This window comes from Drosophila suzukii, chromosome 2L (genome assembly GCF_043229965.1).
Source record: "Drosophila suzukii chromosome 2L, CBGP_Dsuzu_IsoJpt1.0, whole genome shotgun sequence".
In the NCBI taxonomy this organism is placed as follows: domain Eukaryota; kingdom Metazoa; phylum Arthropoda; class Insecta; order Diptera; family Drosophilidae; genus Drosophila; species Drosophila suzukii.
In genome coordinates, this window is record NC_092080.1 from 7973862 (window position 1) to 8045950 (window position 72089).

Sequence of the window (72089 nt, forward strand, 5' to 3'; positions counted from 1 at the left end):
TGGTTTCCGAAGGAATTTCTATTTCCCAGAGAAAAAGAACTATGCAAAATAAGAAATTTCTGTTCTGAATTAAATACTAAAATATATATACTTATGAAATTTCAACCCGATGGTTGGAACCCCACAAAATGTATAGCTTCTTTCATCACTTCCAAGAGTGAGTGTAAAATTGCACTTAAGACAATTCATCACCCCATTTGCAGCCCTGCTGACATCATCAGCTTTTCTAATGTTTTACCCCATAAAAATATCCTCACATTCTAACAATCATCTAATTGAAATCGAGATGAGATCAACCGTACTAGCCCACACCGAGCTCAAGCCAAAAAAAAAGCCATTCAATACTTGGAACCAATTTCACCCCATGCAGAAATAATTGCAAATACATAAATAAATTGATGGTGGATTGTGTGTGTTTGGCGGGGCTTTAAAGCATAATAAATTTTGAATGCGCCATTAGCATGATTTATGCCCATTTAATTTTTCATAACAATGAAAAGAGCACAACAAGGACGCAGGACACGCGGGATGACAAACAGGACAGGCCGGCATTAGCAGGACAATGGGGCAGGAAGTTTCCCAAAGCGAAGGGAACTGCTCTCGTCACAAACAAGAGTGCATAAAAAATGCTGCGAATGAGGCGACAAGCGGCAACATAATTGAATAGTAAAAGCGTTGCACTGAAATTAACCACCACAAAATGACGCAAATAATGTTAAAAGGCTGGGTGGGATTGTGGAGGCTGTATGGTCACTGCCATGTACGGACGATTAAATTTCATTGAAATTGAATTACATTAAAAACGGAGGAAAAAGAATAATATAAAGGAAGCCCGGAGGAGCAAAGTGCAAAAGGCAAACGTTTCAGTCGGCGGGTCCTGCAGGACAATAGTGCACAAATTAACTTACAAAAGCTAAATAAAAATTGCCAACGCGGCAGTCCAACGTGTTGTGTGAATGGGTGGGTTTTATGCTATATAGTATATCCTGACTGGACGCATTTTCCTTTCATCCTTCGGCCATCTGCCTTAATTTCAGTCCCCATCCTCTGCGGTTTATACTGCTCTGGGCTCTGGGCCTTGGACTTGTTTATGCCAAGTTCTTATCGCGCTCATTGTCATCTCACCGAGCAAACAAAATAAGCAGCCCGAAAACGAGTTGCTTATAAAGTAATTTGCGGATTTATTAAAAGTTTTCAGCGCCTTCAGACGCACTCTTTGTCGGCAAAAGAGTGGAAAAGGCTGCTTTTCTTTCGCTCCCAGAGACTGCGGCCAATTAGTTTGCCTAATTCCTGAGGTGAAACGCAAAACGCTTTAATTGAATTCTGCGGTCTTGGCGGAGGGCACAAACAGTTGAGAGATATTTAATCAGTTAAGGAAGTTAGGAGGTTTGGGTTTTCAAGTGAGCTAACTTGTAGATCACTTTATGGGGTATACCAAATATTACTATGAATTATTAAGAATTTTATATAATAACAGGAAACTTAAAAATGCTTACCCCGAATTCAAATTTTATTTTTTATATAATTGTTATTTTATAAATCACTTGTGAAGATGGCAAAAGGAATGCATTGAAAAAAGGTACATTTCCTTTAAAGTTTAAAAATGTATTATTTTAAAGGATATTTTTTAGGACAACCTTGTAAAGATCATATAGATAATTAAAAAAAAACAAGTGGTAACTGTTGTATCTTAAAATCCTCCCATCAGGAATGTCACTGTGCCAAAAAGTATGCATTGAAAAAAGGAACATTGCCTTTAAAACTTTTAAATATATGATATTAAAGGATATGATTTAAGGCATACTTTTAAAGGACATATATAAATAATTTGAAAATCCAAGAAGAAACGGTGTGACCTCAAAATCCTCCTATCAGGAATCCCTAAGTCTAAGATCTATGTCAACATAGAACAGTTTTTAAACCAACTAAATGTATCACTAAAACCTTTAAGATCCTCTAACTTCGTTCTCTGCTCTCCTCAAAAGATGATTTAAATATTATCCCACCAGATGTTCTATTCTTTCGTGGGTGGGTTAACTTAACTTCCTGTGTACCAGTTTTCCTCGCCAAATAAATCAAAAGGGAACTCATCACCACACGACAAAACAGCAGCAGCAACATAAATCTACTTGACGCAGCGAGACCCCAACTACAGAATCCTCTTCCTTCTCCTCTCAGCGGGCCAACCGTGGGGTTAGATTTATGAAACAGTCAAGTATTTTCTATTTAAGTTAATAACAATCATAATAATGGCAACGGGAAAATTGATGCAGCTTTGGAAAGTGGGAAATGTGGGGGAAAGAAAGGAAATGGGCGAAGGAAAAGGAAAAGTGGAGCCATTTCACCCACACACCACCTGATGATAGATGATAGATGATGTGCATATAAGCGCAAATAAACACAAGATTCGCTCTTGTCTACGAAAATAAGTTCCATTTTTTCCAGCTCCCCATGTTGCAAGTTCAACGGGGAGTCCTTGAAGGGGGATTTCCTTGGCTGCGTGAACGTAATAAGCTGTAAGGTGTCCTGTAAGTCTGCATGTGCTCAGGGTAAAAGTCTTTGCATATTTGAGCAGCTTGTTGTCTCATTGTACTTTGTGCATTTCTGTGACATTCGCTTAAAAATTCCATTACACTAAGCTCGAATTACAAACATCAGCAATGGATACAACAAAACGACGGGTGTTTTGGGAAAAAGTCCTAATAGGAAAATCGCACTGAGGTACTCTATACTTTATATTTTAATTGCATTGTTTCTATGAAAACCTACGAAAATATTATACAATATAATGACTACTTAACTTGATTTTGTTTTTCAAATATTTTAAATTTATAAAATAACGTGGAACATTATTTCTTATATCTAATAAACCTTCTCAACATGCGTTACCCCATTACAGAGTATTTCACATCTCATTTCAGGCTGCGTTGAGCACACAAAATATGAAATATATCAGGCTGGAAAAATATTTTGGATTTTCTTAAATGTCCTGCCTTTTTCTAGACTTCTTCTCCTTAAACATTAAGCCCACCAAATATCATTTCACTTTTCACTAAGCAGCGAAGAGCACTCGAGCAGCTGTCAGCTTTTGATTTTGTATAGCCGGCGGCTGCACTTACCCAACACCTTGAGATATTTTCAATTTCTGCAACTTTTCCACATAAACTACGTTTAAATTCCTTTTCTAGAACTTTGTAATCAAATTATATCTGTGTATTTAGCAACAAGTTGAACAACAAATTTCCATAGCTGCCCAAAGGATGGGTAAATCAAACAAATCTACTACAAGGGTCGACTGAAAATGCCTGCTGGCAGTTTTTTTTTTATATATTTTGGTCTGACCAAAATCTTTGATTTTTCCCAGAAAGTGAGTCGAGTGAGTACAAACTGATGGATTGTGGTTAGCCCGGGGAAATTTCCTATCCCTTTCCGAACATTCCGCCACTCAGACTCATTAAATTTTTAATCATCCTGTTGTTTGTAGCCTAACCATAACTGTCAATAGCAATTAGTGGAGGGGGCCAAAATGAATTTGTGTCCCCTCGAGTTGGGCAAAGTGTTTGGGCCCGGTTCTGTGGATGCTTGGTCAGGACTTTGAGGTCAAGACAAGTCAATTATGCCGCAGGCGTGACCGTGCGTACATCAATTTAATTATAGCTCCTCAGCTGGCTTTTCACCAAGTATCTATACCACTGAGCTTTTCGAGCTAACTTAAGCGGTTAAAGATTGGTTATCGAGCTGGGTACACAGAAAATATAATATTTTGAGCCTATACTAAGGTATGTGAAAACCTTTTTATTGTGTAAAAGCTTAGAGTACCATCTTTAAAAATAATTTGTTGGCTTTTTAATTTATCTTTAGAAAACGATTTATAAAATATAACCAATATGGATTTAAAGCAGATGTATTTCTTTTCTTAAGTGTATTTACTTGCTTTGTCTATTTATTTAACCATAACTAACTAGGAGAGAAGATTCCATTGATTCCTTTAACAAGAGCATGCCAATTTCAACGCCTAATTAGACAAAAACTAGAGATTGTTCCATGCGTTGTGGAAATAAGCTGGAAAGCCCTTAAGCAGCTCCCAAACAGACAATGGCCAAAAACAACAGAACTATTTATGTCTGCCCAGGTATTCGCCATTCAGGGTAATTTCCCTAATGCGATTTGGGCCCTGGACCAGAACGAACCGAAACGAAACTCAAACTCAACTCAAACTCGAGGCTCCTCGCACAGATGGCCATAATTAACACACGTTGTCAGTCAGTCGGGCGAAGGAAAAACACAGGGATCTGGAGATCTGGAAAGATGAGTGCCAGACAGACGGCAAACCAAAGTTTCGGGGAGAAGAAGTTCCCTCGTCCTGGGTCGTCTGTGCTGGGCACCAAAAATACACACATGACAATAATAATTATTGTCTTGATTCTGCTCCCGTGCATGTTTTACTTGGCCAAGTTTGCCATTTAGCCAAATTGCCAGACATTTGTCTTCCTCTTGGTCCCTGGTCTGGGTATACTGCTTATATCAAATTTATCTCCCGGCACTTTTATGCTCCGTCTTCACCTTGAGCGGCGGCGTCTTGAGCTCGATGCTTAAGAGCTTTTCATTTAGCTTAATTAACTTATAACAATTTTTATGCCGGTTTATTGTCTTAATTAATAACCCCCAGGCATAAATCTTGAGCGGTATTAAAGTTAAGTGTATTTTAGTGGCATTCATGTGGTTGATCTTAAGTCCTGATATAGCCATACAATTTAATATCTATAAATTAAACCTAATTAAAATTTCTAAGCTATGTGTCTTAATCTTGTGAATCAACTTTAGGGACTTCTTTATTTTCCACAATGGCATATTTGTTAAATTAATGCGCCACATTTCTCGAGATCTTCCTTTGATTTATAGCCAGCTAATCAAAGGACTCAATCAGGCCAAAAGAAATGCGTCTCGAATACAACTAATTTATTTAAAATGCTCATTCATGTCATGCCGAATTCTTGGCCATTCATCAAAAGTCAAGCGCAGGGTAAAGGACAGGGGTCAGTCGGCGTGTCCTTTGTGCTGGTCTCGACTTGACCTGACCCCCAGTGGACCCCAACCCATACCCATCTTATCCGTCTTCGTCGGAACTCTGAAGCTGCGCAATTAATATTGAAAATCTCAGCATCAACATAAGGATCGGGATAAGGGTAGCGAATGGATGGATGAATGGCCATCCAAATCAAGATGATGATGGAGCTGGTGAAAGCGAGCGTGTGACAAATGTCCTGCTGCCTGTCCGAAAAAGATTTTCCAAATTTCTAACAAAACATTTTGGTTTGGGTTTGCTTACTTGGGAGGCGGTAATTAATTGAACTCCTCGAAAATAGTTGCTTTGAACTTAAATGGAGTTATTGGATGATGTTGCGTGGGGGGATAGCCTTTGGATATATTTTCAACATTAAGCTTGGTATTCATCATTTTTACTTTTCGAAAATAATTAAGATTGTTATTAAAGTAATTGCAGATGGTTTTTTTTAATCTAGCTTACAATAAAATATTTTAAAAATTATTTTAGCATAGCGACCTTCAATCTCTGCCACTTTCCTCCCTCTAAGCCATAATATCCCCCAAGCTAATTGAACTTTTCAGGCGAGTTTAATAAGCGTTGAGCTGTGAAAATTTGTCAGTCAGTCGGTCGGTCCATGGGGGCTTAGTCATTATGTGGGCGTGGCATGACTGGGCAAATTCCGTGGGCCCGATGCCAGAGCTCTATGCTTAATGAGCTATAAGTATCTGAAAACTGGCGAGGCATTTGCATGATGATGTGGCAATCTCTGGCCCCTTGTATATACTATATACAATATCTGGCTGCCACTAAGTATGCAACAAAGTTTTTGACAAACGACGACGATTGTCGACGGGGGCGTCTCTGGCAATTAATTGTCCAACTTGATGAGACAGCATAGAATAGAGAACTCGATCCATGAGTGGCCCACTGAGAAATGGTATTCATCCGCGTCATGGCCATCACATTACGTCTCATTAACGTTTTGAATGCATCGCGGAAATCATTCATTTCCACCCGAAAACGAAATTGTACACAATTTTGGTTGAACTTTGTAAGCTCTCAAAGTGATTTTTCAGCTAACAAAAAAGCGGCGATGACATCGCAGACTATCCAAAAAAACTAAAAAAAAAAGAAAAACACAGAGTGAAAAGTCAACCCTCCAAAAAAAAGGAAGAGAAGGGAAACAAAAAAAGAAAACAGGAGGAGAAAATGTTTTTCAATTGAATTGATTTTGAATGCGCTCTGTCTGACTTGTGTCTGTGTTTGGTCCATTGAAAAGTGCGTACTTTAGAACAAGCAAACATGCCCATTGCACTGAAATAAAATGTGTAATTTAGCATTAATTGAATTTTACATTTAATTTTTAATACATTTATTGAAAATGGATAATTGTTTTATTTATTTTTAAATCCTATATAAATTGTATAATATTGTGATAAAAATATGAAATCGTTTTGAGACCATAAAGAAAAGCTGGATACGTTTCACAAAGAATTACTCATAAGGAAAATTTCATAAATGATGTTCTTTAAATGTTATTAATTTTATAAAATATCCATATCCCAAAGCACTTAGAATTTGTTATTATAAACCTACCTATTTTATACTTATTTTAAAATAAATAATTATGTTTACATTTTTCTTTTCATTTCATCATTTTTGAAAGATAACTATAATTTTTTTCACTGCAAACTCCCTTGGTTTGGTCTGCCACGCCCACCACCCCCTGGCGATGGAGTCCTGCCCACTTCGCCCCTGCCACGCCCCACAGCCTCCACTCATCTGCTCAGCATCAATGCATTGATTGACTTTTGCGTTGACATTTGCGCTGGGTTATCACTTCTTTGGGGGATTCCCCAGCTGGTTCCCCTTCCGATTCCCATTCCGATTCCCATTCCCCTTCGGCCGTTGTGTCCCCCACAATAAACGCATTATGCTGCCATTAGTTGAGTGCCAGAAGAGCCTTCCGCTTGTTTGCCAGCTTCCGTTGTTGTCCTTCGTCCTTCGTCCTGCGACTGTCGTGCGTTTTGTTCGCCTGTTTATTTGTTTGTTTGTTTGCCATTCACCTAACAATAAAAAATTTCAACTCAATGGGGGATTACGAGGGGGCGGACTTGAAAAGTCTCCATGCCTGGAATTGTTAATTTAGTTAAACAGTTCTCAAGTTGCTCATCGAGTTTAAGGTAATGCACTTTCAAGTTGATTGAACGGAGTATTTGTTGAATCTATCAATTAATTAAATCTGCAAGATTCCATACAAACGTAAAGAGCTTGGTTGGCCTTTTAAATTGCTTTAGGAACTTCATAAAAATATTAAACCTTTTCATCATAGTCACTCTAAATTAAATCCAAATTCTAAACATATGCCTTTATTTTCAGTGCTTGGGTGAACTCAAAAATGGATTAAGGAGCTACAATGAAATATATAACATAATCATCATTGTTGTTTAAATTTAAGCCTAGTTCTAAACATATTTAAAAATGTTGATAAACCATTTTTAACCAACCTCAATTACATTTTTAGCTAACTCCTGAAGCCAAAACTTTCCATCATCGCTTATTACATTGCCGTTTAAATATTCCCCTGAGCTTAATATAAGCCAGTTGAATTATGTGAACGCTCGAACAAAAATGGTTTTACTGCCCATTAAAAGTTGCGATTAATATGTAAACAATCATGGGCAATTGCCGACAGGAGTCTGTCCCGGAAAGTCCTTTCCTCATCCTCAACCGCATCCTCATCCCCACCCTTCTAGAATCCATTCCCCTGTGCTGTCAGCATAAAAATAACACATAATCATTTTATTAGCTCAAGGAGAACGATGCACTGAAGCATGGGAATGGACCATCCTGTTGCTATATCGTCGATTCGATGGAATCAACTTAGTTCAGCGGAGCGAGTCCCTTGTTGTCCTCTGCGATCCTGCTCCCTGGGTTAACATGTTGCATTAGGACCGGGTCTTCAATCCTGTGCCATGTGTGTGGTGGTTCGAGCCAGTGGAAGTTTTCTCGTTAGTGAAACTAATTATCCGTTGTCGCTGTCAGCAAATTTATCGTTAAACGTTAGGTGACAAGTTGAAGCCGAACGCATCTGTTGCCCCACCAAAGTCCCATCCGTCTATTGGGATCCTTTAAGAGGATGTTGGATGTTCGAGGCTGGCTGACTGGCTGATTTCCTTTGCCTCGAGCACAAGATAAACAATGACTTTTTGTATTGCCACATAAGCTATTAAATGATAATACATTTATTAGACCAGCTTTGGGTTGCCAAACTGAGATAAACATTCATCAAGCAGATGATAAGGTAGTTTGTGTGTGGGGTATATTTTTTAAAATTTAATTTTTTCAAATATAGCTGAAGACGAATCTGTTATTTTAAGAACATTTAAATATAACGTTTTTTAAATAATTACCATTTAAATACCGTATTTTCATCATCCACTTATTTTTGCCCTTCTGCTTTAGCTAATTAAATTACAATATGATGGCTTCTTTTTCCCATTAAAAAACCGCAACTCACAAATGTTGTTCCGCTTGCCGCACTCACTCTCCAGCCGGAATTTCATGCACCGGAAATGGTTGTCGATTTGCAACAAATGGCCGCCGGATGTTGCCACATGGCGCACGTGGAAGCTTCGAGAGGCAAAAAATTACCGGATTTTTGTAACTCTAACCCCTTTGGGCTATTAATTGCCTAGCACGTAATTATTTTGTAGTTAAAATGGGCGCGGTCGCCACACACACAAAAACACCAACCCATGCAACCCATTGAGAGTCATGCATAATTTGGGTCCTGGAGTTTGCAGCTAATTAAAAGCGCGTTGGTTGCTGAAATTAGTCGCGCCATAAAAAGGGTGAGCAAATTGGTGGAAATTTGGAAAGAGGGAAAACGTTGAAGGGGAAAATAGTCACAGGTGGCAAGTTGTGACTTTTCAATCAGCAAACCTAGAGGAAAAACGTATTTTGTGGTTTTTGTTAGAGGTCATTGCGATGCCTACCTTACAAAACCATAAAATAAAATCCAATGAAATATTTCATATCTATTAGATAAACCTGAAGCCTTTAAAAATTAAAGATCATCTACTTTAATAGCAAACAAATACTCACCGCCAATTTCAATAATTTCAGCTGTTGACTATTTACCCAAAGCAAAGTCAACATAATCCAAAAAGTAAACACACTATCGTTTTTGTTGGTTTTAATTTCATAATTATGGCATTTTTTTTATTTTGCTTTTGTAATTGCTACATTGTAAATACGTATTCAATATCAATAATTACAATTACGCATAGACACACATACAAAATGCACTTAATTTCCATCATTTCGGGGTGCGATAAACAACATGCTAAATGAACTTGTGTCCGCTGAAAGTCCTCAACCGAGACTTCGGCTTAAATCGATGGATATATCTATATATATTTAATTGGCTGCCTTTTCATACAGTTCATTAGTGCGAACCAAAGAAGGGAACAAAAAGGATTTTCTTGCTTTTCCTGGCTCAAAATTGAAGGTTTGTTTTTCATATATGCCTTGGTGGTATTTTTTTAATGCAGTTTCTATTACTAAATGGGTTATATAAGTGTGTATGCATGTATATGGGTATTTAAACAACAACTAATTAATGGGGCGTGTGGGCTGCTATAATTATTACAATTTAAATTACTATATGCACAATTTATTCACTTGTCCGTTACTCTTTATGTTTAAATATTATTTGTTATGTCTACTCATTTGTGTTCACATTTGCATAATTAGGTTGAATAATTCATTTGATATTTATAGAGATACATATACGTACATACGATTAACTACAGCTAGTGCGTTACAATATGTACACTTAGTGGATAAACATTCATGGGTATTGAATCGATATCTGTCCGGACGCTAAGCCTAATTACGAACCCTTAAGTAACAAACAAAATGCTGCCCATCGATCTATCTAAATTGGGTTTACATATAATCTAAAGCTAACGCAGCGTTTTGGCTATCATCGTCTGCATACTTGGAGGAACTTATCATACTTTTTCTTTAATTTACAATGATTCTTGCTATATCTAATCTTAGCCTAGAGTGTGATAACGAAAGCAGTTTCTTAGTCAGAGATTTAGCGCGAGTTAGAGATAGATAGAGTAGGAGAGATGGAGAAATAGGGTAATATGTCTATCACTAGCATAGGGCCGATGGCTCAAAAGTTCAGAGAGCTCGGCTTTTCTTCATATATAGAAACGAAACCTTGTAATACTAATCAAATTAAATGTAATTCTCACACGATTCTCGCACTCTGTCAGTCTCAGTCTTGGTCACATTTTCGTTTGTGACGAATGCAGCCAGGGGAACAAAGTAAAATTCGATTTTCTCTACCTTAAAGTGATTCTTTTTGTTGTATGATCATAAAAACAATACATTTTTCGGTCTTTAAATATTATTTTTTTATGAAGAATACGAAAATGTTTATATTTCCAATATATCAAAGCTGAAATTATTAATAAAACTAATCAAACATAAAATAAATTTTCAAAAAAATGATTTTTAAACTTTCGTGAGAAAACGGAACCACTTTACTACATCATGTCGATTTCATTCGATCCCCTGGCGCTCCTTCCTAGCTTTTAAATCAGTACTCCATTCCTTTCGCATACCCTTTCCCTTGGCACTTTCCTCTCCGAATACCCTTTCCCAACCTACTCAAAGTTCTCCACTCCTCCGTTGTTGAAGCGTTCGCACCAGGCGAGTAATTCCCTTACTTCCCGGGCATAAAGTTGCTCCTGGGACTGCAGATCGCTCTGGGATTGTGATTGAGACTTGGATTTGGATTGCGACTGGCCCAAGGTTGAACCAGAGGGCAAAGGTCAGACATTGTGTCCAGCCGGCTGGCTGCTGGTGCCACTGCCCGAGTTGCTCAGCAGACTCCTTTCACTGGCCACACTTCCGGGGGCGTAGATCAACTCATTCGGCTCCTTGCTGACCTCCTGGGCATTCTTCCGACTGCCCCGTGTGCTCTGGTTTCGCCAGGACTGCAAATGTCCATCCGCCGGATGTTGTGGCACCAGGGGCATCAGCTGCTGCTGCTGCTGCGGAGGCTGTTGTTCATCCACCTTGACATACAATCGCTCCATATCGTCCAGATCTCCATCCGCCGTGTGGTACAGAGCGTGCTCATCCTCGTGCGACATCAGCATGGCCATCGGAGAGGGGGAACCACCGCAACCAGAGTCCGCCAGACCATTGTAGCACAACGAGGAACCATCGAGATCCAGGAGATTCTGCTGGTTCTTGCCCTGATCCGTGCTCAGCACCTTGAAGCGGGCACTATCCCTACCAATACTGCAGTTCGGTGGCAATTGCTGACGCCTCACACTCGCAAATTGCGAGGTGATGGGCGAGGATTGCTTCGCACCCGGAGCCGCCTCATAAGTATGACAATTGCTCAACTTATTCTCGGTGATATGGATGTGCCTTTGCTTGTCCTTGGGGTAGTAATACTGCTCGGAGTAGACGGAACGCGGTGGACCCGTATTCGTAGGATATATCTCGCTGGTGGTGGACATTTGCTGATAGATGTTGCTGGGGGGCAGTTGCTGGTGCGGCTGATGTTGCTGGTGTGCCTGTTGCTGATGTTGCTGTTGCTGCTGCTGCTGCTGCTGTTGGTAATGCGGATGCATGGGACGCTGGAGGTTATAGCCGGGAACTGGTCGCTGTTGATAACGAGGTTGCTGCTGCTGCTGCTGCTGCTGGTGGGGACTCAAAATCGAAGAGGTGGCATAGGGGGCCGGGGAGGCATTACCATGCCGCCCATATTCACTGGGTGCCTTGCCAAAACTGGACACTTCGGCATAGTCGGTCGGTATGTTGGAGTACTCGCCCACGTACCTGCAAATGAACAGATAAAAACAAACAGAGTTAAAACACCAAAAAATACCCGGTTATTACTTGGCTTGTTTATTACAATATTCCTCTGACCCACTGGCTCTACTATGCTCGCCCACTTTGGTTATAAATTTCTGCAATTTATGGCTCGGCGGAAATTTGCATTTTCGGTTGGGGAACGACTGCTGCGTGCTTTTCCAAGCGGAAAATATGTGAATTTAGTTGGGATTTCCCATACATATATATGTTCGGAAAACCCACATACACAAGATCAGGTGGCAAAATAGTGCTAGAGACGGTTATCCTTACATCCATTAAATAAATTACCAGCTTAAAACAAAGGTGAAAATGCTGGACTTTCCGAAAAGCAGCCCCAATTTCCAGACCACCAGGCGACCCCCTTTCATTCTCACATTTTTAGCATTATTTTCGTATTGAAATACTGAAAGCGGATTAACCTGGCGGGGGCCATCGCGGAACATCCACCCCCACTCAAAAGGGAAAAAGCGATTTTAAAACTCTGAAAAGCTTGTAAAAATATATGGCGCATTGATGGAGTTGCCATGGCGAAGGGGATAAAGCCCAAACCACTCCACATAGAAGGCTTTTAATGCCCTTAATGAGTGGCGCCGTGGAATGAAAGTTGGTCCTGTACATGGAATAGTAATGAGCTTGTCAAATGTCTGGCTCAACGGGGCAAAAAGCATTAAAAATTTTAAACGAATTAATTATCATAAGGCCATTTCGTGAAGAGAACTTAAGCTGAATAGTCCTTTAAAATATAGTTTTCACTTCTTTTTTCGAGGAGTATTTTCCCCTCTGGTCAGCACACAAATGAATTTCCCCAACGCATATGACTCTCATTATTGTGTGATTACTTTTATTGTTATGGTTATTATTTTGTTGCAATCATTATTAATATTTCTGTTAAATTGGACACTCCGCCCCGGAAGGTGAGAGTCATTTTCAATTTGCGTTTTAATGGCTAATTAAGTGTGCAAAAATAATTATAATTATCTGGGCTGCGTATTTATTTACAGTAGTCGCTTGGAAAAATGGCAGACAGAGCATTTTTAAATTAAAAATTTTTGCTTTGGCGTTCTCGGTATTTAATTTCTTTATTATACCCGTTACTCGTAGAGTAAAAGGGTATACTAGATTCGTCGGAAAGTATGTAACAGGCAGAAGGAAGCGTTTCCGACCCCATAAAGTATATATATTCTTGATCAGGATCACTAGCCGAGTCGATCTAGCCATGTCCGTCTGTCCGTCTGTCCGTCTGTCCGTATGAACGCTGAGATCTCGGAAACTATGAGAGTTACAATACTGGGATTAGGCACGCAGATTCCTGAGATTCCTGCGCAGCGCAAGTTTGTTTCAGTAGAGTGCCACGCCCACTCTAACGCCCACAAACCGCCCAAAACTGTGGCTCCTACAGTTTTGATGCTAGAATAAAAATTTTAACTGAAATGTAATGTTCTCATCAATACCTATCGATTGACCTAAAAAAAAGTTTGCCACGCCCACTTTAACGCCCACAAACCGCGAAAACCTGTGACGCCCACAATTTTTATGCTAGATAAAAAATTTTAACTGAAATGTATTCGTCTCGTCATTACCTATCGATTGACTCAAAAAAAAGTTTGCCACGCCCACTTTAACGCCCACAAACCGCAAAAACCTGTGACGCCCACAATTTTCATGCTAGATAAAAAATTTTAACTGAAATGTATTGGTCTCGTCAATATCTATCGATTGATCCAAAAAATTTGCCACGCCCACTCTAACGCCCATAACGCTTAAATCTGTATACCGCCGGTAGGTGGCGCATTTTAATCTCGCTTTGCTGCTTGCATATCTCCATTTAGCTGAGTAACGGGTATCTGATAGTCGAGGTACTCGACTATAGCGTTCTTCCTTGTTTTTAGTTTGACTCTTTGGCTTTTGATAGCTGATTGGCATTTAATTGCCATTTGTTGGACGGCAGCTGGGCTGGCACAAAATAAATATAGGTAGTTTTTCATTAAGTAGACTGTATCATATTTTTTCTTGGTTTGCTGGCAGTGATAAAGAGATTATGTTTTAAGAGCTATGGGAAACGTAATGGTATTTTAATAATTCAGTATGCTTGAACTCATATTTGTTCTTCTCGATTATTAAAGTTCCCTAAATCTCGAGTATTTAATTCATTTGCCCACCACTCGAAATAATTTTTGTTTAATTTGCGGCTACTATAAAATCAGCCGCAAATAAATAACAATTACAATTCGATGCCAAAAACATTGCGCCAAAACACTTTCGAGTCGAAACAATATTTTCACTGCCCCATTTGATTATTTTCCTGCATTTGCCAGGGGCCAGACAAATAAATTAGATCGCCCTCGGCCGAAAAGACCGCTACATGGATTCAACTTTGATTTGCCATCTACCACAAAACTAATTGAAAATTCGCGGCCAAATTATGCATAGCATATTTTATTCCAAACCCCCATAACCTTTTGCCAATTTTTAGCCAATAACTTTAAAGTCATTTTAAAGTCGACCCTCAGAGGCCTCTAATAATTACATTGCTCTCTTTTTTTTGGTGCGAACTCAACTGGGCTTTGGCGGAAAAATCAACATTAATAGCGTGGCCAACATTTCTATTCCTAACTAGATTTTCCCTATGGCCCATGGGGGAATGAAAGAAAAACTCTACCGAAAAGTGAGGTTTTTCGGTATGTTTTCCCTTTTTTTTTTTTTGTGGATGCTCCTTTTTTTCTGGTAGTCGCCGCGGCAGAAAAATGCAATTTCACAGTTTGGTGAATTTTTATTGTCGTCGCTTTGAGCTGCCAGGTCGACGGACACTCTATCCTAGTAGGAGGTGTTTTGGATTGGATTTAGGGTTAGAAAAACATTCTGATTAACTAAGAAAATCCCTAGACTTGGATAATATTTTAATAACTTTAAATAATGACTGGGCATGAGCTTTAAATATTTTTGACAAACCGTAAAAGTATTTCTAAGCAGGTTAAAAACCTTGATCTTTTTAGGAAGAAAGATTTAGTTATATAAATATTTTAAGCCCAAAAGACATTTATAAACCATTTCTACCTTATATATATTATTTTTTATAGAGAGGGCATCCCCAACTCGCTGTTGTTCTTAACGAACCCCCTCTTTATCTGCCCTTTTTATTGTTGTATTGGTTTTTTTTCGGGGTTAAACTTACCGCTGCTGATTGCGTTCGGTGCCGTGTCCTCCATGAATGTCATCGCCGCCGCTGGCACCACTGCCCGCACCACCGGATCCACCGGAACCGGCACCACCGCCGGCCGGGGAGCCCGGGGCACCACAGACCGGCGCATAGTCGGCTATGTGATCCTTTTGCATCTCCAGCGAATCGCTGCCGGGCGAGGGGCGCCACACCATTCCGCCGGTGGAGGAGTCCAGCCAGTAGCCGTTTCCATTGCGAGTCGATAGACTCGGCATTTTCAGCACGTCGCTCGTGTGATTGCCTGCAGGTGAGAGGAAAGTTGGGGGTAAAATGGGGACAGTCAGTCAGAGCAATTAAATGTGGTGCAACAAATTGTGAGCCGAATAAATTGCTTTCCGGAAATTAAACAAAAACATATAAAAGAGTTGCCTAGACAATTGTGTGTTCCCGCAAAGGATTTTGATGGGATTAAACCCAGGAGATTCTGGTAAATATTTGGATCGGAAACCTTATGAAAAGCACTATTTAACATTATATTGAAAATTACCAAAAAATGTGTTTTAGAAGCCTCTTTAAAATAAATAAATATTGTTGATTTAAAACAAATAAAAATCTCCGAAAATATATTTTTCAGCCGTATCATTTTCCTGGAACATTTAAAGCCACTGCAATAAATTGAACGCATTAAAATAATATTTAACCTATCCAGTGGCGCGGTGGCTGAAAATTTCCCTCTGACTGCCAGCTACAAAATCAAATAAATTATTGTCAATTTTCCACTTGCATTGCCTGCTCACAAAGCACAACAACTGCAACAACGGGTGCGGCATAAAAAATGCAACCAATTAAACTGTCCCCGGGTTATAACTGAGCATCAAGCGAGTGTTTTATAGTCCGCCACCTCCCGTCTAGTGGTCCCTCATATTTTTGTGCTTTTTTTCAGTTGGCTGCAGGTGAATATTCTGATCTCCTCCTCTGCAGCTTAGTTTATGGTAAATGGCGCCCATGAATATGCAACATTTTTTTTTGTTCTGTCGTTCTGCTTCAGACCATTTGGATTTTTTGGCTTTGTCTACGCTTTTGTTGAGTGCTGAGTTTTGACAGCGAAATGCGCAGCTTCATTGCCAGTTTTAAAGATTAAAGAACATATTCGGTTTTTTATCAAATTGCCATTGACTATGTTTCCTAATTAAACATATTTTCCCTTTAAAAGCTTAGCCAAAAATCAGAGGGGCCCTCTTGACAACCATTTAGTATAACCCTCTGAGCCAAAATGCCCAGTTCCCTAGTCAACAGGCCACTACCATGCCTTTCTCCTCCTCCGCTCACCTCGTAATGCTGCTAATTTCAATTAGACCACAAGAGGGTCCTCCTACCCTTACTTTCCTATATCCATAGTATATATATATATCGCCTCATCCTGTTGCCCGGCTGACCGGCACACACACAACTTGTTGGTTAATAATGCACACAAAACTAAATGCATAATTGCAATGGCAGCCATTAGGGGTTTGAGTCGAGGAATTCCTAGCGAACTAGGGGAAGTTGGCGTCACGTGCAAAATGTTAATTTCTATTATGTGTGGCATGTGAGTGTGTCGATGTGCCTGGTGCTCGGGGCCTCTACGCTCGGCCTGCTAAAATATTTATTCGCACCTATTTGGGTTTTTTTATTTCAGCTCCCTGCTCTAGTTGTTGTCCAACAATGGAGAATTAGCGTTATTTATATATGCAAATGTTTGTGTGGCGTGTCTGGCGAGGAAGGAAACGAAAACTAGCAGCTCGCAACGGATGCAGAGCTTGAGGGACAGAGTCGGATGTTCACTGGCGCCCTATATGTATATTGAAATACAGGAGGGTTTACACAACAACAAAATTTATTTTGTTTTAAATTATTTCAAGCTAAAATATCCTCTACAAAAATAAAGCGACCAAAAAGATAACCATATGTTTTTATTGAAAAGCAACTATTCGCGACAAGTATTTGGCGCCCAACGTGGAACTTCCGTGAAATGTCCCTCGTTGGCCGCCAGTTAGGAATTATTTTCAATGTACTTACCACGCATGGTGTTTAGGGCCGACTGCTTCATCATCATGTGCTTGCGTTTCACAAAGACCATTGCGCCAAAGGACAGCATAAGAATGGCCAGGATGGCGCCCAGGAGTATTATGAACCAGGGCTGTGTCAGCACATCGTTAACATGGTCCTGATTGATGGGATAGCTGGAAGCATAAAACCGAAATTATAAATAGAAATTATCCACTCACAGTTGAAACCGAAAACAAATAAAGATAAGTCTTAAAGGACTCCAACTTACCGCTGATTGATGAACGGATCAAGCCGCTTGGTGATGGGATCCAAACGCAAAGTTGCTGGGACGCAATATGGACCCACTCCGGCATTATTACCGGCTGCCACGCCCACCGTGTACATCACGCCTTCGGTGAGATTGGCCAAAACCAAAGTAGGCGAGGCGGCATCGATGGTGACATTTGTCAGAATTCGTGAGAAATTGTGAGCAGTGTCAATGCCTCGGACTATGACGTGATAGTTCAAGAGAACTCCTGGAAATAATATAAAATGTGTTAATCACATTAAGAAACAAGACATTTTGTATAACCAAACATGGCTAAACTCGTTTACTTACCATGACGATCCTTGAGCTCCGGAGCCTTCCATTTCAGGAACACCGCTGAGGAATTAAGCAGCAGAGCCTCCATTCCATATGGTGCTTCAGTGGGAACTGGAAAGGAAAACGAATTTCGGTCGGGTTAGATTTGAATTTGAGCTTGGCTGGAGATTGAGGAGCAAAGTTAAATGGCTTTTTGATTGTGGTGCGTGATGTCACCCAGCTGACGTCCGCTCTAATGAGATTTGGTGGCCGTAATTAATTAGCATTTAGTGTGTGTGGGTTCAAAGGGGAAGTTGCTCTTGCAACTAGTTCCGGGTGTTGGCTTGAAGGGTTTCCCGACCATTGCACTTCTCAGACACATCCTGCCTGCACATCGAGTGCGTACAGAAGAGGAAACAGTTGAAAAGCAGCAAAAGAATCCTTTCCTTTCTCCCAGATGCAGCTCACTTCACAACACACACATACAGCTCATCTTCATTTGTTTATTTATTTCCTGCTGTCGTTTTTTACAAGTGGGTACACTGGGCAAAATGTAATAAACTAACCACGCTTAATGATGTAAGAGTTTTTGGCGCCCAACGTGGGATTATTCTTATGTTTTCTTTATAATTAGTGTATATTAGAATAATATTTATTTTACTTAACCAAGCATTTTTAATATATCTCCTATTCCGTTAGGTACTTTTTAATAATTTCGGAGCTATTTATTTCCCCGAGTGCAACCCTCATTCCCTGCAGCCTTTCTCCAACCCCTTTCTCCTATGTTTTGTATCTTTTTGTGTGTGCGGCTGAGTGAAGCAATTTCTTTAAATAAACACACACGTGCAAAATTCTCAACGAGACAAAAGTGGGAGACCGGGAAAACAAAGCGGGAGAAAGAGTGAAATCTCTAAATAGGCAACGTCTAGCGGAGTGTGAAGTGGAGTGCAGTTGTTCTTCTGTCTTTTTTTGGCTTTGTTGTTACCCAGCTCGCTGAATTTTCCCCTTTCCTCGGGGACATTGCGACATGCTAAAGTGCTTGTCTTGCTTTTGTCTATGCGGGCGTTTTTTATACCCTACCCCCTTGGCTTTCTTCCTGGTGCTTTCTGCTTTTTTGCCTTTTCTTCCGCTGATGAGGCACCGCGATGCTTAACACGTATCTGCCATTGTGTGGCATAAATGACCCCCGGGTACATGAGATTCGACAATTGTCTCAGACACTGGCAAGCAATTGAAAAACTCCAAATTGGCAATATGATCATTGCGAAATGCAGCTGCAGTCGAAGACAGCTTATCTAAATGTAGAAGTATAGAGGTTTATTTGGTAGTCTGTGCGAAAATATGACTCATGTGGTTTTGGGGGTTAATTTGATAGTGCAAATGTGACTCAGATTGGGTTGCATGTGACTGATGGATAAAGTGACCACTCCCTGTTTCACATATTCGGTGTCTAACAAAACAAGGAGTAACTTCTTGAGGGGACGTACATGAGAAATGGCCAATAAAAGTGAATTTATTATAAAAGCATGCTTAAAGCATGCTAGCAGAGGCATTGGAGTGTGTATTTTCTTAAAAGATGGTAAATTTCTGTATCTTTTTCATTTATTTAGTTGGTTTTATTTCTGTAGAGCATTCCCTGGTCTTCGAATCCCACTCTAAACTTACATTTTAACCTCCTTTCGGGCTACCCTCTAACGTTTACCCAGTGGAGCACACCTTTATTTGCCAACTTCCGACGCGAGTAAAAATGTTTCCTGTTGCGGAGGAGTAAGGACTCCCAGCCTTTTCACCTCGCTTAGGCAAACGCGCATCAAATTTGCATTGCCAGCACTGCACATTTTTGTGGCCCACTGTGAAAGGCTGTGGATTCTACGTAGGTAGTAGGTACTGAGTGCCTCATATACCATATAGCAATAATTGTTGTTTATCTTTACACAATTGCGTAGGCAATTTCTTTGAGTCGAGTTTTTGCTGCTGTTGTTGTTGCTGTTGTCAGCAGGAGTCAGACGAGACGCTCAAGTGAAAATGTGATGCATGCGAAATGAGTTTTGATTTGATGACAGCAGGGTGCAGAAGGGGTTTAGCAGGTGGATCCCAGGACTTGCAGAAAGAGATTCGCGACGTTTGTGCATTTTAAACTTATGCGGTTGCTGCTTTTCGGTCCTTGCCATTTGTTGACTTATCTGCGGCACTGTGAGAGGTCTTCTCACTTTGTTTGCCTGGCTTTTGTTTTTTAATTATTTTCTTTTTAATTTTTCCTCTCTTTGAGAAAGATCCTTTGCACATTGGAAATTGTTCACTTTTCGCTGCACTTTCGGCGCTGCCGGAAGTTTTTATATCTGAACAGCTTTACGGGTGATGGAATGAAGTGATAAACCTGTCTGGAAAGTTTCCTTTTTTCCCGTTGAGTTTGCATTTTTCTTGGCCAGCCAAGTTTGAAACAGTCTTATCTGACTTATTCCCCAAATGTCAATGATATTTTTAGATAGCCTAATCCACGGGATCAACAGCAGACAATCCTTTGGGCACCCACAAAGTGAACTCCCCTGAATATAACACATGTAAATCGCCAGCATCAAGTATTCTGCACACAAACCGCATTTGATTTGAGACTCTTCTTGGTCCCCCAACTGGAAATGATATGATTCTCCCCCTTGAGCAATTGTTTTCCACGTGGATTTGACATCCCTACCTTTTAACATTGTTTGGCGTTTACGTACGCATGATTTGCGTTTTGTCGGTGCTCAGTGATTGACATACTTTCCATTATTCGCTCTACAACATGGCCCCCGATAAAAAAGTAACCAATAAACCTACCGAACTGCCTACGCCCTTTTTTTTGGGTTGTGCGACCCTGGTAAAAATAATTTGCGATTATGCGACCCGCATTGAGCGCAGCTGATGTCCGTCAAGGATAAAGGATGCCTCCCTCTTTATACGCTCAGCCGTTTTCCTTTTACCGCTCATATCCTTCTATTGAATTTGGGTTATTGTTGCAATGCAAAAAGTGCCCTGTAACCCGCCTTCTGCATTTGTCACATGAGGCTCGGGGTTTTTGGGTTGGGGGTTGCTTTGGCTCACAGCTACGGGGGTTGTTTCTTGTAAAGGTATTTATACGGTTTGTTGGATTGCGCTGGATTTGATGCACATGCTTCATTAGATCGGGCGGGAGAAAGTACCGAGAATACAGTGCAGACAATCGATGCTAAATCCTAACTGACAGTATGAAAAAACAATCCGAAATGACGGAAATGAAGTTTGCTAAATCCGACTGCAAAGATAGCCATCAATGGGTTATGGATTTTTTTCTTCCGCCCAAACTTGTTTATATCGATTTAATCGATAACCCTAAAAAGGCGAATAAGTTGACAAGCTAATGAACTCAAAAAAAATATCGGTATTTCTCAATCGATAATCGATATTTTCGATAAATTTATTCTATATTAGAAATCGGAGTATCTTCCCGTTTCCAACCACCCAAACACACTGTTCACGCTTACGCATTCAAAATATCCCATATCAAAGGAGCTAATAGTATTTCAAAGAACCCTTATAGTAACCCTCAAAAGTTGTTCAACTCACCATCTTCAAGAGTGCGGGCGATGCGCGAATTCGACGGCTTGCCCTCGACGGATTTGTAAAATGGCACGATGAAAAATTCATACAGCGTGTACTGGACGAGACCGGTGATGGTGCAGGATGAGGCGCCACCTCCGTTCAGAATCGTCAGCATGCGATACTTGGTGCTCTGTGGGGCTGGAGTTCCTCCTCCACCTCCGACTCCTCCATTCTGGTTGGTCTCCCCATCACGTTTGCCGGCAGCGGCAATATTTGGCTTTGTCGAAATCAATGCGGATGCCGAGGCGGATGCGGAGCCCAGCAGCGGATTGGTATTGGTCGTAACGGGCGCCGGATTGTTGACTATTGGATTTGGCAACTGTCTCGCATAGACATAGAAACCCTCGACGTATTTGCCATTGATGATCTGCATGGGTAAGGAAGGCGACGATGAGTAATGGGATGGGATGGGTATAGAGATTCGTCTGTGATGTCGATTACATACCTGCCAGGTGAGCTTCATGCTGGTGGAGTCCACCACACTGGCGTTGCTCAGCTCCACAACATCTCCGGACAGCAGACTGGCACGAGCCTCGCTCAGATCCAGGCCACTATTGAAGTACCGCTGGGGAGGGAAAAGAAAGGAAAGCCAAATTAAGTATTAATGATGGAAATATAAGGGTAAACGTATTATTTTCAGAACTCACCGTTCCCACCGTAATAGGTTCCGACATCGGACTAGGCAGTGATAAGCCATGGGAGTTCTCGGCCCGAATTAGGAAGAAGTAATTCACACCCGGCAGCAAACCCGTTTGGGTGAACGTCGTATTTTGCAGCCTGGTGCCCACAGCCACCCAGCCATCCGTTTCGTTTTTGCCAAACATCTCGATTACATAGCCCACCAGACTGGAGCCACCCACTTTGTTGCTCCTCGTCCAGCTGAGAGTCACCGAATTCTCGCCCTTCTCTACCATTTGCGGTTTTCCCGGTGGTCCTGGATAGGTGGAAAGTTCTGCTGCCCGAAAGAACTTGATATTCGGATTAGTTGGGGTGTCCAAACGTAGGTAGCCACTCCAAGAGGATTTGCCATTGCGATTGCTGGCCACGCAGGTGTATAAGCCCTCATCTTCGTGTCGCTGAAGATCCGAAATGGTTAGGGCTCCTGACTCCGAGAGATTCCTACGTTCGTGTTCCTGCACATCGATGGGTATGCCATCCAGATACCACGAGACCTGAGGCACCGGAGTACCCAGAGTTCGACAAGGCAGAACCACAATGGATTTCACGGGCAGCGTTTGATTCACCGGACCCTGTTCGATAATCGGCGGTGGCAACTCGAATTGCGTATCCACACTGACCACCGTTCGGCTGCTCACACTGCCCACGGCATTCAGGGCATTGCAAGTGACCACCTTTCCGGAATCCTCGCGGGCAAATCGAGCTATTGAAAGTACAGAGCGACCCTCGGGCGTCAGGGTCACTTCCATACGACCATCCCGATAGCCGGGCAGCAAAAGTGAGCTGTTGCCCTCCACCGACCAATAGAGGGTTGGCCGGGGATGTCCATTCGCCTGGCACTCGAACAGCACTTCATCACCGATCTCCACCAGCTGATTCTTGGGGCGTATCACGAATTTGGGGGGTGCTAAAATGGACAAGAAGTAAAGAGGTTAGAGCACTGAGAAAAATGTAAAGGAAAAGTGAAGTCTAGAAAAATCTTTGAGGTTTGAAAACAAGTTATTTAAAGGGAATGAAGGAAATTACTTGAGAAAGTGTCTAGAAGTAGGCAATAAGAAATTTCATATATCGGAGCTAATCCTTTGAATTTTTGAATTGAAATATATTGTAGCATACTTTTGGACACCTTTGTAAAGAACTTAGAAACCCTAGATCAAATTATTCTTGGTTTTTTATAAAAACTGGCGCCCAACGATTTTCTATAAATAAGTGGCGCCCAACGCTTTTCCCCAAGTGCACTCCTTGAGCATTTGCCGCTGCTTTCAGGTAATTAACTTACCGTGAACGGTGAGGATGCCCGTGGCCGTGATGCCGCCCACCGCATTGTCCGCCTCGCAACTGTACTCGCCCATGTCCTCCAGCGTGACGTCGTCCAGCTTCAGACTGCGGTCCTCAAGTACGTGCACACGACCTGTCGAAAGAATGGAGAAAATCGGGGAAATGAATCTCATGTGTGCGGATGTGGGTTGGGATATGAGGATGTGGATTGGGTCCAGCCCAGAACCGAAACCATTCGAAAGAAAAACAAACTTTCTGGCTGTCTGTCTCTGCTTCTGCTTCTACTTCGTTAGTAGTTCAAGTGGCGGAAAAATGGCCAAGCCGTATTCTCCGCAGCCGGAGAGCCAAATAACCGCAGCAAAGTAAGCCAAGACAAGATACGACATAGACGACTACCGACCCCTTTCTCCCAGGAGGAGCACCTTTTGTGGTTTTTTCCCCCGTACAATAAACAGAAAGAAAAGACAAAGGTTCTTTTTTGGGGGGGTGGGGAAGCTGACTCTGCTTTCTTTTTGGTTGGTTGACTGCGAAATAGGTTTTAAATGTGGGTGCTGCTGGCTCACCTTCCTGGCCACTGTGCCAATTGTTTGCTTAACAAAAGTTTAGGACAACAACCGAGGCAGCCGGCAGAGCTCCTTCATCCCCCCACTCCCCTCTATGTGGAATCTTTTCTGCTACTATTTTCTTTGAGGTCTTTAAAGAAGCGTAAACTAGCTGGAGAAAATTGCCGGGCAGATGGGTGGGGGTCTGCCCTCAATGAGGGGTTAGCTGCACTGCCCTTCGGGTTGGCAACTGACTCCGTCTGAAGGACAACATTGCAACAGTCGAGTGTTGTGCAAGCAAAATTGTTGATTGCTGCCAACAGAGATTGGCAATTAACGGAATTAAAAGTTACAGTTGTGTTTGCCCAGTTAGGGCGAAAAAGGGGGCGTGGCCGAGTGGCAGAGGGTTCAAGGGGGTGGCTACCCTGGGCCAAAACCGCACCACCACCCAAACCGTGACCCCAAACTAACAACAGCGAACGGAATTGAAGGGGAAGTAGTGTTGTTATAGAGGTGTTTTCTACACTGTGGAAATTACAAAAAAATAATATTTTAATTTTTAGATCTAGCAAAAAAATACACCCTTGATCTGTTATTAAAAGAAATGGAAATTGTCTTTTGTTTTGTGTTTTTAAAACAATTTTTAATGATTTTTAGATCTGAAAAATTATATTTTTTAATTCATAGTTAAACAACACCGCTGCTCCAAGTTAATTACTTCTCAAATACCAAAAATATTTGCCAGTGCGTTCCGTAAACACAGCCAATTGGCAACACGAAAAGCCACAGGCCAAAGCAACCGCATAAACTAACTTTTTGTTTTGTTTTCTATTTTTTTTTGTTGTCCACAGTGCTCTGTGTGTGTAACGAACCCTCGACTCTACTTGAGCCATGGGTAAACAAAAATGCTTTAATTTCATTTGAAATTGCGGCCTGTGCATGTGTGAATAACTGGCCCAGTAAGAGAGCCACTAACATCGGCAACATGGCTGCCCAGGCATTTCCGGTTAATTGAAGCTGAATGAAGCCAAGGAAACTTACGCAGTGGCATATTGCCGCCGGAGGCAGTGCGTCGCCACAGGACATCGGGCAGGGGATCGCCTCCAATGCGGCACTGGAAGACCACCGAGCTGCCCACCACAGCCGTCTGATTCTGGGGTCCACGGATGAGGAAGGGGCGAACTGCAAAGTAAAGAAAATATATAGTTTAAGCTGGGAAAATATTAAGAGAGGAAATTACACAAACTGAGAAAAATAAAAACGCTTTTTAATTATATATCCTTGACAGATTAGAAATTCTTTGTGAAGGGTGTAATGTAAAAAACAGGAGGCTCTTAAGAAAAAATGCTATTACTTAGATGTGAAATAAAATGAGATGAAATGATAAGAGATAAGATCCCTTAGAGGTTAAAATATTTTTGTATAACTCTATGGTTTTGGATTAAGTTTCAACTGAGTTATGATTTTATAAAAAAGATTTGTGACCTATTTGGTATCATTAAAAATCGGGGGATGAAAAAATATTCACATATAATCCGTTTTTATGTTATGGTAGAAATATATTATTTTAAATAAATACATTTATTTTTACTTACCGTGAACTTTCAGGAAGGCGGTGGCCGATTCCCGGGTGCCAACCACATTCTTGACCACACACTGATACCGTCCATCGTCTGATTGCCGTGCTTCCTGAATGGCCAGGTTGCCGCCATCGACAATGCGTATCCGCTTGTTCCCGGCGAGATTCAGGGTCTGGCCATTCTTGCGCCACGAGATTTGCGGCTCCGGAGATCCTCGGGGGGCACCGCATTCCATCAGGGCCACTTCGCCTTGGGCCACGCGGGTATTTGCCGGCTCCAAACGGAATTCGTCCCGGAGAACTAAGGAGGGTGATAGAGATGGTGGAAAATCCAAGTGAGAATGGAGGAAGGTGGTGTGGGAAAATGGCCCCGAGTAAGAGCTTTGATTGATTCAATATTAATAACTGTCAGGTGTACAGGCAACGTCCACTTTGCCAGGCTACAGCTATACTCCTCCATATTTTATAAGCCAGAGCCAGACCCCTCTGGCTCCCGTCTACCGCCTCAATATGCCAATAAAAGCTTGGTAATGATGCCCGGACTTCAGGTTTACGGCTTTGAACGGACACAACTCTCTCTCTCGCAGAAACAGCCAACGGAAATATTAATAAGCTTTGGCATTTGCAATGCTTATTTTTATTTATTCGCTACCCGCCACTCGCATCTTCTTCGCTCGCATTTTTATTGAGCGAAAATGCAAAATGGTTGGAGCTGAAGTGTACAAAATGTAAAATGCGAAATGCAAAATGCACTTCAATAAACGCATAATGCGCTCCACTGAACGCCAAAGGCACTGGTATAAAAACACACCGCTGATGGTTTCTCTTTGGCAACCCGGTTATCGGACAACATAAGTAGGATAGCGATAGCATGCCGGTGAATGGTCAGGTTTTTATGGCTTTAAGCCCAGCTGAAATCGGAATCCTTTATGGTTTACCGGATTAATTAATCTTAACTTCCTCATCCACCTGAAATCTCTACGACTCGCATGAGCTGGCTATCGATTACGGGGTCAAAAGATGTTGGCCATTTCTCCTCACTGTATTTTACTTGATTTTATTTTATTAATTAGAAAGCAGAGTCGGGAAATCAAGAACCGTGCTAGAGGGGAGTTGAAATGCAGCTGCCCGTTTTGGGGTAAATTTCATGAAATGCAACCCTCCAATTAGCTGGAAATGTTGGACCTAAAGCGCAATCAATCAGTGTCGTTTTTGGATACAATGTTTTACTGGCATTGCAATTGTATAACTGAATGAATTGTTTTTGCTAAGCGCTGAAAAACTTGTCAAAAATTTTTTAAAAATTAAAAAAAGTTTTTGCTATGCCCACAAGTTTGGAATTATACCATAAAGCCACTGTAAATTTACATGAAAACCGGGGAACTGCTGTATTATTATGTACAGGTAATTGCTGTTTAAATACACAACCAATTAGTGTTGCCAAAAATGCAACATATTTACTTACATGCCACTTGCAACGTTGCATTCCTGGAACGGGCCACGCCAAACTCGTTTTTGGCCTCGCACCAATAAGTGCCCGCATCGCTCTCTCGACGTGAGTGGATAACCTGCGGGGATTCAAGGGGGAAAAAAGAGATTATTAGATACACGAGTTAAGAGATTTAAGTAGTTTTCGGGGGCAGCTTAGGCCGGGTCACGTGTCAGATCAAAAAGTCTCAAAATCGCTCATCCGAAATCAAATAAAAGTGAAACGTGCCATGGTCCATTGTCCCTCGATCTCTCTCTGCTTTCTGTAGTCCAGTCTGCGTATACGCAATTTAATTTAATTAAAAAATACATTCAAGCCCAAGGGGTAGCATCCTCCCCATGAGCTGAGTCTGTTGGGCCTTAATCACTTGGCCACTTCAATTTTAATTGGCAACAAGCCGAATCTCGCTTTTGGATGGGGTTGACTTACCCCCAAAAACGAAAAAAATTACAAATTGTTATGGACAATAATAAAAGTAAATTGCTGAACTTGAGCTTTGCCCCGAGGTTCAACTTGAAAGTTTGTGCTGAATTATTTGAGAGCATCTAGTCTCCCTTTTAATTTGTATTCACTTGTTTTTTTAATATTTAAATTTAAAATTTAACACAAATTCAAGACTCACTGAGCCATTAATGATTTGCGGAAAAACAATAACAAAGACAGTGAATTTTGTTGCATTTAATGAAAATAACAGGGGGCAAGAAGGAAAAAACGAGTAGGAATTTAATATAAACAGAGTCCGAGGAAATTGCAATGTCTGATGGGAGAGACAGACAGACGACACCCTTTCGTTGTTTAGAGTTTGGGGATTTCGAGGAGTCTCGTTAGCTGAAATTGCGCAATGTGCACGCACGAAATGATATAGGGGTTGCTTGGGGGTCGAAACCCCAACAACATCTTTTGTTTGTTCATCAGGTTGTTTTCCCTATCAACTAAAATGCAACCAGACGGAAGCCCATAAAATAATATGGGCAGGCCAAAAAAAAAGGCAGAATACCAAAGAATTGCTTATGCACAAATGTTGCGTTTCACATGAGATTCAAGGAGTAGAACTCATCGGCCTGGGAACCCAAATAAAGGAATGCCACGCCCCCATCGACAGCTGTAAAACCCATAATGATAGAGCCGATTCGGAATGAGTTGATTGGTTATGATGTGTACCTTGAGAAAGAATAAACCCCCGGCGGGCAGCATTATGCGATGCGAACCCGTATCAGTCTTCAGTTCGCGACCGTCCTTAAACCATTGAATGGTTGGTGTTGGATTGCCCTCGGCCTGGCAATTAAACGTAAATGGATCATTTTTTGGCACCGTCGTGTCCATGGGATGCTCGATGATGCGTGGATTTTCACCTGGAACGGAAAGAGGGCGAAATGGTTTTTTAATATTATTTCTTTTATTCCTTTCGTGTGTGTGTGTGGTGATGTAAAGTAACCCTACACCGAGTAGGCCACTCAAGTGGCGTGTTGCTTTCCACTTCGAGAGGAGCGGAAAAGGATCACATGTGGGAGATCATCCTCGCGGGACTTCCCCTGTCCTCAAACGAAATTCATCTTTGACGGCTAAACAAGTTTTGTCACTTAATGCAGCGGCAATTAAGAGGCCATTAAGTAGAATGCAGACTGAGACCTCCTTGGTGGGGAAATCCCAGCTGAAATTATGTTAAGCAGCAACGAAATTTCACTTGAGGCGGCTGCTCCTCTCAAATTCAATTAACTTCATGAAAATATTTGCCCGCCCACGGCTTCGCGCACAAAGGACTCATGGACCCCAGCGACTAAACATAAATTTGTGCATGTCGATAAGGATGAAACAAAGGACAACGCTAGATAAACTTTATTAAAAGCAGCAGAAAGTAACGATAGACAGCGAAAGCAGTTGGAACCAAACGAACCAGCCAGCGAACAGTTGGGAAACAGCTGAAATGTAATTACAAAAAGCGCTTAAAGGTGAAAAATGTGTGTGTTTGCCAAACGAAGGGACAGGTAGGTAGGATACTAAAGAGAGCGATGGAAATCCCTGGACTGAGGTCGAATGCCTTTGGTTAGTAACATCATTCAGCCGGAAATTAAGTTTTCCAGATTTATTGAAAGCGGATAGTAATGAGAGCTTGCAGCGCTGCAGAGGTACGGAAAAACCAGAGCAAACAGAAATAGAGATGGGCGAGTATCACTGTTTGAAAATAGGGAACAAGTCACGGGAGGAGGGATTTCAAGGGTTATGTAAGGGTAGATTAGCTATCGACTACTATCAAGAATATTTTATCATCATTATAAAAGTATCAATCCATCATATACTAATTCTAAATAACATCTCCTTGTTTTATAATAACCTGATATAATATATTCTTTCTTTTCTGATCCTAACCCCTCTCCTATTTCATTAAACCCTCCAAGAACTAACCAGATCTGCTCGCAATTCGACACCCAAGGCGTGACCTTTGAACCCCTGGCAATGCCAATATGCAAATCGTATCGCATCGTGACACTGTTATCACTATGAGAAATCACTGAATCAGCATCCAGTGATTTCCATTTCAGCCCAGCAGCAGATGAACGATGACATTTGTCAAATGTGTTTCGGCTAAAAAAGGGGAAAGAGGCTTTTGGGGGGATATAGAAGGATTGCACCTTGGACATTTGTCAATTGCTTTTGTACTTGGCTTTTGATGTTGCTTTTGCTGCTGTTGTTGTTGTGATTGCCACCCGAACAGCAGCCTTTTGTTGTATTCGCCAAGGGCGGGGGGTATGGCCAGAATAAAGGGGGTGGTGAGCTTTGAGCCGTTGTCTGATTTTGGCCATATCCAAAGGCATTGTGCTTGGCCCTTTTGTTTGCTTGAACCCGTTGTCATGGCTACACTCTTGTGTGCTAATTTAAATGATGAAATACACTCGAATAGTTCTGTCATGCCAACAACAGCGCCCTGGCTTATTAAAACCAGAAGCACCAGCAAGTCTGCATATTTTTACAGTTTTTATAACCAACACCTGCCACAAGTTTCTTTGCCGACAAACAAAATATTTAATTAAGCAAAAATCTGCTGCTGGTGAATAAATATTTCAGCATTTTTTTGTTATCCCAGCGAAAGCAAACGAAACCACACAGAAAAGCAGAACTAAAGGGAGACAGGACTTCGATAAGCTAGCCAGAGGAAAAGAAGAAAAAAATCAGGTGAAATGTGTAAACTTTTCAACAAGAATTTTGCACACGCACCAACTCTGCGGCAGTTGTTAAATAAAGAGTTGAAGTTTTTCATAATAATATGTAAAAAGGCACAAACTGAGAGAAAACGGCAGCAGCAGAAAAACTCAGACAACACTGGAGAACAATAAAAGGAAAATGCAGTGTGACTATATGACACTAGTTGGGCTTGAAGGTAAAATAAAGTAATAAATATTTTCACAGAAATATAAGCTTTTAAAAATACTAATATATAAATAATAAATAAATTCATATTTTATAAATTTCGTAAAAGCTTTTTAGGTGTCTGCATTGGTAATTCTATCTTAAAAGCACGCTTAAAGCATGCTTTTACTTTTCTTTTTTGCCTTAAAATCCTTTTTTGTATGTTTCTAACAAAATAAAATCTTGTAAATCCATATTTCCTGCAACTTCTCAGCTTGCACCACACAATTACCCATTTCTCCTCAGCACTTAATTACGCTCATTTGGCATATATGCTCTTCATTTGTTGTGCATGTGGGTGAAAGTACACGTAAACGTGTGTGTGTGTGGGTGGTATGGAAATTTATGCATGCATACACCGTAAGCAAAGAACTCCGCAGAGAAATGTAAAAGAAGTTTTGAGTAAATAAACAGCAACAGGAACAGAGGCAAAAAGTGCTGCCGGCGATGAAATCATGCAAGCATGCACCTAAGCAAACAATCGCGTTCACATTCGGGCTCTAGAAAGAGACGGTCGCTGTGGCGGAGAAAGAGATGGAGAGAAGAAGCTCAGAAAGAGATGGGTATATGGGGGGTCTGCAGAACTCATAATGCGCCACTAACGTGTTGGGGAGTTTTGCGGGCTGCAGCAGGAAACACCAAGAATAATAACAGGAAATGCATTTCGTATAGTCGCTGTTAAGAAATCGCCGGGCTGCTGTCTGTTATCTTAGCTCATGTTGTTGTTCTCCCCGTTGTTGTTTTTGTTTGCTGCCGTTTTTGTCTGTTTGCCCAATATAAGCATAAAAGAAATTGTGTAGCCTGGGAGCAACATGAGAACATTAAGTGGGTGTCATTCGACTGAGATTTACCTAATGCGTAGCTGGCGATTTCTCAAGACCCCTTTAATTAATCGTTGGGAAATTTGGTATACTAATAGATTACGTTCTTAGGAGCCTGCATACCAAAAATCCTGATGTTATCTTTAAAAAATTTCGGAAACATTTTCTTGTAACTTTTACCCATAAAAACAACATGCCCCAAGATAGGGTACCAATGACAAGAAGCATTCACAACTGCAACTACAACTTGATGCTGTTGCATTTCTGCTAATTTGCTGTTGCCCCGTTGTTTGACTTTGGGCCAGTAGGTGCTAAAAGAGACTCCAGACTCCATGGGGTTCTCAGGCATCTTATGCCAATATGCATCATTATTAGCATGTCAACAACATACATGCCAGCACATACACACTCGGTGACAACAAAAATCACAACTTTCCCAACTGACGGCAACATTAAACGTGTATACAAGCAGCTGCTCAAAATGCATATGCAAATAAGTTGGCCAGCTCCTCACCCACAAGACAGACTTGTAATCAAACAACGAATGGCCGCAATTTAAGGGAGCTGAGGTGGCCGGCAAACAGGTGAAGTTGTTGGGAGCAACCTGCCGGAAAACCATCATCAAGGCTACATATGTTCAGATAATTGAAGATGCACATATTCGTACTCATATTATTGTAAATGCCTGCATTTAATGGGCTTTAAGTTAAAGAGCTTTGTAACCAAATCTGCTTTTGACAAGGCTACAATATTAGAAAATGTGATCATGCATGTGATTAATGCGTTAATAACTAACAATGGATTTCGGAGCATTTATATAGGTCCTAAATATGATCACTATCTATTTGTTTAATTAAATGAATACAATAGAGCTGTCAGTTGCCACTTAAATGTATTTGTAAAATTTACCACTAAGTTTCCAGACTTGTTTTTATAAATATCCACTCAAAGTAATTTGTTTAATGCTTAAAACTCCATTTGTGAAATTATTTAATTTTCCCTTCAGTACAACTAAACTTTATTTATCCCTCGTCAGAAAGTAAAAGTTTTTTTCGCTGCTGCCCTCACAAATCACAGAATGTCAAACTGTGGCAGCTTGAGTACTGCTGCAACCATTTTCCTTTTTTGCGTTCGCCTTTTCTATTTTTCCCCGGTTTAAAAAATGGGGGAAAGCGACAGGTTGGAAAGTCCTTGATGTGAACTGTGACGTCAGGCGAGGAGGGTCTGTTAAAAAATTAACTGAGCTCCAGCAAGTCCTGTTCCTGTTTTAGTGCCATTTTGATATTCGTTGGTTCTTTTTATTTTTACACCGAAAATATAAAGGCAACTATTTAATATAGTATTTTATAATATTTAAACAAATTTTAGTGATAATAATTAAGCCAGAAAAGCCTATTTTAAACATTGTTTTCTATTTTTGCTTACAGTTTATTTATTGGAATATTAAATCTGCCTGTCGAATCAAATTTTTTCTCTGTCTTTTCTTGCCCCAATATTGCTGTCGTTGTTCTTTCTTATTTTGCAGTGGCTCAACAACAAACTGAACAATAATTTATAAGCTTTTAGTGCAACGCGACTTCTCGGGCAACAACAGCAAAGTTTTTGATTTTCCGCCAGCTGATGGAGGTTGCTGTTTTGTTGCTATTTCAACTTTCTGCTACCATTTATTTATTTATGCTGAAATGTTTAATTTTTAATGGGCATGCAACTCGCCCAGGCAGCCAACTCGAAATGGGGTATCCTTTTGCGTTGGGGGTTTCCTGAGAGCTTGAGGAGTTCGTAAGCCTTTTGCACAACTTTTGCCACTTAAGCTTTTGTACAAGTAAATGGGGAATTGGAGTGGGTGTTTGTGTATTTCCGTATATGGGTATTCCAGATTTGTGTTTACAGACTGGTTTTCAGTGAAGATGAAATGCGCTTATAAATGTTCACTCACTTTTTATAACAGGTATTAGACTAAAAGTCTACAGAATATGGTTTAAGTCCAAAGAATATTTTAAAATAATTTTCAAAATTTGTTTTAATTTTTTTTGTATTAGAGAATTTTCTTGTCGTTGTTGGATTTTTTTTTAAAAAGTCAATGTGTTTCAGGAAAATTTTTCACTCATTGTTTTTTGTTTTCATTTGTTTGCTTTTGTATTTGCGCGCCTTGCGTTTGCTTTTCTGCGTCTTCGCCTCCTGGTTATTGTTGTTTTTTGTTTGCTTAGACGGTCGGGAGGGAAAACAGCAGGGAAAAACTAAGACGAGGGGGTTTCTGGAGAACAACAACATCCTCGAGCGGAAGCTGCCCGGTTGCCAATTATTTAAATGCTGGTATTTACCTACCAACACGGCGGATGTGGGCCAACTCACAGGGAAATATAAGGAACGCGTGAGTTGGGGTAGCAAAGGCGGACTTCTGGCAGCATAAATCATTATCACATTTATGTAATATGCACAACGGGCCAAGATTTTCGGGTGTTTCTCTGAGAGGAGTGGGTATTCGAGGAAATCCAGCTCCGACAGGCAAGAGAACAGCCAAATATTTGCCCGAAATGTAACCCGAGGGCAACAATAAAAACCGCAATAAACCAACAGGGATTATGGACCATAATGTGAGGATTTTCAACAAGCTTCGGGAAACTCATACGATACCATATCCCGTTCCCTACTCTTCCTATCCCTTCGATGACTTTGGCTTTTATTGTTTTCGTTATTACGGCGATAGCAAAAAAAAAGAAGAAAATGCAGAAGAAATCAAAAAATCAAATAAATTATTCAAAATGTTGTTTGGGCCAAACACGCATATTAATAGAAGAGTAACATATTGCTTTATCCTGAGACCCAGATGAACCCTCAAGAACCTTTGAGTCCCTTCCCATCTGGAGTCAATCCCGTTGGGCGGGGCATTTGATTAGGCAAAACCAGAAACGAGAAACCGCAGGCGCCTCCCCTGCTGAGAGCTATAGAAATGAGATGGCCACAGTGGGTTAAAGATGATAAAAATATTTGGGAAATATCAGAAAGCATATTCGAAGATTACGTTAAGGCCTACAAAAAATATTTTTCTATTTTGTTTATAAAAAAAATTTAAAAGTATGATAGCTAAATAACCTTTACATGATTATTAAGAATTTATTTATTGAGGAGTCTTAAAAAAAATATAATAATCAATCACATGTATGTATATGCTTCCTTTTTTATTAAAACAATGGGGTAATCAGCACCTTGATTAACTATTTTATTTTCCAAATAATTTATAGAAAATTATAAATATAAACCACTGTTTCTGAAGCCATTTGTCTAGTCTGGAGCATTTTCATCGCACATTTTCAATGTCAAATTTATGCCAGGGCACGCCAACTCGAGTCTGGCGGAGTCGCTAATGAGCCAAATCGCCCGAAGGTGCCAAGGAAAATGCTCCAGACTCAGACAGTCGGTCTTTCGGTCTGTCCCATCTTGGTTTTGGTCTTGGTTCTGGAGATTTTTTTCGCACATTGTACGCATATTGTTAATTTGGCGCCACAGGGTACGAAATTCCCAGACCACCGACCCCATTTCCCCTTTTTCCCTAGAACAACTTTTCCATTGTCTAAAGGGGTTTTCAGGAGGGGTTTCTCTGCTCTGCTCCATTTTTGTGCGACTTTTGCGCTGTTAATTAAATTCGACATTCAAGTCTCATGTGAGTGTGGGGTTTTTTTTTTGAGGGATTCGAGAGGGTGAGTAAAACCACTTTCCGCCAAAGGGAATTTGGGATCCAAGTTTCCTCTCACTCACTTCGCTTATCAGCAAAATATGCATTTTTGCTGAAAAGAAGAAACCGCCACAAAAACGTCGCCAGTTCGCCTCGGCTCTTATCAATAATTTCATAAATGAAAAACACTGAAATCCTTTTAAAGGTTCCAACCAGCATATTTACAATCCCAGTCCCCAGTCATAAATATATATGAGAGGTGCACGCAAAAAAAAGGGACTCATATGGCTGGGAAAAAAGGGGGGACTATCAATGTCATATTTTTTACACAGCTTTTTTATCAACTCTTTTATAGTTTATATCTTTGTTTTCTATCTTGCCTTCCTTTTTGGCTCCATTTACTCGAATGGAAAAGGGTTTCTGAGTGGGCAACCGTTGGCTTTATTGAGAAATTGCATTGGCCAAGAGAACGTTTATCCAACTTCTGATGTAACCAAAACTGTATCTCGAGGTTATCCTACACATAATATCTTTTATGAAGTCAGCTAAGAGCTATGCTAATCCAAAATCTGCATTATAATGTGAGATCATTTGTCAAAAGATGAAGTGATAAAGATGATGTATGGTGAATGCTTTGCATAATGAAGGTGAAAATGGTAGGAGATGGAGTTTAAGATACTCTATAGATGGTTAAGACATTATGATGTTGTAGGAAGACCATAACTATAAGAAATCCATTATGTTGTTAATGATTTTTTTAATTAATTATTTGCACTTCATAGAACTTATTATCCCAAATATACATTAAATATTTGTGATGTTTTAATTATTTTCCACATCTGTTTCCGAACAAATTTTGGAGTTCACTTTAATAAGACACATCTATAAGCGGATAAATTGCCACTCCCTTCATGTTTTTAACCCTCAAAATTTCTAATACAACCCCAGAGAACTGCCAGTCATCACACCCTCGAAAAATTGAAAAAATAATCCCATCAAGTCTGTCATTATCACCTGCCAGAAGTTCATATCGAAACCAATATGCCCAACGTTCAACCTAAATAGAGTATGTATTGTGACAACTACATAATAAATGAAAAAATGGCTGCGTGGAAAAAAAAGTTTGAACCAAAATCCAATTAATCATTCAGTCTAATCTCTTAATTGTATTTTATTTAGATTTTAATTTGCTTATTTCATAAGCCGATTTGGACAATTTCACAGTTCGCATTGTGCGGTAAACGAAACCCGAAACCGAGTTAAAACCCAGAATGAAATTCATTTGGATGATGTAAAAGCACCAAAGTTCATAATTTGTCAATTTTTCTTGTGGCTCCAAATTAATTACATTTGTCATGCCCATTGACATTTCGACAAGTTTTCTATTAATTATTTTTGATAGATGTTGGAACTGTTAAAAATACAACCCGAAAGCTCTAGGAAATGTGTCAATGGCTTGTCTGATTTATGACTGCGACACAGTTTCCAGAAACCGAAATGCTCCACATTTAATATTGGAATTCCGTTTGGCCAGCCAGATCTCTCCAACAGATCGTTATGAATTTTTCGGTTTTTTGCTTACCTAGAAAGAGAAGAAAGCAAGAAAATTTATTAGTAAATCGTGTGGTGCATGAAGAATGCGGTAGCCCTACTGATTTCGGGGAAATCTTGAGAGTAAGAGAGAAAATCCAGTAGCCCCCGAAACTGAAAACCAGACTCAAACCAGTGCCATAAAACAATTGCACATAAACCTCGTTTATGGGACGGACTGTCGCATGTGCAGCATAAATTATGTTTTGTCGTTTTGACATCCCTGACAGATATGCATCTATGTTATAACCCCCGGATCCGTACGGCCAGCTGCCTGCCTTCCAATCCAATCCAACAAAGAGATCATTATCGAGTCGGGTAAGGGTAAGGGTCGACTTGGGGCAGCACAAAAACACACAGCAAGCCAAGGCACAAAAAAAAAAATGCTCACAGATGTCGTTTATTGAATATCGATTTACGCCGACTTCGTTAGAGAAAAACGCATGTTAAATGTAAATATGAATAAATGAGCTGAAAAACGGCAGCAGAAATAGCCGTCCGACTATGATCATAAATAAGGCTAGCGATCTGAGGCGAGGGTTCCGACCTTCCGACTCTGCGACTCGAGTGCCCACTAATAAAAGCCGACTGGAGCTCTCAATGTCACATGTTGCATGTCCTGCAGGCAGACGAAGGAATCCATCGTCCAACATCCAGGGCCACTCGAAGCGCGAAACTCAACACTGGCCAAGGGGATGGGGAAAAGTTGGAGGGATGACAATCTATATAAGGTCGAAGTGGAAATGCCCTTAGAACTGTATAGGGCAAAGAAATTCTTAATGGACTGTGTATTGTGATTTCCAGCTCAATGGTTTTGGTAATACTTACTGAACAATAGGAGTCAATTTCAAGTATTTACAGAAGCAATAAGCTAATGTAGTGTTCTATAAGTTATATGAACATACTTTCTACCTATGAATTTAAATAGCTTGAGATCAATGTATTACACATTAGAAAGATTTTAATTTATTTATATCTGGAATGGATATTGTGTTCTCAATATTTTTTATGGGATCAATATAATCATATAATATGAGAATCACATTCTACAAAAAGATTTGAATACTCTAGGATAGATATTTTAGACCTCAATGAAATTTTTAAGAGATGTATTTTTTTTATAATCGATGGCAATCATTTTGATAAAATAATACTGTGAATATTCTTTATTTTTCCAGCTTATAAAAAATGTAAGCAAGTTTAGTAATACCCTTTATTTAGGGTATCCATTTAGCGATGATATGAAAAGCGAAAAAATAAACAGCCTCATCGGCCCTGGGCAAAGATTTCCAACTCGGATAAGCAGAAGGCAGGACAACGGCGAGACTTGAACCACAAAAATGAAAAAATATATATAGCAGGAGAAGAAAGAAGGGTTGCCGTCTCTTGCGATGATTGATTTCATGCCAAAGTTGATTTCAATCAGCAATGTTTATGCAGTTTTTTTGCCCCTCGACGCTTTTTTCTGTCGTCGTCTGCGGACTTTAGTCGCTTGGGGGTTGGCTTTTGACAAGAATTATGACACTAGCCATATTTGGAGGCCAGTCATTCTGCAGAGTCTGGGGGGAAAAAGGGCAGGGGGCGGGGCAACTGTCGTTTAATTGCCAAAAGCGCATAATTATAAGGCGTACCGAACGGAGCGACAAGAAGCGTTCACTGAACCTCCTTTTCAATCGGTGCCCCGGGCCGTGAAAAAAGGAAATCAAAAAGCTAATAGGCTTTTTGGCACTGGCCCATTGTCCGAAAACTCGAGTACCAGCAGCTTAAGCGACACAAAACGAAAAGAAACAACGTTAATCAAGAGCCATGAAATCGCATCCAAAGAGAAAACATCCAGGGAACCCACAAAATGCGAAGAAAACACCATCGAAATAAGCAGAAGCAAATCAACAGATTCTAAGAGTTATTATGGGAGTCAAGAAAACAGACTTGATGATGATACAAATTGCTGTTATTAAAGCGCGAGCGGAAGACGAAACAAAGTGGTTGGGCAGATACGAAGATGCTTTTTAAATGAAATGAGATACTTTGAGGGGGGATATAATATGCTGAATGCATTACACTCTTAAAGAGATTAAATACTCATCCTGTTATCAAAAAAATGTTTAAAAAATTATACAAAATATAAAACTCAAAAATAAAACATGAAAAATTTTCAACCAGTTGGCCAACCAAAAAATCTTCTACCCTTGAGCTGCTTTTGGGGCGCAAAAAGCCATTAAAACGAACCCTTATTATCCTCAACTAATGTCCAGGCCCAGAGCCTTTGCCTTTGCCTTTGGCCCTCGGGCAAACTGATTTAAGCTTCTTTGGCACACACAACATTTAATAAGCGTTAAAAGTAAATGTCATTAGAGAAGGCATCTTCTCCTTTTCCTTCTCCGTTGGCAGCATTCTGCGCTGACACTTGATGAGCTGTCATAACATTAGATCATGAAGGTCTACCACCGCCCACAACTGCCCATTTTTCCCACTCTAGTCCCTCATTAGTCTTGCGAGCAACTGTTTACTCAGCTTATTATGATAAACATTAAGAGTCCATCGCTGGACGGCCAAGACTTTAACGCACTTTAACTTGATTCTCCCTCGAATAAGAAAACTGCTCTAATTGATTGATTGATGGGCCGCATTGGGTGATTGACTGGCCATATGCCAGAGTCAAAGGTGTCAGAGAAAGTTTTTCTTTTTTAAATAAACAGATGAAATATTTATTTGACTTGCTGAAACGTTTCCAGCATTTTCGTTATACTTATTTTTGTTTAATATTTTTAGAGCAGCTGTCATCGCGCGGGGAAATTCGATGCGCTTAATGAAAAGCGACACTTGAAGACTGGCTGGGAAATGCGCATGAGGGGAAAATTCTCTATGGTCTGACTAATCAAGGAATTATGAGACGATTTGTTACAGAAAACTATATCGAGATTGTGGTGGTCTGGAAAAATCTTCCAAGAATGAGAACTTGATTAAGATGTGGGCTCTCATAGAGCCTAAAGAGCGTGAATGATTTGGGTAGGGAATACATGCCATATATCCCCCATATCTAAACGGCTTTGCCACTGCATCTTAAGCCCTGGTCTTTGATTGCAACTTTTTTCTACTCACAAATGACTTCCGCCACAGACACAAATTATAATGTAAATCGATGCAACATGAACATGAAATATAATTGAATTGAAAATGTTGCCACACACGGGAGCAACAGCAACCACTGACAGGCGACAGCAGCAGCAAAGGGCAAAATGCTAATAAATGCAAACCAAAAAAAATTCAGCGACTTGCAGCAGGAGCAGCAGCAACTCTAAACACAAAGCAGCAACATCAGCAAAGACAACAGCAACATGAGGCACTGAGACAACGACAACGTCATGTAACTTGTAACTTGTAACTGGGCATCAAATATGGCCAGTCGAAGGGGGAAAAGAATGTTACTTGGGCGGCAATATATCATCAAAGTGGATATATCCAGTCGACGGACGGATCATCAGCGGTGGAAGGCAGTATAGAAAAAGATACAACCCCGCAGCAGCAGCAGCAGGAGCAGCATCAAATCAATGCAATTTCCATTTGTAAATGACCAAAATGAGCAACCACAAACGAATGTCAGGTTTTCTTGGCTCGTTTTTTTTCGGTTTCAGAATGTTTGGACCACCTGGAGGAGCCACTGATAGAGTTCTTAGAGCCTGATCCCGCCTTTTCTTTCCCCACTCCAAGTTCTGACATTCCATTTTCGCTATAATTAATAAACACATGGCAAAACAATTTATCAGTGGCTGCTGGCGCCCGAGTCATGGCAAATCGATTAAGCAATCTCCGGCTGAACAGCAAAAAAAAAAAAAAAGGAAAATGAATTAAAAATTACACAAAAAAGCAGTAAAACTGCGACTCATGTGAGTTCAGAAATATGAAAAACGACGCCGACTTTGGTGATGCATGTTGCCAAAGGGCAGCAGCAACTTCAAGACTTGCCCCCCGGCAACTAGAAGGCAGGATGGAAAAAAAGCACCAAGAAACCAAGAAAACTTGTCTGCTCTTTCGGGCAGATTTCTTTGCTTTTGCTTTACTTTGGCGGCAGTGGCAGTAGGAAGAAAAAAATTCAATTTAAAAATTATTGCTGCACTTTGCTTGTTGCTCGTTGGTTGTTGGTTGTTTGTTGTTGCTGGTTGCTGGTTGCTCGTTGCACGGCAGCAACATGTGACTCCTCCGGCCACCAAAAACATGTAGATTATTTTAAAAGGCTGAAAGAAAAATGGCTTTGCGAGGAGCAACATAATTTGTTGCCAGCAACATGTCCAAAGTTCTTCGCGAATGGCAGCCTAAAAGTTTAATTTCGCATTTGGCATTTGGCTCATTTGCATTTTACTGTCAAATTAATCCAATTTAACACAAGAACCGCGACTCCAATGGGGGGAATTTCAATCCATTTCAGAGGGCCACGCAAAATGCGGCCTGCCAAAACGAACAACATAATTACCGTTAAGAATTGCGAGGAGCAACATCAGCAACAGCAACAGCAACAGCAAATGCAACAGCAACATCAACAGCAGCAACAATAAGAGACATGCCCCGGACAGGCAGCAGAACACAGAACGTTTTGGGCTCCTTAATTGCCATTGGGAGACTCCATTTGGCATGGCCAAGAAGTCCAAGGAGTCGAAGAGTCCCAGAGTCCGGGTTCCAAGGCAGCTGCCCAAGTGGCCAAGAGCACGATTCTGCAGGCCGAACTCCACTCCGCGCATTAGCAATATGGGAAACGAATCGGGGCTGCTCTTGACCACAGGTAAAACGCAGCAGCAGCGGCAGCAGCAGCAACAGCGGCAACATTGCGGCATGTGCAACATGTTGCTGCCTGCTCCCTGTTGCACGTATCGATCGCATTCCGCGTTCCTAATTCGCTAGCATTTTACCAAAGCTTCTTTACCATATTCAGTTGGAGTCGGTTAGTAGGGGGGGTAAAGGGGAAGAAAGGCAGCAGATAGCGCGACTTGACTTGACTTGACTGTCGCAAATCAGATACAAGAAAAGTGCTCGCCAAGGGGTGAAGAGTCGAGTCGGGGATCCAGGAGAGACAATGCTGGACCCTGTGTTTAGCATATGCAGATGGGTCCGGGTCTGGCTCTGAAGCTCCATCTAAACACTGCGAAAAATATATGCTTTTATTGGATATATTAGAACCAGAAAGGTTGTATCATTACTAAAACATCGCAAAACCTCTTTAGATTTACATTTAAAAATATGAACATATAACAATACTCGGTTAAAACGTCCAACGATTAAAATGATAATAAACCTAAATTGAAGCATTATCGAACCATTGATCATAAAAATTAGAAAAATATATGTAGAAAAATACGTTACTAATCAAGTTATTTAATTATATCTAAACAATTTTCTCGTATTTAGAGTATGATGCAATGAAGCACAATATCAAAATAAAATATATGATCTATGAAATGATCAACTAGTAAATTCAAAGATCAGTGGGCTATACAATATAGTTTATCATGCATTATTCATTATATAGAATTTACTTTTAAGATGTATTATTCTATGAAGTACTATTCTAGCTACATTTTCCTTGCAGTGCATAATTTCGTTGTCTCTCCGCGGTTACGCACGCTGGATTTGCAGCTTAAAATATTTGCATACATTGACTCTCCAGCCAACACTCGTCGCTCTTTCTTTCCGCAGGTACGAAATATATTAAATTTAAAACGGACCTCGAAACGAAACGAAAATATGTTAAACGCGTGACTAATGTGAGAACGTTCCATGAGATACATTTGGTTCGTTAGCTTTGGCTCCCAGTGCTGATCAATGATCAAAGACCGACAACGGGAACTGTGGAGCCAAAGTTGGCTAATTAGCTATGCGAACTATGAGATACACAACACGAGATACCATGTATCTCAAAATGCCTCGGGCCTCATGCGTGCAATTCGCGGCGTTTTTCGGCTTAGCTTAGCTAAGCTGGGAGAAAGAAAGAAAGTTTAACTCGATTTACTTCCAATTAGCTGCCATTTTCGGCTATTTGTGTGTGTATCTGTGTGGGCGCCAAATTTGTAGCTCAAAATTGCACAGATACGGATACGAGCTAAGGAACGAACCAAACCGAACCGAACCCCAAAGAGTCTGTAATTTGACTAAAGACTGAAATTTGAATGATCGCTTTGGCTAAGTGGAGTCTGCAGAGTCTGAAGTTTAGCGTTTAGCGACTTTGGGGTCTCGCAGAGGAAGTATCTTTTTAAGAGCAGGCGAATTAATGCGATTCGGGGCTGGTCGAATGCGTTCGTTTAGCGATCGCTTAAGTGCCTGGATACAAGGTTTCTACATATCAGCGGTCCCGTCTGAACTGAAAACTTGTAGAGAGGAAGTATGTGTTGATCACTCAGGTGGGTTTATAATAACAGGGGGGTTCCGTTGAGGAAGCATTGCACTATCTAGTGAAATGGATTAAAATGAATTTCTTAGTTTTTCCACAGACAGGTTTTTAGAGAAAATACCATTTCATTCTCGCATCTATACAAAAGATCTTAAGACCCTGTCAGCATGAGTTCCTCAAATATCTTATCCTAATACAATTTTCCTTTCCAATTTCCTTTGGCATATGGTTTTCCCTCCAGAGCCAATCCTCGAATGAACACTTTATATACACTGCATCCCTGCGGCCAAATGACACCTGCATCCATAGATCTACCTAAGCCGAAACCTACTTAAGATACTTTAGATACTTGGCCAGCCCACGAGTGCAGTTATCTATCCATCGTATGGATGGGTCGCCTACCTACTCTTCGGATCTGTCGCCGTGGAGAACCTTTTCAGCCTCTTTTCCTGGACTATTTGCTTTTCAATGCTGCTTCGATTCGTGTTCTCCTTTTGTTGGGTTCGTTTTTATTGTTTTTCCTAGTTCTTTTTTTCGGGGAAAATTTATGACTTGCTCATGCGGGGAATGCGTTTCTTGTTTTTCCACCATTGTTTGACTTGGCTCGACTCGGTTTTCTTTTCTTCGAGCTGTGAGATGCCGCTGCTGCTGCTGCACCATTGGAATTCTCTACCTACGCAGTTGAGTCCACAGAGAAAACAGATTTTCCACTCCTTTTGAGCGGCTCGAATTGCCTTTGACCTTGCTTTTGCGTCCATTTTCCAGGCGGGCAAACATTGAAATAGATTTTCCCGCCACAATTAGGCAACTTCTTGGTCTCGCATTAAACGAAATTGTAAATGGAAATTGTTGCCGCAGTCCTCCAAAGAGGAGAGATAATCATAAAAATTGTAGACGGGTAATTGTTAAATTTTATTGCCAAAACTTTTGCCCAGCCAAAAATTTAATTTGTTGAAAAAGAAAAAAAAAACATCAAAAGCAGCTGGTTTTGGCCAAGACGAAGGAACAACAGAAATATATATATATAGAAACTTATAATCATAAATACTTTTCGGGGGGATTTAGGTGTGCGTTTTGTGTGTGGGTTTTCCTACCTGGTGGGATTAGACCTGCGAATGCGAAATTATACAACTTTTATGTCTGGTCTTTGTTTTTTTTTCCCTTACTTATTGCTTTTCCAAGTCTGTCGTGTGTGTGTGTGGGAGAGCGTGAAAATTCGCTAAGCCAAGTTAAGGCAACTTCTTTATTGGCAATTCTTGTTATTGTTTCCCCCAACGCATTTCGGGTCTTGACCTGTCTTGTAGCTGGAATAGTATCTGTATCTGTATCTCGAGAGCTAATAGAGATACGTATGTAAGTACGGCCTTGTGAGTGCAAAAATTTAATTTATACATTAACCCTTTGGGGCATCGTGTCACACGATTTGCATTGCATGTTGTCACGTCATGCTGTCAACAGTCAGCCAACAGCAACAGCAACATCGACAGCAGCAACAGAAAATGTCGCGCGCAAGTTTGCACCTTGAATGAGATACTCCCCGTCTGCAATTCCTTTGCAAAAGAGAGGCGAAAAAAATGAGGAAAAAAAGAAAAGATATTTTCCTGCCTTCTGGCTACTGTGAGTAATTAAGCCGCATGCCTTTTTCCAGTCTTTGTCCCTTCGGGCCAGCTTCAAAAAAGGCAAGCCGACGTGGTCCTCGCCCAATTAAAGCCCTATAAAAATCACTTAAGGGCCGCATTTGACAATCAACTTTAATAATAACACAAAATGCGATGCCGCCCTTTCACTCACTCAACCTTGACCCCCCCGACCGGCTGATATTTTCACAAAACATGGCCAAATTCAGTGGCGGAGTGTTCAGAGGGGTCGCAGGGGTCGGTTGGCGAACAAGTTGCGATAACAACAACAGCAGAAAAGGGCGCAAAAAAATTATGAAAAATTAATTTCTGCCCGACGGCAGATTTTCGCTTTTTTCGTTGTTTTTTTTTTGCGAATTTTTTCCTGTGTGTGTGGGGCAGACAGACAGAAAATTGATGCCGGTTCGAGGGGTTCGGGAAGATATGGCAATGGGGTTTATGCGTTATGCGTTGGCTGATAAAGGATTTGCTAATAAAAACGAATGGCATGGAGATAAAGTAGGAGATGAGTAGGATTTGTTGGTGGTATGGAAAAAGATTGGATTGCCTATTTTATGACAGGAGGCCCTCTGGAATTTACTTGAAATTAACTTGGGAAAATACATAAAGAATATTCGGGTAAAAAAATGAAAAGTTCATTAAAATATATATGAAATGGTCAAAATACATAAAGATTGTCAAAACTGTATCGAAATTCTAAAAGTATTTTGATGTGTCGATTAACTTATCGAACTTTTCTTATCGATATATACTATTCTTGATTTCCCTGACACGCATAAACATGATTATTACACATTCGACAAACACAAATTCTCCCATCATTGCAATAGGCATCGTTTTTTACCCTTACTAAGTTGCAATTGCTGCTGTTTCATGTGCCCTTGCTCTTTTGTGCGGATGTTTTACAATGTGCTCCACTGTGTTGTGGTAACGATGACGATTGCTGTCGATTGTGAAACCGACAAGGAGCAACAACCAACAGCCAACAACCGACAGCAACAACAACCAACAACGGTGGCAACTTTGGCCTGCAGCCTGCAAAACCTTCGATTTGTTGGTCTGTCATCATGCCTCATCATTGTCAGCCGACTCATCCTGGCAACCCGGCATGTGCAACATTTTCATCATCATTATTTTATGTGCAGAATCGAGAACCCCAAAGGCTCCTGCGTTCCCATGTTCCCTTCAAATCTTCCCTTTTTTTTTGTAATGCATTATTGAATTTTTGTTTATAAGAAAACGACATGTTTGGGTGTCTGCACAGTCGGGCAATTATTATGACTTTGCCTCGGCCTGAGAATGTTTACAAAACGCGATGCAATAATGTTTATAAACGGTGGAGAAAAGGGGCAGAGAGGCTCCCGCAACGATTTCCGTGGAGATCGATCAAATAAAGTTATCACCCGGCCAGGCAATTGGCAATTGTCACAGGAACCGAATCACAGCCAATCCAAGTGCCAAACACTGTCAGTCAATCCTCGTGAAGTTTATCCTCGTGTTGATTTCAGCCAGTTTCCAGAGACTCCTGCTTTTTCTTCCGCCTATCCCCGAGATCCCCCAGATCTTGCAGATCTTGCAGATCGCGGATCGCTGGACGTTGATGCCCATTGACAGCTCACAGCGGTTTATTAATGATCATGCTGCGGCTGCCCAGAGATCGAGATATAGTCTCTGTGGATCCGATGGCTGAATGTTTCTGCCCTGCACGCGATGTGCATCAATCTCAGATAAAGAAAGATCACTCAGCTGTCGGACGATCACTTTAAGATCGCCGATCGACGAACGTTCTATGCAAATTCCTTTATCTCCAAGTTGCCCTTCCTTTGCTTGATTAATTGCCGCGGCAATTTTAATTAATTTTTTTATAGCCAGATTCCTGTGATTCCCTCAGGGGTTAATAATTAAGGGAAAAATTCACCATGCCTGTTTATAGGACTTCCCAGAAATTCAAAACCAAATATCCAATATAACACAAGGTGCGTCAGCTAATTAAATATTTACTCCCCCGGATAGACACACCCGTCTAACCCAGTTCTAAATTCTGATTGCAATGTTTACCAAGTTCTCTTGGGTATTTACCAAACCGTAAACAATTCCACACACAAATGTCGGAAGAGTTCTGTAATTCGAAACGATCCCAGAGGCCAGATCCCAAGAGACAGAATGCAGGTCGCCGCTTGATGTCTTTCGAGAGTCTTCAAAATGTAAATAATGCTAAAATAAAAAAAAAAAACAAAGAAGAATCGGACCGAGTTGGAATACCGAAAGGCGACAAGTGAGGCCTTATCTTAAATGCATGCCCCTCAGAAAGTCGGAGAAATGGTGGGGAGATGGTAGGGAAATGGTCGGGAAAAGTGTCGCCGCACTCTCGAGTGATTGGCATATCGCATTTCCCCATTTGCCGTCGTCGCAAAAGTGCAATAAATTAACTCAGGAAAAAACGAAAAGAAGACAAAACCGAAGGCGAATAAAGAAGGAAAAACCAGTAAAAATCTTAAGCCACAGAGCAGGTTGACTGCCTGGCTGCCCGGTGGACCATCCTCATCATCAACTAACCAACTAAAAACCAAATTAATTTTATGACAAACTCGTTGAATGGCAAAAGCTACCAAATCTTCAGACGGACGTGGGCAGGTTGCAGCCCACTTGGTGGACTTTTTCTGTGGAGAACAAAAAAAAAGGAATTATAAAATACAATCCGAGGCGGCGATACCTGAATTAAAAGTGTTTAAGTTTAGTGACCAGGCTTTGGTTACCCAAGAAAATTCATGGGAAATTTATGCGTAATTTATTTGAGAGGTTTACGAGTAGCGACGTGAAATGAAGTTGTTGAATATTTTATATAGTTTAATCTAATTTAGGTGATAGTTTAAGTGGAATAAATTGTATTGAAATGTAAAATAGTAGACATTAGTAGGCTAACTATCTTACTTTAACTGAAAGGAAGTAATAACAATAAAATAAATGAAAAATGCAAAACTTGACTATCTAAATTTTCACATTACTTTTAATAAGTGCTAAAACATTTTAAAGTCTCTTGACATTAGTTTGTAAGATATGGTGTCTCTGTCTATTGGCGTACTATAACATTAAAGACATGCTTACATATTTTTCCATTTTTTATTGTACCGACATTTTTAATCGTTAAGGGGCCCTCCATACCACTTTATAAACCCCCCCGTTCGAATTCCTTGTGGTAGTATGATCCCTAACTAAATGCTTTTTGCTTTATGGCACTGGCAATGCCACCGCAATATCAATATCAAGTTTATTTTAGCTTTTTAGCATATTTTAGTGTCTTATCAGCGGCAAATGAGTGTGAGTAAGGGGTGAGGTATGGGGTGAAGTAAGCGGGTATAGGCAACATGTTGCTGCTGCAAGAACAAGGCTCCATTGTAGGTTTCGCCTGGGTTGACAGTCATTTAGATTTATGGCTGATTGTCTGCAACGGCAGCGCCTTTTTATAGCCAACTTGCTTTAAGTTGTTGTTGCCTTATTTGCACGCAGAGTCACCAATCCAATTTTTGCATGTTTGTTGTCGTTGTTGGTGTTGTTTGTGTTGCCCGTGTCGTTGTGGTTGTTGCTGTTGTCGTCGTACGCAGGTGAGTACAAGCCACAAATGCAACAACCGCGAAACTTGTTTAGCAACATTGGCCAATTTGCATGTGTCGCACTCGCTGGCAAGACTTTAAACACGGGCCTCTTTGCCTTGCAGTTCCCACTGGAGTCTTCGTAGTCCCCTTTTCAGATATTAGATATACCCAAAGCGATAAACGTCCAGCGATCGACGGCGATGGACAATCGAGTCGAGAGTCGAGAGTCTCGGAGACTCGGCTTTATTGATTTAAATGCCGCGCATCTTCTGTGATTCGAGGATCGCACAGCAAGTCGGCGATTGAGATTAAGCCGTTTGTCAACTTGTCATAATTGCCGGTTGACTCCGTACTCCGGTCTCTGCGGCGCCGATCTCTTTGGGCTTGTTAACAAATTATAAAAACTTTTTAGCCCCACTCAAAACAAAAAAAATAAAGAGAGAAAAATCCAAAACGCCAACGTCGTTGGCAACTGACTGCAAACGATGACTCAAGGCGATTCTTTGAAAATTTTTCATAATTTCCTCGCCGCGCGTAGGCAGCTGAAACTTAAACCCAAACCCAAATGGCTATTGCTGGCGGCCATGTCTGCCACAGCACCAACTTGCAACTTGCAACTTGCAACTGGCAGCAGCAGCATCATCAAGTGCAAATATGCAAATCTCTGCCGACTTGCTTAAGGATAAATGACACAGACAAAGACAAACCTCTTTTCGGGACCAGCCGGAAATTTCAGATTTGTGTAATTAAATACGTATTAACCGAGCGAAACTTGTTGATCTGCCCAGTTAACTTACTTTGACTAACTGTAAACCGTTTAAGTGCACATTAAAAATGGTAATGGTTAGGGGAAGTAGTTGGACTACTTAGACTTACCTACCTGGTCACAAAAAAAGTTCACAATAATCTGATATATAATTGCCTTTAAAAGATGTTATGCATTATAATAGTCTTAAATCGTTTTCCTAGATTTCATGTGATTTCTAGATTAAGATATCCAATTGTTTTCCCTCGCTCACTGCTTTTCCCATAACATGTGAATCAAATTTCCATGTTGATTGACCTCGCCAGAATTGCATATCCTCCCCCGGTTACGCCCCTCCTTCGACTCCTTTCTCGCCTTTCTCTGCGCGATTCTCCGTTTCTCCAACTCCTTCACACATAGCATTTCCAATGCAATTTGCGAACCTTTTTCTCACCAAGCTCAGCTTGGCTCAGATTTGCTCCAAGCTAACCACCACGAACGAATATAAACGGGCTGAAAAAAAAACTTTTCGGAAAATCCAGCAGTAACGCCTTCTCAAAAAACGAAATAACCATTTTCCAGGCGCTGCATTGCATTGCATTGCATGCAAAAATGTGGCCAACAGCAACGGCTTTAAACGCCAACTGGCATAACTGCAACATTTCGGATGCAAGTTTGCATTTTACGCGGCTGCCAGGCTTAATTTTCCTTTATTTTTAATATCACAGCCAAAGCAACGGCCACAAAATGTGCATAAAACCCACGGCTATATCAAGTACGGCCAGCACACCGATATATATATATATATCCAGTATATACATACTTATATACGTTCATACACCGAGGCGATTTGGACTGGCTGTCAAGCTGGGTCCCCCAGATCTCCAGGAAGCAAGAAATAACAAAAATCTTTGCGTAGGCAAAACTTGGCTCAGACTACCCAGCTGACCATGTCCAAGTCGCCTTTCAGACCGATGTTTACTGGGTTCTGGCTCCAGTCTGTAAGACTGTTGTTTTAAATAATTAATTATTGTTTGGTTGGCAAATAGCCGACTCAAGATCGAACGGCCTCAGAGAGCAAAACTACAGCCATGGGTAGTTGCAATTAGTTGTTAAATGCTTTTCCCCAAGGAGTGGCCATATATTTTCTAGAGAATGCTAGGCAAATAAATTCTATTCCCAGAAATTTCTATACTTTGGGAAAAAGGATTCAAAGAAAATGATTATTTCAAAAATATATCAAGCTTTTTAATGTTCTAACTATTTATAGCATTTAATTTTTTCTAAAAAATGGTTTTACTATATTGATTATCAAATAAAGTGTTCTTGTGATACGCTTATATGTACCAAAGGTGATCTTTTGCATTATTTCCATTTCGAAGAAATAATTTTCTATATTTGTCGGTCATATTGTAGTATTTTCAAGAATTCTCTATACTACATAAAAATGTTTAAGAACAGTGAACTAGTGTACGAGGGTATCTAAATATAACTACAGAGACTAAGTTTTTAGTAGGGTTAAGACCATGTCTGCTAAGAAGATTGAAGAATCTAAATCAATACTTCAAGTAACTGGATTTGAATATCATTAGAAATACATCTTTATACTCGAAGACCGAGGGTGTTAAAATTTTCATAGGGAGAATACGTTTAGATAGAGGTACAGACTGTCTGTTAAGAAGAATCAAGAAAACCAATCGTTATTATAATTCAAGTAGCTAGATTTAAATATCGCTAGAAATACATCTATATACTCGAAGACCGAGGGTATTAAAATATTCCTAGGGTGAATACGTTTAGAGAGAGGTAAGGACTGTCTGCTAAGAAGAATCAAGAAAACCAATCGTTATTATACTTCAAGTAGCTAGATTTAAATATCGCTTGAAATACATCTATATACTCGAAGACCTTTCGCCAGCCCACTAGCAACACCTCCACCCACATCGGCCCGACTTTCAATCACATTCCTGCCCCAAACTCTGTGCCGACATATTGGTGCAGGCCATGGATACCTATTCTATAAGAAACCCCCCTATTATCTAGCCTGCAGCTGGGAGCAAATGGGAGATCTCGTTGAGTGCCGGGCGATTGGTAGGGCAATCATGTGATTGAACAAATAACATGCTACGGAGCTGCCACAGCACTTGACTCCATTTCTTTCGCCCGGGAAAGTAAGAAAGTAAGCCAGAGACCGCTACTTAGCCCAATTTTCGCATAATGCACATGAGAAAATTGCACAAGAGCCGAAAGGCTTTGGCCAGGCACACAAAAAAATGCCAACAGAAATTGCCAAGACAAAGGATAGGACAGCCGCCTACCACCCCCGGAGTCAAAAAAAAAAAAAAAAATCAAAAAAGAAAAGTGCATCGAGTCCAGTTAGCTGGAAAAACGCTCCCCAGAGTGGCATTAGAAGGCTAGCAAGTCTGTCAACCCTGCAACTTTGTGTCGAGGGCGATAATTTTTATGACCCCGACAGAATCTCAAGCCGACTGCGATTGACCCACCACCCAAAAGCTGCTGGCAGGCTGAATCCGACTGGTCACACACCACCAGTTTAGTATAAAGTGAGTATGGTACAAAAAATCCTGTCGTGTGCCGGTGCAGATAATTTTATACAATTTATTATATCAAACGAGCGACGTCGCGTGCAACACTTGCCACGTCACATTGGGATTTTTGGGATGGGAAGAGCTGAGGTACAGATACTATACTATATAGTACTCACTGCAGCCTCAGGTTGCGTGTTCAAGTGTTTACAGAGATCCGAATTCAAAAATCCCAATCCGCGTTGCGTGTGTCCATGGACGATATCGGTGGACTGGGCGTCGTTGGTTTGGCATTAAAAAGCGTTTAATAAGCATTAGATTACAACATTCTCAGCCTTTGCAAAGGGGTGTGACGCGTCCTAAGCTCATTTAGATATATGTATGTTTTATCGGCGGATTTGTCGAGCCATGAAATCGCCAAAAGGGCTTAATTCAAAAGCATTGCTTAACCCCCAGCCAGTTAACCTCAAAAGCATTTTGCTTTAGTTTTCTTTCTGAACTTGCCATCCCAACCGCAAAAGCCACAGACTCAATTCTTTGTTTGATTTTCTTGTAATCAGTTGTAAGATTGGTGCGGGGAAAACTATACTCGGTTGATTAGTCTTTCAAACTCATTACTCATTTATCTAAAGTTCGGTCTCTGATGAGTGATCTTTCCCGTGATCCTCCCTTAGGGGTTTACATTTTGTGTTTCGTTTTACCCTCATCTATTCTTTTTTTTTCTACATATGCATTTTGTTCAGTTTGGTTTTTGGGTTTGATGTGTAATACGATCTGTGTATTCTCTGGAAATTGTATTTAGTATTTCTAACTGTGATCCCTAAGTGGGATCAGTGGGTTAGCATTAGTTTTTGGTTTTTCCTTAATGTCAGTGAGATTAGGGGTATGGCTGGATACCCGAACTCGTTATCATCCAATGCTTTACTATGACTTAGTTCCTTAAAACAAAACTAATCCAAAACAATCCCCAAACTGATAGATCTTCTTAACCTTCCCTAACCTGCAGAGAACTTCTGAGAGTCTTTGGTATTACGATAACGATTTCGATGCCCTGCTGAAAGACCAAACATTCAGCTATATCTATCCAAAAAGACTACCCATTATGTGCATCTCTAATGAGAAGGAGAGAGAGAGGCATGAATAATGGGTCTATGAGCAGAGTCGATGTCGCGTTGTCTATAAAGCGGCCTTAAAATCCATTAGCGAACGTTGCAGGCATAAATAAACCGCAGTGCCTTAATTTCACTTTGTTGTTGTGTTGCAACCAAAAATAGCCAAAAAGATGGAGTCGACGAAAAAAAACGTAAATGGAAACAAATGACGCTAATAAATAAATGGGGAGTGCAACAAAGTCGGGAGGGAGAAACTCATATGAGGCCACAAAGGATTTCGCTTTTTGGAGAGGAAACAGTTTGTCATATTGCCCTTCAAATGGTGTTTCCAGATCTCGCAAATGCAACTGCAACTGTGGATGCATCTGTTGACACTTACCCTTGAGCGCTCCAACTTGAGTTAATCCATTTAATCCCGTGAGGAGCAGCAGCAGTGGGAATATCACCCGTCGACTCCGATCGACTTGGATTATTTTTAGCCCCTCCTCGGGAGCATTTCGATTGTTTCTGTGTCGGCGTTTGATCTCCCTGCTCTTTCCATTCTTATTTTTAATTTTATTCTCAATTTTAATTTGAATTTCGCTTTCGTTGGCTAAGCACTGAGGTTGCAACCGACGCGGCATGCCACGCATCTCGCACAAATGCATTTTGTCAAGTATTCTCGCTTTAGCTCCTCTAATTGCACACCATTTAAAATAGATTTGCACTCATTTCTCGATATATTCTTTTGTTTTCTTCTCTTTTTCTGTTGGCACACACAATATTTGAGTTCTGTTATTCACTAGAATCTGAATCCATGGCGGCGCCACTAAGTCCGTTTCCCGGAACGACGCGCGGATCCCGACGGATGCGAGCGGATATCCATACACATGCGAACCGGCTGACAATCGAAATGCGAATGAATAAACGAATAGTGAGTAACGATTTCTCGTTTCGTTTCCCGTTCGATTGTACTCGGCTACACTCGATTGCCACGAAGTGTGCTTCGGGTCTGTCTTCGTGTGGCGTTCCATTTGCCACTTCGTACCGCTTGTTGCACGCTGTGGAACCCATTGGACCTTTGTTTACTGGCTGGACTGCAGAATCGGTTTGGTTTGTTTTGTTCCGCTTGCGCACGTTCCACCAACATATTGGATGTCATGGAACGCTCGGAATGAAGATGATTCATGATGTTGATAAGTCATTTGAATTTTATTGTATCTCAGCCTATATTTTGTCTTTTTGGGGAGCACTTTACGATTCGGTAAGTATTGTGCCAAAAACTGGGAGTTCTAATAATTCACACCAATTGCAATTTTTTTTTACATAATTTTCCCTGTAGCATCTAATAATACCTAATATAATAGCCAGTACTTTGACTTTGTTTTGAATTTTTTTTTTTAATCATTTTTAATAAGCACGCGAGATATTAATTTAATTCTATAAAAAATGATTAAAAGCCATACCCATTGTGCATATATGGACAATGTCCCCTAACTTTAACGGATTAGTAAACCATACATAAACCTTTCGCTTTATTTAAAAGTGCAGCTTATCTCTCTAAAATTGACTTTAACACGGTGCCACATCCATTTTTCAGCTCGAAATGTTTATCCAGAAACTATTTTTCATCTGTTTCGATTATTTAAAGCTCTTTTTCACGTTGTCAAGCCAACAAATTGCCAACCTTTGTGCTGCTCAGCTTCGATAGTTTCCAACCAAATCCGAAAACATTTCGAGCTCGGATAATCCCTACTTGTTGCATTTGATGGCCCCCTTGGCTCCATTGTTCCGCCCCCCTCCCCCCGGCTAGCCCATTGCGTCCCAGTCCCCTTAACCCTCCAATGGCTGCGACAGTCGAAAATCGCCTTCAAAGGGGCGACCATTTGCTATCTAATCTGCTCGAGTGGCGCACTCACTCTCCAGCTGTTAGCTCATCTATTTCCAAACTGCAATAAAGCCAGACCAGACGATCCGTTTCACAATCCGATGAATAGAAATCAAAGTGGAGACCCCGTTCTTGTTCTTGACGTGGACACTGTCCCTATATCATAGACGCCTTTGCTCCGTTACCGGCGTGCTAATGAATTTCGAAATCAATTGAATGGCCAGCCTAGACGATATTGTATTAATTTATCAAAGTGCATATCCGAAAGGGCTTTCCTCTATAAATCGCTGCCTAATTTCCCAACGTTTGTTAAATAATCAATAACTTTTCCACCCAGGTATAGAGTTTTTCCCCGTCTTTGGTTGAGTGTGAAGTCGGTTCATTAATGCCGGTGCCCAGGAAAAAAAGATACAGATACATTGGCCGAGGAGAGAAGTGTAAAATAAAGGTGTGTATCTTTTCCATAAAGGAATTGTGCGTGCATTTAGGAGCGGGCAGGTGTGGATTCCCATTCCCCATCTCAAAATGCATCACAATGTGCATTGTCTTTGCCAGAAAGAAAGGTCAAAGTGCGTATGTCTGTTGGTTGCCTTCTCAAGTCCCCCGATTCTCGATCCCCGATCTCCGATTCCCATTGCCTTTTTCCTTTTATAGAAGCAAAGAATTCAGGTAGAGGAGAAGAGAGAATTTGTGGCAGGTAAACCATATTTCAAATGCTGATAATTGGCCAATTTACAGCCAGGGCGAGTTGCTCTGCTTGAAAGGCGAGATATCCGTGCCCGGTTGCCACGATTCATTAGCACTCCAGTGAAGTTGGGCAACAGTGCAGGATCATATGTCCCATTTATAGTATTACAAAATAAATACCTAGGAGATAATTTAGAGCAGGAATGGAAGCAAGCTAGGAAAATAGTCATTTACCACTGCATTCGATTGTAATAGATAATATATTATGCTAAATGTAATATAACATTTTGGAATAATTTTTATGAAAGTTTTGACCATATTTTGAAGACACCCTAAAGGGTAATATTTATTATTATTCGTTCCTATGGAGTTTTATAAATAAATCTCAATGATTGTTATAATACAATTCTATATCTCCATGCTTTCAATTTATAATAGTAATTCCGAATTGAAATACTGAATAATATGAGATGAATTTAGTCAGTAAAGTTCGAAAGGTACTTTCTAAGCTATGATGTCCACCCATAACACCCATAATATTTACATCTTAACCTGACCGGATTAAACCTGATAAACCCACGACCTTACCAAAATAGCCTACCTCAGAAATTTGGCAACATGGTAGTGCATTTTGAATTATCTAGGCTGAAATGTTGACATTGTCTTTGTCATGTTTGGCCCTATCTCGTCCTCTCTTTCCCACCACCTCTACCTCTCTCTTTCACTCAATCTACTGACTGACTGACTGTTTGTCTGTCATGTCGACTGCTTTAAGCCTTGTTAATGACATGTAAGTTGCGTCTCAATTGCGGATTTGCAAGCTCCCCAAACGAAATGAAATGACATTTTGATTGTCAAGCCAAAGCCGAAAAAGATGAGAGGAAAAAGGGAATCACGAAACTTATAAATGCACTTTAATGTACATGTTTAACTTTATTGGAAGGATGCGCCGCCTTCCTTTTTCTGCCATTTCTCGGGACATTTGTGCGCTCAAAAGTAAACAAATTACGTATACGTGCACACTCAAGATAATTGAAATTAGCGACTGTGACAGCATGATTACCTTCCCCAACATCTCCAGGGAACCGCCCAGGCCACAAATCCCATGGACAAACACATGAGGTGAGGAAGCGAGATACAGATACGGAATACGGCCGAAAGATACAGATACACACGCACCACGTATCCGAAGACTCCAAACGCCCACTCAAAGAGCCAAACCCCTATTGAGTGGGTTTTTTGGACAGGCCACGAGTGTGGATGCTTCTGCCTTCTTATTTCCCATCCTCTACACTGGCAAAAATATGGTTTTAAATTTTTTAATTAAATATATAATTTCTTTATAAGCAGCTCTGTTCTATAACAATTATTACAAAAATTCTCACACAAAATTTAAATTATTAAAAATGGCTATACAATATTTTTCTTGTCGGAGACTTTAAGATATACCTACGATGGTTGAAATTTAAAAAAATATATTTCTAAAAAGAAATAGCTGTTATTTATTTTGAGAAAACTTTTAAAATTTTGATTGTCTCTTTGGTATACCTTTCTTTGTCAAAGTGTATCGATAGGATTGAGTCTCCCCAAAAACTGAAGACCCAACCCAAAACGCATTGAGATTGTGTCTGAGGTTTTGTACAATTGCTGGATATATGATAATGAGCAGGAAATGAGTTGAGTGTGAAATTTATGGGCAGGAGTGCTGTTCTATGATTTCCACAATGACTTATGATTGTAATTAAAAAATTTCCCCAGTTTGTATATAAAATATATGCCTTTTAAAGGTGTTCGGGCTGAAAGTGTAAATGTAAATCCATCCCTTTCACACATCATCTATCACAAACACACTCTAATCCCGATGGTCCTAAAAATATGCACAGATGGCACTCAAAATGAAAAAGCCGCAGCTTTCCCATAAAATGGTAATCCCATTAGCATAAACTAAATACAACAAATGAAATTAAAAGTCAATAAAAGTTTAACTAACTCGAACAATAAAAATCAATGACTACTTTCCGATGGTCATAAAATAAATCCAATGACAAAAAACAAAAATACAAGTAAAATGGCAACAATTGAATGAGTTATAAGGATATGGCCAGCATAATTGCACACAAATAATGATTGTTTTGCTGTTTAATTACAAAATTAAACAAGCTAAATTCGGTGGTTAATCGCGACTATGGAATACGTTGCTTTATTAGTAATCAAACTAATGAATAATTACAGAATTTGGCTATTTTACAAACTGAAAGACTTATAAATTGGGAAATAAATACATATATTGTTAAATAAGTAATGTTGGTAGGTAAAAACTAGTAAAATATTTCAATTAGTTAAACGAGAATAGTATCTTCCGAATAATTTCAATACAGATATGATACATTTCCCCTCCTAACTGCCATCCTAACGACCCCAATTACCCTGTTTTTGGTGAAATTAGAGCACATTTATTTGCAAATGCTTTGTAAAATTTGCATTTGTTTTAATTTTCATTTGAATTTGGAATTGGATGTGTTTGCGATGATAACTGCTTATTAACATTTTGTTGCTTTTATGGCTTTTAATTAATATTTTCAGTAGTTCGCCGCCGAAAAAGACCACCAAGCGAGACGGCAGTACAAGTGACAGAGATAGCGATAGCGATAACTCTTCATGCATTCAGTCGTGCATTCAAGCTTTTTGTTTGAGTGGGCGGGAGTATTTCATTTGAATGGTTTATTTGTGTGGCGCTTTTTTCTATTTTGTTTGGGGAACTGTTTCGTAATCAAGATAATCATAGAGTGGATTCATTAAAATCGAAATATGAGCAGCAACAAAAACAAAAAGCCAACGACGCTTTTGAAGCTGCTGGCGGTCCCTCGAAAAAAAAAAACCCAACAACAATCCCCATACCCCGAATTTTCAGTGTGTGGCAAATAGTTTTGTAGATTTCTATCGAAAAAAATGTTTGTTGTTTTCTGGTAGCAGAAAATAAACAGCAGGCGACCACCGCCTATGGGCATAATTAATTACATATTTCAATTGTGCGACACTGGGGATTACGAAATTGTTCAAATTGTCATTTGTTTGTTTTTTCTGCTTGCTCTTTTCATTTGAGGATTTCTTTCGATTTTTTCGAGTACCATTGAATTACGATTGAAAAGTTCAACGGGCTTCAGCTGTAGCTAATCCCATAACAAGCCTCTTTGATCCCCCTCTTTCTATCTAATCACTTAATACCGCCCAATAACCCATAGTTAAAGATCCAGACGGGCCAGTCAATTTAACAACCATCTATCATTAAATAATTTGTTAAATTTCTGCCAAACTAACAGCGCCACGAAGACCCTCGGGAACCGCAGTTTAGTCTTTCTCGGCGTTCTTTTTCACTTTTAATTAGCTGTGCAGTCGATAAAAATGCGCTGAAAATGAAGCGAATCGGCTCCGCTAACAACAATAACAAAGGCACCCGTTCAGGGGCGCCGAAAGGGGGTTCAAGATATAGATATAGAGAGGGGGATCACATCACTAAGCCGGCAAAAGATTCGCACGCAAACTTGTTGGAGAAAGAAAATCGAGCAGGGGGCTCAAAAAAAAGCAGCAATAGAATTACAGTGATCACCCGAAAATAAAATAACAGTGATACCTTTTTTAAGTTTTTTTATATCATTTAAATTGCAATTTTTTAATAATTATTGTTAATAAAAATTTATTAGTTGCGCAAAAATATGTATTATATCATATCTAATATATCATTTTTTTTTTTAATTTTGAGTGGGTTAAGTTGAGTACTTTAACAAAAATGGATTATTTTAGATATTGAAAGATAATTCCCGTCGTAGAAAAGTGGGCAGATAAAATGATTATTACTTTTTTCAGTAAAAACATGGTTTCTTATAGAGATTGAACACCGTACCCATCGGAGAAAGAGGGACAGATTTCAGCAGTGCCGTTGGCAATGGCAAAAGGCGCTGGCCAAATGATCGCGTCTGAATGGTTAGTACGTGATCGGTTCATAAAACTAAAAGCAGCCATAAACTGATAATTTGAGAATTTATAAAAAAGAGGAGATGCAGACATTGGGGTCTTATGGGTTTCGGGCGATTGATCGACTTGAGTAGCCCAAACACAGACAGGAAGCAACAACCATCATTGATTTTGATGATAATGATGATGGCGATGATAATAATGATGGCGATCTCTATGTTTTCTTGGAAGATCAAGGGGGCAGTCCTCTGGAAAGGGTTGCTTGATATAAAGCTTATAGTCTATCATTTAAGACACCCACGATCCGGCAAAGTAAAATAATGAAAAAAATGGGAGATACCGATCGCTAATACTAATTTAATTAACATTTTTATTTTATTATTTCTACAGTTATGATGGGCCACACATTTATTGACTAGTCTTAAGGACACATATATATGCTATTAAGATCCCCTAGAAAATGTTATGACTTGTTCTTTATATTCCATTCCGCTTACTTTTATGTACCTCCATGGATAATTATCCTCTTGAGGCGAAAATACCTTACAAAAAGCTGTAAGCCGTCAAAGTTTGTTGACTAATCTCTTTGTAGCCCGAAAGAATGTGTTTCGAATTTCATTACCAAACTTGATCCGTGATCCCTGTTTATGTTCCAGTTAGACGAGCGAGTTTCATGATTAAACTTTAATGCGTTTTCGTTTTAAGGCGTTCCATTGTGCAAACTCTTTCGACACAAGAATACAGCTTACTGACTGGAGCTGTTGCTTCTGGCAGATCGTAAAACGTTCACATTTTTTTTCCCCGCCCGAGTTTAATGATCGTCGAAGCTAATTAAAATATTTAGCCGGGGACTTGGCAGCGGAACTGGGCGTAGAATGCACACACCAATGAAATTCGTGTTAATTTTTTTACGGCCTGGATTTGCAATTTGCCATAATTAAGCATTAGCCTTTGTGGTGTGTCATAAATCCGAGAAGAATGAGTAAGGTGGGGCGTGGAAGAGAAGAGCTGAGAACGAATCGTTATCTGACTGGAGGTCAAGAGCGTTGGCGACCCAAGACGCCTATAAAAATTGAAAATTACCAACGCAACGAGATAGAGATACAGATGCACCGATACAGATACAGATTCCGCTACAGGGTTGAGGGCATCTCAAATCGCAGCCATGAATGAAATGCGTACTGAATGAAATGGGTCTGGCCTGGGAAGCAGAATCCCCCGAGATCTCGAACTCGACTCATCGCCATGGCAAATTCGAGCTAAAAGACACAAAAAACAATGTTCTTCTTCCTCCCCATTATGATTATTATAGTTTTCGTGTTTAGCTGTGACATCGTCGGATTCGATTCGATTCCCGTGTCTTTCGTTCGCATTTCAATCGTCGGTGGAGGAGCGGAGAACCGAGTCAGGAGGGTTCTGTCGCAGAGGCGTCGATAAAACCGCAGGGGGTCATAAATTTTTCGAGCTTCTTGCGTTTTGTTTGCCTCAAATATCAATTGAAGTAGCCGCCGGCAGTCCGGTTAAAGTTATCGCCAAAAAATAAAGAATGTTCCACCGGGAGATACAAGTTCTGTTCTTTCTTTCAATATAACTTTAATTTTTTTGTTTTGGTAACTGCAACCTTTTTTTCTGATCTCTCTGTGTTTTTTATATATTGGTATGTGTCATGTAAGAGTGGAATTATCGGTGAAGGGTATTTCCGAAGGGGATAATGACATGACAACTTGAGCTGAAGAGTGACTTTAAATAAGATATAAAAGCTTTGAGGGTATTTTGGTAAAAATTATTTAAGAAAACTTTGGTCACATTCTAAAGTTATTTAAAAAAAATCATTTCTAATATTTATTAATATACATAAATATATATAATACATTATTATGAACCCTTCATAAATTGTAAAAACCTAAACTCACTTAAAATTAAAACATTAAAAAAAAGATTTTTATAGATGAGAGAGATATTCAATGTAAAAAGTATTATATTATAAAGCACATAGTTTTATTCATTCAACTTATGTAAAAAATCGTAACATATTTTTTACGATCAGATTAATTTAATAAAATCTTAGGTAACTCTCTGGTCGACTCAACTTTTTCCCCATCTTTCGTGCTCCTATCACATACGATTTAGTGTCGTCTTTGTTGCTTATCTGGCTTTCTTCCAGCAGAAGACGAGTCTTCCGCCTGATCCACCTCTCTCCCGTCCCTTTCTTCCCCGTAGCGCCCTCTCTGTCACTCTTTCGAGTCGTCTGGGGAGCGTGTGTCATCGCAGTTAAGTGGCGCGGCAAAGAGTTAATCTCGTCGATAATTATAATTTATGGCTCGCTGTGGGTTCACCTTCTTCAAAAATACTCCAACTAAGTCTGGATGCAGTTCACTTTTTACTTCATTTATTTCTCCTTATTTATTTGAGTTTGTTTTGTTGCTTCTCTTTCGACTCTACAGTGCTTCATCATAATCACAATTTTAATTGGAGTTTCGGCATAAAGGAAAATCAACGCATTGAGTTGTTTTTTCCGTATTTCGGTTTTATTTCATTTTTTTTTGCTGCCGTCAAACTGACAATATTTATGATTCAGATTGCTCATTGTAATTGATCATTGTCTGTGGCGATCATAAACTATGTGTTCCACTGTACTGGTGCGTTTATGGTGCGCCCAATTATGTCAATCACAGTTATGGGCTACTACACTTTTTTCGTTGACCACATTTCACTCCAACCCAATCCTAACTCACCTACTTAGATACTGGGGAGCTTCCATTATATCTATATCGTAATTTATCAAATTGATAAGGCCTGTGAGAGGCGATGTCTGGAGGTGGAATGATCAATGGCTGCCCTATGATCGCTGCTAGTCCTTAATCTCAGCCACATTAACTCAATTTGCGTGATAAATAATAAGCGCAGCTCACAAAATGTGCGCCAAGGCATTCGAGCAAATCGTCTGTTCAGCCACAATCATAATTTATCAGTTTTACCCATCGCACAGTGGGCAAAAAATGTTTTAGAAGAGTTAATAAATAGGTTGATAATATTATAAAAAAACTGACATTTACCCATATCTAGTCAAAGTGTATTGAAGTTACTTGTATTTATTTGTTAAGATATAATGTTCTATGGTTACCAATATTATGACTATAGACATGTATACATATTATATTCTTGTATTTAATTCAAATTTCAATATTAGGCTATGTATACATTAAATATACTTCATCCAAAATTTTTCATTTACCTTAAATATTCAAAATTAATTAGTTTAGTTAAGTCTTTGTTGGTAAGAGCATTTAAACTGCGATTTCCAATGGGATTTGGAGGGGATAAATGAGCATACCACAGTGAACTCAAAGCCTGGACAGAACGAATCTATTTAAAGACCCACTCGCGACGGCAACCACCTCCCATTTGACTCGCCCACCACCGTTCCGATTCGGAATTCACATCCACTTCCACCTCGACCCCAACCCAAGCCCCCAACCCCAATCCCCACCTCCTCCCCAGTGCGAACAGGCCCAGAGCACTTAATCATGCGAGTCTTGTTGCAGATTAACTCATTACTTAACACTTTTCCACCGACGAAGAAGTCGACGACTACGACTGACGGATGTTGATGAGCATAATTGTGTGGCCACAGCGTAAATCGGAATGGTCGGCTAAACGGGCGAGATGAAGACGACAACACCTACAAATCAGCAAAGGCCTCAGATTTGGATTGCTACACCTTAAAAAATTAATATTACATTTTTCATGACGTTTCTTTAACCCATTACAAGAAAACAACAGCAGGTCTCCAATACTTACCACCTCTTTTCTAACATATTTTATAAAGTTTATTATTTAAGTATTATTAACATTTTTTAATAACATTTTTGATCAGTGTATATCCCCTGTGGGGGCGTGCCCATCGACATCGATTTGGACTGTTGCGTGTGCTGGGGAAAATGTTTCAAAATTGATGTTCACCTTCTGCCATGTTTGCCAACCCTCCTTAAAAGTCGGGGTATTCCTGCTAATGACTCGGAATATGTTTGGTTGTAGTTGTAGCATTAACATTCCTTTGCAGCCAAAAATTTCTTACAGAACATATATATTACGTAAACCGGCTTAAGTAAAACTCATCCGAGTAAGTAGCTCGTCGATGTCACTGGAAATTGTTTGGGCTGATGGTTTTTTGGGATTGGCTGGCTTTGAGTGCATCGGCGGTTAATTATACTTACAAAGATTTTGTGTGGCACATCCAGAATTAATATTAATGATCCGCCATGGAAATCAACCCAAAGATGAGGTTCATTTGCATAAGGAAGTGCATAACCGTCAATTGAGACGAATTGAAAAGAAGGAAGTGTCGGGATGATGATGTTATAGGGAAAAGCAACAAAGTTCAACGCATGATGGATTGTAATTAAGAAATAAATTAAACAGAAAAATAGGAATTCGAAATAAAATATATTTTTAAACGTTGTATTATGGCGTTAAATACTATGCCCATTTTAAAGTAGCTAAATTAAGGCTAAGTGAAAACGAATAATTTCTCAATAAATCAAATATATATTTACGGACAAGGTGCCTCAAAAAATTAATATTCTTTTTACATATTTTTCCTACATTTCCTTACAATTAAATTATTCAAAATTCCAAAAATTTGTTATAATTATTTATAGCACCTTAATTTTCAACAAATTTATTCTGAAAAGTACTATTCGTTTAATATTTATTGAATTCATAACTCAGCCGAGTTTCTATTGCAACGACAGGATTTATGTGATTTCTAGGCAAAATTTACTAGCATTAATTGAACAAAACTCTCACGCACGCACATCGGGCCATATAAAATGCGGCTGACAGACGTCAGAATGGAGAAATGCGTAGATAACTACTGAGAAATCAAAGCGAACCACTCCCGAAAACCCCCCTCCATATAAATGGTATACCATTTCATTTGTTTTTGGATTTTTCCCGGGTGCATCGCCTGCATATTCAGAGAGCCATAACCAATTATTTACCAACACTCTCATGTCCTCGAACATCCTGAACAATCGGAAATGCAGCCAAGAATGCGAACGCAACCCTCTTTGTCACAGTTTCCATGGCCATTGCCGTAATTACAGACATTTTTGCCAACAATTGTGCTACAAATTTAATGGTTTCTCTACCTGAATTGCGTATGCAAAAAGCGAAATTTATGGTTGTGAAATCTTTTTCCGATTTTTGTGGTTTTGTCCGACTCGGTGATCATTCAAGCAAATGATTCCGATCTTTCCCACCCTTCTTTTTTTCCGACCAACAATAATAATCCCCCCTTATCAACTTGGGCTATATGGTAAACGAGGAGATTGAAGAACTTTGGCCAGAAAAACGCTCTTCGTTTGTAATCCTTTAATAGCCAACTATAAATGCATAAAGCTTAGAGGCCAACTGATAAATTCCCGCTCATTAGAGAACTCTATGCTTAATCCATTGTGTTCTCGGGTGACTAAGAGCTGGCATTTGTTGTGGCAGCCAAATAAGGAACCAAAATGAGAAGATACTTTATTCAGAGATTTACTGGGATATCTCTATCCACAATTAACTTTAAGAGCAAAGATTAAGTGTTGTATGGAAATATCACAACAACTATAACTATCAAGCCCAGTTGATTGATACAGAAACTGTATTATTCAAGAATCTAAGAATACTGTAGTTTCTTAAAATAAAAATATTCCTTATAGAACTTGTATATAATATATTTAATTTGACCTCAATTTGAATACTTCTGCACTTCAGATTCGAGCAGACTTGAGTCCCTTTATAAATTTCAAAATTATTAAGATGACATTGTTTGCGTATTTCCTCAGACAACTGCGTTCGTTAGTAATCTTGTCTTCCCACTCTTATAAGTACTAAGTATTGTTTAACCCATTTCCCATATCCGAAGTGGGTTTTTCTTCGATAAGCCATCAACGCATCTGTAAGATGCGCCGAAGAGTATCTTTTCTTGTTGACTTGCTAATGAAAGCAAATGCATATGATTAATTACTAGGGAGTCTCTGCCTGTGACAGCAACAACAAATGAGCATTTTTATGTTGTCCCAACCCCTCGACTTCCCCGATTTCCCCGATTTCCCCGACATCCCCGACCATTTAAAAATAACATCAAAGCAAACAAAGGCCAGTGAAAATATGAACTGCAAACTGCAAGCGATTTGGGGATGCACAAGTCACAAGAGGAACAAAAATATTGGGAAGTGGCGAGTGGAAAACCCAAAGATGCTGATGAAAATCTTGGCGACAGTTGAAAAGTTGAACAGTTGTTGTTGTTGTTGGTGTTGCTGTAGTTGTCGTTGTCGTTGTCCTGGTTGTTGTTTCTGTTATTATTGCCTTTGGGGAGATCGTCTCATTGGCATGGGCCAACTTGCCTCAGCCAGATCTTGGTCCCCGTCCTCATCTTCATTTTCATCTGACGACTGTCTGGCTGACAGGCGACTCCACGTTTGACGTTTGACAGTCGACACTGTCCAGGAAATCTCAGGGGGAAGAGCCAAGGTGCAGAGATTTGTTGGAGGTGGAAACGTGAGACCGAAAACGATTTTCAAATTATGGAAAATATCTCAAAAAACCCCAGCTAATTGGTTTGAAATTGGAGATGTATTAAGGAAACCACTCAAGAGTAAGGGAACTAAATAAGTAATTCAAATGTTTTCGAGCTGTGATCTTCAGACTTTTGAAATTTCAAAAAAAGGAGGACCTATTAGGAACACCATTAATATTAGAAATGGTTATTTAAATATTGTATTATATATATTATAAAATATTGTGGTAAATATTTTAGTTTTATTTTTGTTTTATAGGGGGAATATTGGGATTTAAAAAGATATTTCGAAAAATACTAAAAACAAATTTAAATGTTATATAAACGTCTCAAGATCATGAACATCTACATCTAATATCTAACTTTACCCTTAGTAAAAACCATTGTTTAGTTTTAAGGGCTCCAATTCTTAAGTTTTCACATAGGACTATAATAAAACTGAAATGTTTTTTTTTCGTATCCCATTAATCACCTGTCTTTCTTATCCTTCCGATATGTCAATCAATTTTGGGCGTGACTCACGCTCCCATTCCCATTTTCAAACAGACGACACTTTTGCTTCCTTTTCAAATTTTCCTCTTTTTTTAGCGGCTGCCAAATTCCGATGGCGAGATGTCGAGAGATGGCGATGGTGAGATGGCAGCATGCAAATTGCGAATTGCAAGGGGGCCAACGCACAAATCGAGTTGTCGTAAAATTAGCACTTAATGCTTTAATTAATTACTGAGACGTGCGATGCGGGAATCGAGCTGAAGTTGTTGTTCCCAATGTCCCGATGATTGTTGTTGCCGGTTGTTTGGTTGTTTGGTTGTTGTTCGCTGGCTGTTGTGTGCGGGGCATTTAATGCATTTCGCATTTATTTATGGCCATTGGATGCGCGTAACTCAACGATTCCCTTCCCGATGTCTCATGTTCTGGCCACGTCAAGTGTCAGGCCTTTTCACCAGAAAGCCCGAAAAGCCAGGGAATCCGAAAATACAAAAGACAAAAATATACCCGCAATGCGAAAAGATATTCATTGGGCATCGCACGCAAATATTTCACACTTTCACAAAAGGGCAAATCTTTCTGGCACCTCACTTCGCTTTTTCCCTGCTCTTTTGTGATTTTTGCCTTTATGAATGGATTGTGTTTTCTGGGGATCACAGGGTACACAAAAGATACGGCGGTTGCAGTTTTATATTTTCTTATCTGCCGACTTGAACAAGCTGCAATTTGGCTAACTGAAAGGCATGGAATGACCTATATTCGAAGTATGTACATTGTTTTGTAAAATCGAGAAATTCTTAACATGGTTTTGTATAATATCATTATTATTATTATCTCGGAAAGAATAGATATTGAAGGTATACACTTTAACATAATTTTGTTTTGATCATACATAGGTTTTCTATGTTGTACTTTTTTAAATCCGATCATATCCTCGTTCTTCCCCATGAATCGACCAATTTAAGAACGATTCAGACTGCCCATCCTTTGATGGAAAACGCATCTCATTTCGTCTATCAGCTCAATTGTCACATGATTAATGCCAACGAGGGATATCTACTATACCTTTGTGACCGGGGGCCACGCCCCTTTTGGCCGTGACTTAATGAATGACCGCATGAATGAAATGAATGATGGATGAATTGATAAAGGCAAATGGCGAAATTGTGTATTTGTTGTTGGCTATTGTGCGGTCCACTCATCTGCGATATGGTAAGCAGGTTCGGTCTTATCTTGGCCCCGTCTTGACCCCAAACTTATTGTCAACATATTGTTATTGTGGCAGTGCGGATGCCGATGCCTCGGCATGTGATTCATTCATTTGCCACAGTAATGCCCTCGAAAATACAATTTATCTGGCTTGGGGGATTTAGACATTGGCATGGGTTCTCCGGCCAGACAGAGAGATACGGAGATACAGAGATACAAAACCGCATTCGCATGGCATGGCATCCGCACCCACCGAAAATCCTTTTCGGCCACTTGACTCATTAGGCGTGTATTGATACCAGATACCCACTGCATCATCATCATCATCATCGGCATCATCCTCGGTTGGATCTTCTGGTGTTTGCATGATTTGCATTAATTTGGCAAATGTTGTCGATACCGGACGCCGACGATAAGCGCTGACATGACCAGATCCATTTGGTCATTAATTAGCCCACCAGCTTTCCATTCCTTTCCTCCTCCGTGCTTTCTGGCCCACATGAAAGCCATGACATTGCATAATAAATTACCAATTCATTTCAGATTTCGCACGTTCTTCGACTGCGGCTGCCGTTTCTCCTGTTTTCGGTTACACATTTGATTTGCTTTCACAAAATCGCTTAAAAAAAAGAGGAACAGAGAAATCCGTTTCAGGTTGTCTGTTCAACAAGTAAAAGGCATTTCCAACGATGTTCTATTAAAAATTCATCTATTGATGGCTATTTAGGACGGTGAACATGTGTGGGATGTGTTCAGGTTTAGTGTATATATACCTCTTTTTAGTAATTGCATTTACAAATCCTTTCAATGTGGCAAAATTAGCATTTAATCATTGAAACGAATCGAAAAATAAAACTCTAATGACAGATTTGTCATTGAAACTGTATTTTAAATATAAAACTAATTTATTAATGGAGAATGTAAAGGTAGGGCTAATACAAAATGACCATCATATTTTATCACATATGTTACTAGCTAAACAACCTAACTAAAACCACATATAATCAATATGCTCATTACATTCTGACAACTAAAGCTACCATAATGTTTCCATAATTCATTTATGTAAATTAAACACAAGTTAGCCAATTAACAACGGTGAGGGCGTCTCCCTAAAAAACGCACTTTCCCACCCACAAAAAACGAACTTCCCCAGCGGCAATGAATATAAACGATCTTAACAGCAATGATATAAATGCTGCCCAATCGAATAAAACAAATTGTGATTCATTAGAATACGAAGAAAAAGTGGTCGGCGACTATGTCAAGTTAATCGGGGCACAGAATATAAAACGCAGCCACAAGAACGAAAATTTTGCTAATTAAAGTTAATATTGACAAATGATGGGGCGTTGGCGAATGGACAATGCCAAGATGTCATGTGGAGCCCACTATTTCGCCCTCTTTCCCTGTTCCAGTCCCTTTTCCACTTTTCGATGCGCCAAGTGTTGACAGATCTATGGGCTGGGATGCGGGGTGGTGTTGGGGATTATGCACAGGGAGATATAATATATCTAAATGAAAGATATTTAAGTTTAAAAGACAAAATTACTGGCAAACCATTACATTTACTTACGATTCTGTGGATCATAGATTGTGTTATACGATCTTAAGTATGAGTATTATTAATAAAATATTGCTTAAAAAGGTATTACAAAATTATCAGAAAACCTTGCTATTACTTTACAATAATAATACCATAGCTTAAGTACCCAAATATAATATCCTATATGATCTTAGGTTTAAGGATCACTACCTACTTTATAATAGAAATGCTTTGGATTCTCGGAAAATGTAAGAAAATCACATATCTTGGATATTATAAATCTTTTCTAAAAATCTAAACTCAGTCGAGTTAGAGCATAGAAAAATACATTTTTTTTGTGTTTGATAATTATGAAATATTTTCTTTGAGTGTATGCGATAGGAAGGAGAGCTCGTGTCGTTGTTGCCGCCTCCGCTGTCGCCGGCGAATGTTGAACGTCGAATCATGTCGATGTCGCTCGCGTTCAGATGCGAACGTAAATGATGCATGTTTAATTGCCGGCGCATAAATTAAATTTTTGGACACTGTGTGCGAGTGGGTGAGACCAGTTTCCCAGTTCCCCAGTCCCACATTTGGATTGTTTATGGTGCATTTTCGGGGGGGTCCCTACAGCCAGTTTGAGGCCTTCTGAAGCCGATATGCCTAATCTGCTGCCTTGGGCAGATCTCGCTTTATAATCTGACATCAAGGCTTTGGCGGCAACATCACTAAATTTCAAATTTCGTACTTTAAGTTGTGATTGCGGGTTCTTAAAGTCATAGCGTCGAACTGAGATAGAACTAAAAATCGAAAGTTTTAAAACTTACAATAATGTAGGCGAGCTACATCAATTAAAAGTAATAATCCTTACAACACATACAGATTTTAGGGTCACTTGATATATTCATTTATTAATCCATTATAAACCACAATGGTCTAAAGTTACATTACATTTTAGTGAAAACTGCTGACTAGCTTTTGAAAATTAAATCTAATTACAGTTTTTTCAGCTAAAGCATCATACCCAAAACCCAATGCATCCGCAAATAGCTTTTATCTGCTGCATAATGATCTATTATGCAATTCAACCATAAACTTCACATACACATGTTGAAGTTTTTGCCTCCCCCAAAAAAACCAACAGATGCAATGCTGAAAAAACATTGCAATTGACACTCGAATGTATTTTTAATTGTTTGTTTTATTATTTTGCCAAATTAGCACGTCGTTGAGTGGTGGAAAACAGGGAGGAAAATGCCCAAGATAAAGCGAGAGGAGCACTTCAAAGGCCCTTTCTTTGGGGCTGAACCATGCTAATGTGCCGCTAAGGGGCGATCGGTCTGGCTAGATATCTTGGCATAAATCATAAAATAGAAATTCCTGAAAAAGTAAAAACCATTTTCACTCTCAAGCGAATGCAAATAGAAACGAGACGGAGCGAATGAAGTTTTTCCGAATCCGAACATGTAAAAGAAAACATTTTTGGGAAGCTAGCCAAGCGGCCAAGTGGGTGGCAACTGAATTAATTTCTGTTTTCCTCTGGGCGCTGCTTTCATCAATTTTATTATTTTTCTTCTCCCGTTTTGGGTTTTATGTTTGCGTGTCGAGCAGAGCGACGCAAAATAAATAAAAACTTTAAGTACTTTTCGAAATTTGTTGTTGTGTAATCTTAAGTAGTGCGGCGTGCACACTCATAAACACTCACACTGATTCACGAAAAACACTCGCACGAACACTCACTCTGGATTCCAACCATAAACAGTCAGTCGCGTTTGTATATTGACATATTAATGCAATTAGTTTTTGGGGTCGGTGTGGGTAGTGGGTGCTAATTTTATATTATTCCAAGTATAGTTACAAGAATTCATATAAAATTTTAAAAGGTTGTGGAACCATCCAGGAGCAGCTTGATAAATATTAACAATTTTTGATTATATATAGGTAGTTCTCGAAAATTTCTTCATTTCCTTAACATTTGTTAAAAGCAATGGAACAAAATGTTCAAATCTGTTACGATCAATATCTTTCCTTTATAATTTTAATGGATTTTAAAAGGCCTAGCTGATCCATTAGCAATACAAAAAGATTTCTAATTTTACCCTCCCCGTTGAGAGATAACATTTTTAACGAATTTATGAACACTAAAATTCCAATATTTCCCGTATCCGCTCTTAACTTGATCGGGGGTTCACCCACTGGAAAAATCAACCTTTGCCCAATGTTTCCAAGCAAACACAATTTACACAACTCCTCGAATGCAATTATCCTGCGCAGTTTGTTATTCCCTGATTATGAACCCCCGACAGCGGCCGTGCCAAAACCAAATTACATGGATCGCAACAAAGGAACGGACCCAATTCGGAGCCATAATTTATGGACTGTATGTGTGCTCTATAAAAAATGGTGTACATAGAAATGGGACACTGTGCCAACCCATTTCCGCTGTGCGCAGAAGGCTAATCAACATGGAACAACCCCCGAAAAAAATGTTAAAAAATAAAAAAATAGAACCACCCGTGGCGATTTCGGAACCCAGCATCCCGAGTTGTAATCCCAGCTGTAATTTTGACGCTGATCCCGCAACTCTTGAATCATGTTTCTATTTATGTTGTCGCAGGAGATTTGCGTGTTGCTCAGCCTTCGGCCATATATCTCTAATGAATTTCGCTATAAGAAATGCGGATAGTTTTGATCTGGACTTGGAGAGGTGTTGGTAAGCCGGCTTAAGGATAATACCGGGCGTTACTTTCGTCACCCTCTGCCCGGAACTGGTTCTCAAGGGCTGTTTTTTTTTTAAGGGAACCCTCCCCATTTCTTTCTCGATCGATCATCCCTTTTAATTAGCAACAGCGTGTCGATAGCATTCACAAACTATCAATTTCACTCACCCTCCATCTTCTTGGTCTATTTACATAAGTTCGTATCACACGTGACGAATCCTGAAGTGCCGTCTGCAGTCTTATGGGCGTGTCCTCTTCGATATGGTTTCAACAAACTCTGCCACTGATGGACACTATTTTCGCTTTCCAATCACTCGAGATCCTGCGACAGCTGCTCGAGTAGGTGGTCTGCAATTGATAAATGTGAAAAGTGGTACATATGGTTTACCCCGAACAGTCTAGTTCCACTGGGAGTTGATATCCACTCGATGATGGTTCCTGGTGATTAAGTAACTGTGGGAAATTGTAGTAATCTGAAGTACTTATTGCCGTAGAGGCGGGAAAGGCCTTACCAGTACTTTGATAATAATATGTTTTTAATGTCTTTAATGCTCAGAATAGGTAGCTGGTTTTTTTCCAACTAGTTGAACCAGAATTTAGTTTATTAATTTACAAAATGGACCAACCTATTAACCGAAATGCG

The 72089-nt window shown here is 40.0% G+C and overlaps 2 protein-coding genes across 2 annotated transcripts; one reads left to right on the forward strand and one right to left on the reverse strand.

Annotated features, from left to right (window-relative positions):
* Positions 1 to 9243: 9243 nt before the first annotated feature.
* On the reverse strand, positions 9244 to 53310 carry robo2 (roundabout 2). Its single transcript, XM_036821746.3, has 14 exons — positions 52789 to 53310; positions 28070 to 28260; positions 26885 to 26987; positions 25436 to 25720; positions 24882 to 25022; positions 23300 to 23431; positions 21990 to 22927; positions 21788 to 21907; positions 21307 to 21709; positions 17761 to 17856; positions 17431 to 17677; positions 17172 to 17335; positions 15129 to 15414; positions 9244 to 11920 (listed from the first exon to the last, which is right to left on the reverse strand). Exons 1-14 carry the CDS (start codon positions 53054 to 53056, stop codon positions 10900 to 10902), a joined length of 4395 nt encoding a protein of 1464 aa, XP_036677641.3. The 5' UTR covers positions 53057 to 53310; the 3' UTR covers positions 9244 to 10899.
* A 9580-nt stretch (positions 53311 to 62890) lies between these two features.
* Positions 62891 to 63066, forward strand: LOC108014031 (uncharacterized). Its single transcript, XM_017080051.3, is given in 2 exon segments — positions 62891 to 63014; positions 63017 to 63066. Coding segments are annotated over 2 exon segments (174 nt in total).
* The last annotated feature ends 9023 nt before the right edge of the window (positions 63067 to 72089 follow it).

What these genes read in the sequence shown, in the direction of transcription:
- robo2 (XM_036821746.3), bottom strand. Translation starts at nt 53,056, where the DNA reads ATGCATTTGTGCGAGATGCGTGGCATGCCGCGTCGGTTGCAACCTCAG. An exon ending in GATCCGTTCATCAATCAGCG is followed by an intron (nt 17,336 to 17,430) that starts GTAAGTTGGAGT and finishes TTATGCTTCCAG; the next exon opens with CTATCCCATCAATCAGGACC. An exon ending in ACCGAACGCAATCAGCAGCG is followed by an intron (nt 11,921 to 15,128) that starts GTAAGTTTAACC and finishes GTTCATTTGCAG; the next exon opens with GTACGTGGGCGAGTACTCCA.